This window comes from Phyllobates terribilis, unplaced genomic scaffold (genome assembly GCF_046119375.1).
Source record: "Phyllobates terribilis strain yellow unplaced genomic scaffold, ASM4611937v1 Scaffold_7__3_contigs__length_470593459, whole genome shotgun sequence".
Taxonomy (NCBI): domain Eukaryota; kingdom Metazoa; phylum Chordata; class Amphibia; order Anura; family Dendrobatidae; genus Phyllobates; species Phyllobates terribilis.
The window spans coordinates 255,295,530-255,347,067 of NW_027362767.1; the positions used below are offsets into that span (position 1 = coordinate 255,295,530).

At 47.8% G+C, this 51,538-nt stretch overlaps 2 protein-coding genes across 3 annotated transcripts; both read left to right on the forward strand.

Moving 5' to 3' along the window:
- The first annotated feature begins 11,987 nt into the window (after nt 1-11,987).
- PIM2 (Pim-2 proto-oncogene, serine/threonine kinase) lies at nt 11,988-15,377 on the forward strand. The gene is made up of 6 exons (XM_073640346.1): nt 11,988-12,122; nt 12,746-12,852; nt 12,937-12,987; nt 13,123-13,486; nt 13,781-13,957; nt 14,255-15,377. The coding sequence occupies exons 1-6, from the start codon at nt 12,083-12,085 to the stop codon at nt 14,356-14,358; spliced, it is 843 nt and encodes a 280-aa protein (XP_073496447.1). The 5' UTR covers nt 11,988-12,082; the 3' UTR covers nt 14,359-15,377.
- A 4,454-nt stretch (nt 15,378-19,831) lies between these two features.
- Nucleotides 19,832-39,645, forward strand: SLC35A2 (solute carrier family 35 member A2). 2 transcript variants are annotated; one of them, XM_073640344.1, is made up of 6 exons: nt 19,832-20,079; nt 22,106-22,291; nt 23,951-24,102; nt 29,581-30,248; nt 38,420-38,569; nt 39,129-39,645. In XM_073640344.1, exons 1-5 carry the CDS (start codon nt 19,977-19,979, stop codon nt 38,559-38,561), a joined length of 1,251 nt encoding a protein of 416 aa, XP_073496445.1. In that variant the 5' UTR covers nt 19,832-19,976; the 3' UTR covers nt 38,562-38,569; nt 39,129-39,645. The 2 variants fall into 2 exon arrangements, with proteins under 2 accessions (XP_073496445.1, XP_073496446.1); XM_073640345.1 differs by lacking the exon at nt 38,420-38,569 and having other exon boundaries at nt 19,833-20,079; nt 39,129-39,644.
- Nucleotides 39,646-51,538: the final 11,893 nt, after the last annotated feature.

Genomic DNA, 51,538 nt, shown 5'->3' on the forward strand with positions numbered 1-51,538 from the left:
TCTCATGTATGGGGGGGAGGCACCGGCGTCTCCTGCTGTATTGGGTGGGGCACCGGCGTCTCCTGTATGGGGGGGAGAGGCACGGCATCTCCTGCTGTATGAGGGGGGAGGCACAGGCGTCTCCTGCTGTATGGGGGGGGGCACCGACGTCTCCTGTATGAGGGGGGAGGCACCGGCGTCTCCTGCTGTATGGGGGGGAGGCACAGGCGTCTCCTGCTGTATGGGGGGGGGGGAGGCACCGGCGTCTCCTGCTGTATAGGGGGGGAGGCACCGGCATCTCCTGCTGTATGGGGGGGGGGGGGGGGAGGCGGCACCGGCGTCTCCTGCTGTATGGGGGGGGGGAGGCACCGGCGTCTCCTGCTGTATGGGGGGGGGGGAGGCACCGGCGTCTCCTGCTGTATGGGGGGGGGGAGGCACCGGCGTCTCCTGTATGGGTGGAGGCACCGGCGTCTCCTGCTGTATGGGGGGGGAGGCACCGGCATCTCCTGCTGTATGGGGGGGGGGGGGGGAGGCGGCACCGGCGTCTCCTGCTGTATGGGGGGGGGGGGGAGGCACCGGCGTCTCCTGCTGTATGGGGGGGGGAGGCACCGGCGTCTCCTGCTGTATGGGTGGAGGCACCGGCGTCTCCTGCTGTATGGGGGGGAGGCACCGGCATCTCCTGCTGTATGAGGGGGGGGGCCCTTACGTCCCCCTTCTGTATAGGAGTAGGCACAGGCATCTCCTGCTGTATGGGGAGGAGACAGCGGCATCTCCTGTATGGGGGGGGGCCTCTACCATCTTCTGTATGGGGGGAGGCACCGGCGTCTCCTGTATGGGGGGCCCTTGCGTCTCCTGCTGTATAGGGGGAGGCATCGGCATCTCCTGCTGTATGGGGGGGAGACAGCGGCATCTCCTGTATGGGGGGGCCTCTACCATCTCCTGCTGTATGGGGGGGGGGGGGGGACAGCGGCATCTCCTGTATGGGGGTGGCCTCTACCATCTTCTGCTGTATGGGGGGGGGGGCATACCGTCTCCTGCTGTATGGGGGGGGCCCTACCCTCTCCTGCTGTATGGGGGGAGGAGGCACCGGCGTCTCCTGCTGTATAGGGGGGGGGGGGGGCATCGGCATCTCCTGCTGTATAGGGGGCGAGGCACCGGCGTCTCCTGCTGTATGGGGGGGGGAGGCACAGGCGTCTCCTGCTGTATGGGGGGGGGGCACAGGCATCTCCTGCTGTATAGGGGGAGGCACCGGCATCTCCTGCTGTATGGGGGGGGGGGGGGGCACCGGCGTCTCCTGCTGTATGGGGGGGGCCACCGACGTCTCCTGCTGTATGGGGGGGGGGGAGGCACCGGCGTCTCCTGCTGTATGGGGGGGGGGGGGAGGCACCGGCGTCTCCTGCTGTATGGGGGGGAGGCACCGGTGTCTCCTGTATGAGGGGGGAGGCACAGGCGTCTCCTGCTGTATGGGGGGGGGGCGAGGCACCGGCATCTCCTGCTGTATGGGGGGGGAGGCACCGGCATCTCCTGCTGTATGGGGGGGGGGCGAGGCACCGGCATCTCCTGCTGTATGGGGGGGGAGGCACCGGCATCTCCTGCTGTATGGGGGGGGGGGAGGCACCGGCATCTCCTGCTGTATGGGGGGGGGGGAGGCACCGGCATCTCCTGCTGTATGGGGGGGGGGGGGGGAAGGCACCGGCGTCTCCTGCTGTATGGGGGGGAGAGGCACCGGCGTCTCCTGCTGTATGGGGGGGAGAGGCACCGGCGTCTCCTGCTGTATGGGTGGAGGCACCAGCGTCTCCTGCTGTATGGGGGGAGGCACCGGCATCTCCTGTATGGGGGGGGGGCCTACGTCTCCTTCTGTATAGGAGTAGGCACAGGCATCTCCTGCTGTATGGGAAGGAGACAGCGGCATCTCCTGTATGGGGGGGGGCCTCTACCATCTTCTGCTGTATGGGGGGAGGCACCGGCATCTCCTGTATGGGGGGGGGGCCCTTACGTCTCCTTCTGTATAGGAGTAGGCACAGGCATCTCCTGCTGTATGGGGAGGAGACAGCGGCATCTCCTGTATGGGGGGGGGGCCTCTACCATCTTCTGCTGTATGGGGGGAGGCACCGGCGTCTCCTGTATGGGGGGAGGCCTTACTTCTCCTGCTGTATAGGGGGAGGCATCGGCATCTCCTGCTGTATGGGGGGTAGACAGCGGCATCTCCTGTATGGGGGGGCCTCTACCATCTCCTGCTGTATGGGGGGGAGACAGCGGCATCTCCTGTATGGGGGTGGCCTCTACCATCTTCTGCTGTATGGGGGGGCGCCCTTATGTCTCCTGCTGTATAGGGGGAGGCACCGGCATCTCCTGCTGTATGGGGGGGGGGAGACAGTGGCATCTCATGTATGGGGGGGGCCCCTCTACCATCTCCTGCTGTATGGGGACCGTCCAAAGGAAAGGAGCAGCAATGGTGTTACAATTCGGCGGGGGTTGTGATGTCATTGGCACTACTGAATATGGTGCTGGATAATCCCTTTAAGAAACTGTTTAATTTCTACTCTGACCCTTTCTCATGGGAAATTTAAAGGGGTTTTCCACTCTGCAAAAGTTAAGAGTTAAGCGCTGCCAAGTGGAAGTGATGATATTCATGCCAGTGATGGGCTGCAGGGTTAAGTGACCGTGGGTCGGGGCAGCGGATCCGGATTCTGGTATGAAGCACGGATTCTGTTTTTCCTTTTAAGCATGGCTTCCCTCTCTTGGCTTCTAAAGAAAAGCAGAAAACCCCTTTAAATAAATACTCCATACGAATCTGATTAATACTGATATGCCCTGTGCTGGGATGGAGAGGAAAGGGCATGATAAAGAGACTTCCAGAGACCTTCTTTTCTTAGAACTTTGCGTTGCACAGTTTCTCTGTTGCTCCTCTTGGAAATGATGTCTATTGACAGCTAGATGTTGGTATTCCTCTTAGTAAGGGGTTTCTCATCAGACCCTAGCAGCACTGATTACATTGGGGTCCCATTGCCAAGGATAATGGCTAAAAAGCAGTCTAAACATTCCCAGGAAGAATAACGGAGGAGCAACACAATGCTGAGCATATGCTCCTGAAGTGTTCTTGTCTTAGGAACACAAGTATTAATGATAAGTATTAGAATAGGACAGGTGCACAGCAGTCGTCCCTTATCTGCAGACGTGACAGTATCTGCGCCCGATATGAGTGACCGGAGCCGGGTGACGTTCTCCGCTGGGCTCTGCAGCTCCTGCTGTTAATCTGTTGGGAGTCCGACTTCTCAGACGCTCATTCACACCGCTTATCACTTTGAATTATTTTTAATATGTGCTGAAACTAGTTCCCCTTTAATTTCTGCACAGTGACCTCCCGTATGTTCTGCGCCCACTAGGGGCCCGTGTCTGGCAGTTATAGCCCATGATCATATATTACATGAAGTCTTTCATTGATCAGTGTGGATAAAACAGCCTGATATACAATTGGTAGCCAGTGAAGAAGAGGCGCTCTGCAGTTCCAAGAGCGCCATCGTCTGCAAGCAGTGGAGGATCACGTTCCCAGGTAAGGGATGCTATACCTCACTATGTATGATACAGCGTCTTCACATTACAGGGAGCTGGGAGTAAGGGTCTCACTATGGTGATCAGTGAGGCGGACACCCACCAATTCATCACTTGTTCAGTGGATAGGTGTAAACAATACCCCCTTAAGGTGAGATCGAGTTAGCCTGACCATTATGTGCATAGTGCTCATCACTTTTGTCCCCTTTATTATTTTCATTAATATATAAAGGGGTCGGAGGTCTAAATCTTCTGCATCAAATAATCAAATTGTAGCTGCCTTCAGCTGCCACCAGGGGGAGCGATCTGTGTACAGTCCTGTCATTGAGCTGAATGTATGATCTGTCTGCAGTAAGCGATTAGTTCCTTGTTATGACTGTCGTAAATTTAAAGGGGTATTAAGCGATGGAATATTGCTTCTTTATTCTCAGGATCAAAGTTATGGAGGTTAGACCCCACTGATCATAAAGGGCCCTCAGTGCTGACTTGGTTGCCCAAATCCCCCGCTGTGCAGGGCAGCTACAGCGCAATGCAAGTGAAGGAGGTGAGCTGCTGTTCCCCTGCACAGCCACACTATAGTCAAAGGAATATGTCTTTAACTTTTAACCCTACCTGTGCTGGGGATTTGGAACCTTCAGCAATAAAATGCCCTGTATGAAAATAAAAGGCCCCTTTTAACATCCAAAGCCTCTAGTATCGCAGAGACTGCCCCGTGGCCTCCTGCTTGTGACTACAACTCCTAGCATGCTCAGATCACTGCAGGCATCCTGGGCGATGTAGTTCCACAACGGTAACTAAACCCACTGCAATGTTGTGAGCGTCGTCACTTAGTGCTCAGTGTCAGGAGGCTGCAAAAAGCTCTAGATAAGACGTAAGTGGGGTCCTGATTCCTGTCATCTTCCATTGCAGATATTTGTAGCCGATTTGTGCCATTTCCTGTAGTCACCTCCCCGGTGGGAAGGATGGTGAGTGCAGCGTGGAAAGGAAGAGGTTAATGCAATACGACCACACACAAGGTTTTTCTTTTCGTGACTTTTTTTTTTGGAAGCCCAGTCCCCATGAGTGTGACCACACTCCTCACAGCATGTCGTGTGCAGAAGTCACTTGTGGCCTCGTCTTCAGAGGTGTCATACCGGGCGGTTATGGGACTCCAACCATGTGACTTTTCGGAAGACCTTCTGTCATGATGGTGGGTGGGGGGTTTACTAGAAATGTTCAGTAATGGGGTCCACAGGTGATGTACTGATTACTGGACGGACGTCTGATACTTAAAGGGAATGTGTCGTCAGAAAATGACCTACGTCAGGTTTTAGTGTTACATGTACTTTAAAAGAATAGTTTCCATATCACAGTATTAATTTAAAACCAAAAGTGGTCATCTAGCAATTATCACACTGGCCAAAGGGGCTTTATTAGACTTACTGCTCTTTCAGGAAGAGTTTTCAGCAGACTCATTATCATTTGAGCATAACAACCTAAAAAATCCTCATATGATATGTAGTTATTCCCTTTCCATCCTAGAGAATAATATTATAAACCAACAAAATTGGTCAATCTTATAATAAAGGCGCCATGCGGAATCATATCCACAGCAATAATATCCCTGAAGAGAGATCCAAACACAAGGGAAATATCTTGAAGTATCAAAAAATTATTATCTTTATTAAATATCTGTTATAATATTTAATAAAGTTAATCATTTTTTGATACTTCAAGATATTTCTCTTTTCCTTGTGTTCGGATCTCTCTTCAGGGATATTATTGCTGTGGATATGATTCTGCATGGTATCTTTATCATTTGAGGCAGGATTACTTTATACACGGCTATTAACACAAGATCCACCATTCATGATAGGTGATGTCACAGCTCACCTCCTCCTCCTCCTGTACAATGACTGATAATACCTCCATATACAGTAGATTACACAAGAGCCACCATTCACAATAGGTGATGTCACAGCTCACCTCCTCGTCCTCCTGTACAATGACTGATAACTCCTCCATATACAGTAGATAACACAGGATCCACCATTCACAATAGGTGATGTCACAGCTCACCTCCTCCTCCTGTACAATGACACCTCTATATACAGTAGATAACACAGGAGCCCCCATTCACAATAGGTGATGTCACAGCTCACCTCCTCCTCCTCCTGTACAATGACTGATAATACCTCCATATACAGTAGATTACACAAGAGCCACCATTCACAATAGGTGATGTCACAGCTCACCTCCTCGTCCTCCTGTACAATGACTGATAACTCCTCCATATACAGTAGATAACACAGGATCTACCATTCACAATAGGTGATGTCACAGCTCACCTCCTCCTCCTGTACAATGACACCTCTATATACAGTAGATAACACAGGATCCCCCATTCACAATAGGTGATGTCACAGCTCACCTCCTCCTCCTCCTGTACAATGACGGATAACTCCTCCATATACAGTAGATTACACAAGAGCCACCATTCACAATAGGTGATGTCACAGCTCACCTCCTCCTCCTGTACAATGACTGATAACACCTCTATATAAAGCAGATAATCACATCACCGCTGACTTGCTATTTTCAGCCCTGACATCCATCCCTCCCATACACATGGTGCAGAGTTCAGCTGAGCGTGCACTTGTTCTGCTGGTTGTTTATCTCCAGCATCTTGAATTCCCTTGACCTCTCCATCGGGGGTCACCCCCATACACATTGTGGTCACCCCCATACACATTGTGGTCACCCCCATACACATTGTGGTCACCCCCATACACATTGTGGTCGTCCTGTGCTGCCGTAATCTTAGATGAATATCGACTATAATCTGCCATCCCGGGGGTAGGGAAGGTGGCAGGATGATTTGCCCACCCAGGAGATAGAGACTGGAGTAAGACTGGTCCATTCTCCCATGGCCCCCGTGATGTGAGCAGCCGCACTCGCTGGTGATCCATGTGTGCATGACGTAGGCAAGCGGCGGCTCCTAAAGACACATATTCACCCGACCGTCACTTCTTAAGTTTTCTGTGTTTATTCAGCTCTATGTACACTGGGTAGGACTGACGCGTGAACTTACCCTGAAGTTCATGGCAGCTTAGTCGCGTGTGAACTGCACCTGAGACTTCCGTCAGGTTTGGATATTTAAAAAAATCATTTTTGCAATTAAGTTTCATAAAAAATGTCACAGATTTTTGGTTTTTCGGTCTTTGATTCCCTGAACAGTTACCTTTTGATGTGATCGGTGGTCATAGATCAGATTAAAGAGCTAAATAAAAAAGAGAGATAAGAGTTACAAACTCCTCCGAATGAGCCCCATGACAGTTTCTCAGTTAACTCATTTTGCAGCCAGCAATACACAGTGCAACACACAGAGGCTATTAAAGGCAAACTGTGCAATATTTGTAATGAAATTTAGCCAAAAATACGTAAATTTAATTAAAATAAAGGCCCCAAAGTTAGAGAACTCCCTTTGTAGCAGAGGCAAATATGGCGTATACTCACATGTAATGCTTTGCAATGTGGAAGTGGTTCTGCTTCCTTCCACTTAGTTTCCAGTACGGACAGATATAGAACATGCTGAACCCTCCACATGCGGAACTTGTATAAATAAGGAGGTCACTGGGGGGCACCAAGGGTCCCGCATCAGGGAACTTCGAATCGGACTATGTAAGAGTGGTGTTTTTTTTCCCTTTTCTGTTAAAGGGATCTATATGATAATTTTGGATAATATAAGCAAATACGACCTATCCAGCTCATCGGTTCTGACCTTGCCCCTTAAGTTTAGTTCACTTTAAGTAAATCTTTTTTCCTTGGCTCCAGAATGATTATTTTTCAGATACAGGTTTTATTTTTTCTTCTAGAAGCAAAATCTCCATTTTTCTGATAGACACAGCTCCAACTGCTCCTATATAAATGATACAATCTAGCCCCCTGCAGCCACCACTAGGGGGAGCTGACTACGTAGTGAGAATACTCATTGACCTCAATAATACAAAGTATGCACTAAGCTCCCCCTAGTGGCAGCCAGAATTTTTATGATTTATATTATTTAAAGGGAACCTGTCACATTGAGCATTCAGTGGGCAACATGGTTTAGCGCACGATTTGCTGAAAAGAGTTATATGTAGGTTTATGGGGAAAGATTCAGGATCAGTTGCATTTGTTGAGATCTATGCTCATTCTAAGCTTTGGTGTCCAGTGGGTGGTCCCACTCAGTGATAGAAGGAAGGCTGCCCACTGTACTCAGAAGTAGAAAAACAACAGGGATCTAAATGAATTGATTACTCGTTATGTTGACTATTTTTCACTGCTGTTCTCCTGAATCCGGAGATGTTTTTTTTTTGTTCATGCGTCTGTCTGTTCCTGAGATATAGCACTCTCTTTTCTGTATATAAATCTTGTATTTTTAGCCAAGTGGGTGTGGTCCTAAGCTCTTTTGTGGGCATTTCTTATGGGCCATGCCCACCTAGATTAATTCTCTGGGGAGAGGAGGCCATATCTCTGGAAGGGAGAGGCGCAGGAACCAAAGTAAAAAAGCGCCGGATCCAGGAGAACAGCGGCGTTTACACCGGGTGAAAAAAATACATATTTTATGACAAGTGATGGGTCCTCATAAACGGATATTCCCATCTCAGACATTTATGGCAAGTCAACAGTAGGTGTCAAATATTTTATTCATTGGGGTTCTACCTCTGGGACTTCTGCAGTGCTGTAGGGGTCGGGTGGTCACGCTTGCATGCTGCTTTCTCCATTGTTTATGGCGCTCTGAAGTGCTGACTTTACTTCCCCCGCATGTTACAAAAGTTAGCTTGTGCTGCAAAACGATAGTTTTAACCCCTTTAAATTGCCCCCACTGAGGGAGGAAGGGTGGAAAAAGTCTGAGGGGGGCCAGATATTTGTCTAAATGGCGCCCCTTGCTGCCAGCCATTGTTGTCCCTGCGGGAACCACGATGAGGACGGTTGTCAGATCTGATGTGACACCTGCCACATTTCACTGACTCAAATGCAGAGTTTCACATGGCATCAGTCCGTGAGCGGCTGGCGGTGACACCGAACCCTCCAGAAACTCTCCTCTGATTGATTTCTACTCGCTCTGCTCCCAGAATTTACAACAACAAAAAGTTACAGATTTGCTCTCAGCGCTTCAATCTGTACTGAAAATGGCAGATTCTTATCACCGGGGAATATTTTTAGTCTTCATAAAAATACAGGAAATGTTTTAGCAGCAAACTGGCAACGTAGCATATGCTTTTAAAAACAGAATAAAAGTTATATTTTATCCCTATGAGAAGCTTTCTGGTGCCTTGGATTACCTTGTGTTTTATAACATATTATGTTATTCCAGTATGCCCCATTTGTGATTGTGCTAATTTTATTCTAAGATCTATTAATTATAATGTACTTTGTTTGTGAGATAAGCCATATGAAAAGCTTCATCATTATATTTGATGATAAGGAAAAACTTCAATTGTATAAATTTTATTAATAACTATCAAGGTTGGCCCGCGACTTTGTCTAAGTTTTACATTTTGGCCCTCTGTGTTTTTGTGTTTGATATCCCTGCTATATACCATCTGTAAGGCTTACAGACCATGATGCAGAAATGAAGCAGAAATTTTCCTGAGCATTTCTGCATCTCCTTGGCAGAATAGCGCATGCGGTTTTTCCATGCGTTTTTGACACGTTTTTTGCATGCGTATTTGCCATGCGTTTTTCCAATGCATTGTATAGACAAATACGCATGCAGAAACGCACAAGAATTGGTTATGTCCGTATTTTTTCTGCAAGTAAAACCCGCGCAGAAAAACTCCTGACCATGTTCACAGAACTTGCAGAATGTCATAGGAAGTCATGGGATAAGGTATGCAATGCGTTTCTGGAGCGTTTACGCGCTGCAAATACGCACCAAAAAATGAACCAAAAACGCCTCGTGGGCACACAGCCTAAAGCTGCACTGTACGTGACAGTGGGATATGCAGGACGTGCAACACCTAAATGTGCTATCTACACTGATAACCATAACATTGAAACCGGTATACAGCGTGTCTTGTGGAGTGTTCCCGGTATACGGGGGGTCTTGTGGGGTGTCTCCGGTATATAGCGGGTCTTGTGGAGTGTTCCCGGTATACGGCGGGTCTTGTGGGGTGTTCCCGGTATACTGTGGGTCTTGTGGGGTGTTCCCGGTATACGGCGGGTCTTGTGGGGTGTTCCCGGTATACGGGGCGTCTTGTGGGGTGTTTCCGGTATACTGCGGGTCTTGTGGGGTGTTCCCGGTATACTGCGGGTCTTGTGGGGTGTTTCCGGTATACGGCGGGTCTTGTGGGGTGTTCCCGGTATACGGCGCGTCTTGTGGGGTGTTTCCGGTATACTGCGGGTCTTGTGGGGTGTTCCCGGTATACGGCGCGTCTTGTGGGGTGTTTCCGGTATACTGCGGGTCTTGTGGGGTGTTCCCGGTATACTGCGGGTCTTGTGGGGTGTTCCCGGTATACGGCGCGTCTTGTGGGGTGTTTCCGGTATACGGCAGGTCTTGTGGGGTGTTTCCGGTATACGGCGGGTCTTGTGGGGTGTTCCCGGTATACGGCGGGTCTTGTGGGGTGTTCCCATTATACGGCGGGTCTTGTGGGGTGTTTCCGGTATACGGCGCGTCTTGTGGGGTGTTTCTGGTATACGGCGCGTCTTGTGGGGTGTTTCCGGTATACTGCGGGTCTTGTGGGGTGTTCCTGGTATACGGCGCGTCTTGTGGGGTGTTTCCGGTATACTGCGGGTCTTGTGGGGTGTTTCCGGTATACGGCGCGTCTTGTGGGGTGTTTCCGGTATACGGCGCGTCTTGTGGGGTGTTTCCGGTATACGGCGCGTCTTGTGGGGTGTTTCCGGTATATGGCGGGTCTTGTGGGGTGTTTCCGGTATACGGCGCGTCTTGTGGGGTGTTTCCGGTATACGGCGCGTCTTGTGGGGTGTTTCCGGTATACTGCGGGTCTTGTGGGGTGTTTCCGGTATACGGCGGGTCTTGTGGGGTGTTTCCGGTATACGGCTGGTCTTGTGGGGTGTTCCCGGTATACGGCGCGTCTTGTGGGGTGTTTCCGGTATACGGCGGGTCTTGTGGGGTGTTTCCGGTATACGGCGGGTCTTGTGGGGTGTTTCCGGTATACGGCGGGTCTTGTGGGGTGTTCCCGGTATACGGCGGGTCTTGTGGGGTGTTCCCATTATACGGCGGGTCTTGTGGGGTGCTCCCGGTATACGGCTGGTCTTGTGGGGTGCTCCCGGTATACGGCGGGTCTTGTGGGGTGCTCCCGGTATACTGCGGGTCTTGTGGGGTGCTCCCGGTATACGGCGGGTCTTGTGGGGTGTTCCCGGTATACGGCGGGTCTTGTGGGGTGTTCCCGGTATACGGCGGGTCTTCTGGGGTGCTCCCGGTATACGGCGGGTCTTGTGGGGTGTTCCCGGTATACGGCGGGTCTTGTGGGGTGTTTCCGGTATACGGCGGGTCTTGTGGGGTGTTCCCGGTATACTGTGGGTCTTGTGGGGTGTTTCCGGTATACGGCGGGTCTTGTGGGGTGTTTCCGGTATATGGCGGGTCTTGTGGGGTGTTCCCGGTATACGGCGGGTCTTGTGGGGTGTTTCCGGTATACTGCGGGTCTTGTGGGGTGTTTCCGGTATATGGCTAGTCTTGTGGGGTGTTCCCGATATATGGTGGGTCTTGTGGGGTGTTCCCGGTATATGGTGGGTCTTGTGGAGTGTTCCCAGTATATGGTGGGCCTTGTGGGGTATTCTTGGTATAGGACGGATCTTGTGTGTTCCCAGTATACGACAGGTCTTGTGGGGTGTTTCCGGTATACGGCGGGTCTTGTCGGGTGTTTCCGGTATACGGCGCGTCTTGTGGGGTGTTTCTGGTATACGGCGGGTCTTGTGGGGTGTTCCCGGTATACGGCGGGTCTTGTGGGGTGTTTCCGGTATACGGCGGGTCTTGTGGGGTGTTTCTGGTATACGGCGGGTCTTGTGGGGTGCTCCCGGGATATGGCGGGTCTTGTGATGGTTCTGTTATCTAAGGGGGTTTGTGCGTTAGATCGCACAGCTTATTGCAGCTATGATGGAAAAGTGTCAGGAAAGAATATTAGGCAGGTGCTTTTAACCTTATGGCAGCTCAGTGTACATTCCTGGCATCGTCTTATGTGACAGCGGGTCTATTGGCGCCATAATGTCGCTGTGCGTTATTGTGTGGATACGTTTGCATGGCATGTATACAGGTGACGTGCCTCTGTGTATCTGATCACATGGCCGCTCGCTCACATCCGCGGTTCATAATTCCTAGTAAACAGACTTTATTTTGATGCTCTGACTCTCCCGCTCGCTCAGCTCACGCCCTATTGGTTCCTTTACTCATTGTATTTGAATAATATCCTAACACTGATCTCTGATTGGTGGCTCCTTCTGCTAACCACGCCCCTCCCTTGTAAGTATTTGGAACCTCAACTGACACTGTCTTCATTCACTTGTTACAGTGTGTAAGGGGCAGGTGACAGCGCAGCTTCATCCACTGCCTCCTCCATCACTTTTCAAGATGATAACCCCCATCATTGACTCCATGACCTCCAAGTCAGGTAAGAAAACCATTCCATTACTGAACTACATCTCCCCTTCGCCTCCTGTATTTCACTGCAGAAAGGAACTATAAGTCCCAGCATATTCTACAAGACAAATCTTCATAGAGTGAGCAGGGATTTGTAGTTCTACTGCAGTTGGAGGCACATACATGACTATATTGTTTATTTATATAGCGCCATTGATTCCATGGCGCTGTACATAAGGAGGGGTTAGTGCCATATTTGCTGCACTGCAGCCCCTCAGTGTATTCAGGTTGCTGCTCTGTGCCGTCGCGGTGCAGTTTCAGTTGTTGTGCGTGGGAGTGTGCGTGTTGTAGGGATGTAGTCACACACGTGTGCCGACTTGTCAGTCCAGGGCCGTGTCCTGTGTATATGGGGCAAGAAACAGAAAAAAAAATCTTTTACAAGTTGTGTGTCGACATGTATATCTTCCTCATGTCAGGAGTTCTCTGCTGAGAAACTACAACTCCCAACATGTTGAGAGTTGTAATTTCCCAAGAGATGGAAACAGAGTGCAACCATAATATATAGATCACTTTGGATGTTTCTCATGTTTAAAGGGGAACTTGGCCGCCAGTTGTGGAGTGCCCCTTTGATATATTTTTATGTTGGCTTTACAGGAAAGGACAGGGCATGTTTCGAGAAGTTGTACGAGCTGGGTGCTGAGCTGGGACATGGTGGATTTGGGACGGTATACAGGGCATGGAAGCTGGCAGACCACACGCAGGTGAGTGTGGTAGGACGCCCCCCTTGTATGATCTGCACTGCTCGCTTACAGTATGGAGACTGACTTGATCTCTTGCTCCCCCAGGTGGCTGTGAAGCATATCAAGAAGAGTCGTGTCATGGAGTGGGCTCAGCTGGTAAGCTATACACCAATATATTTACTCCGGACTCAATGGCGCCCCCCTGCTGAGTTAAGCTACATGACTGCATGGGATAAATATCATTTCTGCAACATACTCCATACTTTCCTAATTTGTTTTTCTCGCTTTTAGGGTAATCTCTCGCGGGTGCCCATGGAAGTATATTTGATGCTGAAGGTGAAGGGTCACCATGGCATTGTGGAGCTCCTGGACTGGTTTGAGACCTCCGACAGCTTCCTGCTGGTGATGGAGATGCCGGAGCACTGCCGGGACCTGTTTGACATTATCACCGAACAGGGTCCCCTGGAAGAAGATGTCGCTCGCAGTCTGTTCCGTCAGGTGGTGGATGCCGTCGTGCACTGTCACACCCAGGGGGTCACCCACAGAGACCTCAAAGACGAAAACCTCCTACTCAACACCCAGACGGGGACGGTCAAACTCATTGATTTTGGCTCCGGTGCATTACTCCATCATTCCACCTACAGCAACTTTGATGGTGAGTGACGCATCTCGTGCGCTGATACATTGTAACAAACTACCAGGACAGCAGATTTGTTGCTACTGTTGTATTTCAAGGATTGTCTACACTTATAGCAAACCCCTCAGCAAAATGCCTCCCTCCCTCCTCCCCGCGTGGTTCGGAGCGCCTCCCCCCCGCGTGGCTCTGAGCGCCTCCCCCCACCCCCCCTCCACCCCACGTGGCTCGTTTCTTCTATTCTAGGCAGCCACCAAAGCCTGTATATAGGTACCGAAATATATACAAACTTAACGCTGTGTTTCTGCCCTGCAGGCACTAGAGTGTACAGCCCACCAGAATGGGTGGCATTTCGGAGGTACAAAGCGGTGCCCGCCACGGTGTGGTCTCTGGGTATCCTACTGTACGACATGGTGTGTGGGGATATTCCATTCGAAAGAGATCAAGAAATCCTACAAGCTCAAGTCGTCTTTAGAAACCGCATTTCTCCAGGTAAGAGGCCAGACTGGTAAATATCCCGCCATGTTGGCACCTGTGTGGGTCCTCTCTGTTGAGAATATATGTACAGTCAGCTGGAGTGAGCATGCATATGTAAGGGATGGGAGAAATGGCTGTACCAGGGATATGGCTATCTCGTAAGGAGAATGGGATATGGATGGGTGGGGAGGGGGTTCTCCTTTGCTTCCTTGCACTGTCTACATTTCTGCTTGCATCCCATTAATCCCCCACATCAGCCTTAGCAGCCTTGTACCCAAAATACCCATTATATCTTCATATCTGCCTTTCCAGAATGTGAAAATTTAATCCACCGGTGTCTATCCACTCGCCCCTTGGAGCGTCCTTCTCTAGAACAGATCCTTCAGCATCCCTGGATGAAAGAGGAGCGCACGTAACACATTAATGGAGGCCGAAACCCTCCATGGCCACCAGGGGGCACAGTAAACTGGCGAAGCACAAAATGGCTACCTCCGAAATTCTGAACAACGGGTGCTGCATATACGGGCCTAGGAGAGGAACGGCCGCTGCGAAGGACAATTAAGTTAATTAGACAAACTATTGTGACATTTACAATATCTGCTATTCCGGTGCTGCCGTGACTCATAGATTGTGCAAACAGGAGAAATCATTCATTACATTGGCTGGTTTTCGCAGCAGATCGTCAGTAATAACCTGAAGGAGCAGCTCGGGCCTCTTAAATAGGGATTTGCACCATTTTAATGAAGACAAGACGCCATTATTTTTAAATCACAATGTCGCTTGCAAACCACAGTTTATGCTTGTCATGAAGTATATATTTATTAATATTGTTCTTTGTTTTGTTTTTTTTACTTGCACCTGTTCTCACCCTATTTTATGCATTCATCAAAATGTGTCTTAAAGGAATATAGCACAAACTGAAAATTGGCGTAATATTTTTTAATTTCTGTTCATAGGAATGACAATACTGGCACATTCGATTTTACAGAGTATTCCCAACGTTGTCTATGTAAAATAAAAGACGCATTCCTGGCTCTTCACTACAGCAGGCACAAAATGGAGGCATTGCCCATAGCAACCAATCTGATCAACTTTCATTTTCCCAAACTGGGTCAGAGAAATGTGAGCTGGAATCTGATTGGTTGCTATGGCTCTCCTGCTTTAAGCTTAGTACAGATAAGGTTGCTGCCCATGGCAACCAACCAATTAGATCTCTTCTTTCATTTTCCAGAAAGAACTGGGAGCGGATGGTTGCTAAGGGCAACACCTCAGAGGGCCTCCTCCATTTTGTGAATCTGTGAGGGGTTTATGGCGTCTTTTGTTGAAAGAGTAAATACTTGTGTATTAAATGCAGCATCCATAATTTCCATGCAAAGATTTGGATGTATTACTTTTATATAATGTGTTGATGTTATTTAATAAATGGCTGACATACGTTTTCTACACGACGTGTTGTACATTTTCTATGTGAGAATCTCATTAGTCCAAATCAATAATTAAGAAATGACCTGGAGAAAAGTCCTGATGGGCGTCTGCTCGGGATCCATCGCCCCTATGACACAATCTTGAGGTGCAGATGGGTTGCTGTGGGCCTGCTGAAGGCCCCCCTCACCGCCATCTTGCTGATCCTCTTAAGCCCAGCCTCATGCTATGCTGCATAGGAGACTGTGATTTTCACTGTATCCTGGCATAGCGAAGTATCGCAGTATATAGTGCGAGAGATCACAGATTCAAGTCCCTAAAGCAGCTAAAAAGTAGAGAAAATAGTTTTTAAAAATAAAAAATATGAAAGTTTGAATTGCCCCCTTTTCCCAATTCCAAAAGAAAAAAAAAAAAAGGAACATTCTAAAAGACTGTGACTGTAAAAGCCCAATCTACCACAATATAAACGTATTTAACCCATGAGATAAACACCAGGAAAAAAAATCAAAACATCCAAATAGCACTTTACTCAAAAATGCAATCAAAACTTTGTACGTACCGCAAAATGGTACCAGTAAGAACTACAACTTAGTGCGCAAAACACAAGCCTTCACCCCTATGGAAGAATAACAAAGTAGTCTCCAAAAATGGTGACACAAACCCCTCTTTTTTAATTTTATTTATTTTCATTTATTTTTTTAATTTCATTTTTTTAATGTTATATTTTTTTATTTAATGTTTTTTTATTTATTTATTTATTTGTTTTTACAAAGATGGGAATTTTTTCACTACTAAAATTGAAAGAAAATTGTACTGTCCTGGAGAATAATGTTACCAGGTCGTTATTACCGCACAAGAACGCCGTAAAAACTAAAGCAATGGTGGAATTGTGATTGTTTTTTTCACTATTTCTCCCCCCACTTGGAATTTTCTGGTAAATTGTAGGGTGAAGTGAACGGTGGTTTAATGTTCCCAACAAAAAACAAGCCCCCGTATGGCTGTCGGCAGTAAAATAATGTTATGTCTTTCGAAGATTGGGGGGGGATAAAGCGTTTGTGGGGTAAATGATGTAGCACTCCGCCATTTCTTCACCGACCACTAGGGTCGCCATTATAGTAGTGATTGCGCGAGGCTGCACCACATCCAGGTGCTGGTCCCTGAGGTGAGATGTGTGGGTCTTAACATGGCGCTCAGCGACCCCCACATAATAAATCCCTTCCGTTGTTCAGAGAATCGGAAATAGTTAACTTCTACGTTGGGGAGGGGCACAGCGTCCGCTTATCAAGAGCAGCCGGGTAAACAATGGCGGACGTCACAGACACAGGTGACAGGTGAAGCGAGGAAATCATTGTTTGATTGCCCCAGATCTGCTTCCGTGTATTTTCCAGGATGGGACACGAGCATCACAAGCTGTCAGAATGTAGATAAATAAGGGCAGGACCCGTCTGTCAGAGCCGGGGTGGAGGCCATCAAAACTGGCCCTGGAGTTTCCAGTCTAGAGATTAATCCCATCATGATCCCTCTCGTACTCAGGTGTGCACTGTGCTGCTTTGCATGCAATCCCTCACATGACCTCCGGGGGTGCTGTTGCACATGTTACATGAACCAATGGGATCGATCAGATTGATGCTTGTAAACATGTCTGACAAGTATATGACGAGCACATTTCTTATGTGGACATTAAAATCAATATTATGATAGCAGCACATGAATCTGTGTGAGTAGCGATTAGCTGGTACTGATGATCGATAAAGCTAAACAAACGCCGATCAACTTATATCGATGACTGGTGGTCGATTTTCTTGCCCACTAGCATCTGTAAACCACAAGTTCATGTGATTGCCAGGTAAGCGATTGTCTCCACAAAGGACAGGAGCAGAGTTGGAGCTTTCCATAAACCGCTACCGCCATCTAGTGGAATATGATGGAATTACACTGTCATCTGTGCAAACCACGCAGGCCAGAGATGTTAGACCAGGTCTGCCAACTCTGTAAATCCAGACCGCACATGAAAAACGAGGCCGTCCTAAGCAAATTGTCATATACAGTAATAGTTCCTAGCTTGTTATTATGTGAGATATAAACGTATATTCAGGGCTAGCCTCCGCACCTCGAAAACCGGGCCTGGACCCACAAGACCCCAAATCCACTGGCAACATCCACAGCACAGCACATACTTCATGTATGGAGGGGGCTGAGCCCATGCCACACAATTGTGACTGCAGCATTTAAAAGGTTGGGAATAGGGGAAGGTGCCACTGTGGAGAGGGGTGGGGGGAAAGGGGCACAGTGGTGGCATCATACTGTGTGTGTAGGGGGGGGGGTCACTGGTGGCATACTGTGTGGGGGGGGCACAGTGGTGGCATCATACTGTGTGTGTAGGGTGGGCACTGGTGGCACTGTATATGGGGGGCACTATGGTGGCAACATACTGTGTGTGTGTAGGGGGGGCACTGGTGGCATACTGTGTGTGTGTGGGGGGGGCACAGTGGTGGCATCATCATATTTGTGTGTGTGTAGGGGGGCACTGGTGGCATACTGTGTGGGGAGACACTATGGTGGCATCATATAAGGTATAAGAGATGACAGAATAGTTCAAATAAATGAAATAACCAACTCACCCGGGAAGCGCACTGCCCACCGCATGGCATTTTGGGTACTTATGGCCAAGAAAGCTACAGGCCCCCGCCGCTCACAGCATATATACAAGCAGCTATGTTATTTAATCCATAAAAAAGTGGAAAAATATACCGACTGCAAAAGGGTGAAGTGAATCCCCCCATAATCCCAACACATTTCCCGGACTAAGAACGCTGGGATTATGGGGGGATTCACTTCACCCTTTTGCAGTCGGTATATTTTTCCACTTTTTTATGGATTAAATAACATAGCTGCTTGTATATATGCTGTGAGCGGCGGGGGCCTGTAGCTTTCTTGGGCTGCTTGTATATAAGCTGTGGGCGGGGGCCTGTAGCTTTCTTGGGCTGCTTGTATATAAGCTGTGAGCGGCGGGGGCCTGTAGCTTTCTTGGGCTGCTTGTATGTAGGCTGTGAGCGGCGGGGGCCTGTAGCTTTCTTGGGCTGCTGGTATGTAGGCTGTGAGCGGCGGGGGCCTGTAGCTTTCTTGGGCTGCTTGTATATAAGCTGTGAGCGGCGGGGGCCTGTTGCTTTCTTGGGCTGCTTGTATATAGGCTGTGAGCGGCGGGGGCCTGTAGCTTTCTTGGGCTGCTTGTATATAAGTTGTGGGCGGGGGTCTGTAGCTTTCTTGGGCTGCTTGTATGTAGGCTGTGAGCAGCGGGGGCCTGTAGCTTTCTTGGGCTGCTTGTATATAAGCTGTGGGCGGCGGGGGCCTGTAGCTTTCTTGGGCTGCTTGTATATAAGCTGTGAGCGGCGGGGGCCTGTTGCTTTCTTGGGCTGCTTGTATATAGGCTGTGAGCGGCGGGGGCCTGTAGCTTTCTTGGGCTGCTTGTATATAAGTTGTGGGCGGGGGTCTGTAGCTTTCTTGGGCTGCTTGTATGTAGGCTGTGAGCAGCGGGGGCCTGTAGCTTTCTTGGGCTGCTTGTATATAAGCTGTGGGCGGCGGGGGCCTGTAGCTTTCTTGGGCTGCTTGTATATAAGCTGTGTGCGGGGGCCTGTAGCTTTCTTGGGCTGCTTGTATATAAGCTGTGAGCGGCGGGGGCCTGTAGCTTTCTTGGGCTGCTTGTATATAAGCTGTGAGCGGCGGGGGCCTGTAGCTTTCTTGGGCTGCTTGTATATAAGCTGTGGGCGGGGGCCTGTAGCTTTCTTGGGCTGCTTGTATATAAGCTGTGGGCGGCGGGGGCCTGTAGCTTTCTTGGGCTGCTTGTATGTAGGCTGTGAGCGGCGGGGGCCTGTAGCTTTCTTGGGCTGCTTGTATATAAGCTGTGAGCGGCGGGGGCCTGTAGCTTTCTTGGGCTGCTTGTATATAAGCTGTGGGCGGCGGGGGCCTGTAGCTTTCTTGGGCTGCTTGTATATAAGCTGTGGGCGGCGGGGGCCTGTAGCTTTCTTGGGCTGCTTGTATGTAGGCTGTGAGCGGCGGGGGCCTGTAGCTTTCTTGGGCTGCTTGTATATAGGCTGTGAGCGGCAGGGGCCTGTAGCTTTCTTGGGCTGCTTGTATATAGGCTGTGAGCGGCGGGGGCCTGTAGCTTTCTTGACCATAACAGAATAGTGACAGGGGAGGGAGACTCCATCATTTCCAGCCTGTATCTTCTAGTGATGGAAGGTTTAGGCCCGTGGTCAGTACGTCTGTGATTCACTGCACCAGTCTGTTCATTGTAATCTATATTTGTATGTGACCCCCTCGTGTACAGCACCATGGAATCAATAGGGTCCAATATTATAATAATAATAATAATACATAGGACTACAAACCCACAAAATGGCGTCTTACTCCTGCGAGCGACATGTTTTCACTGCCCGCCTCTCCCTGAACTTACTGACGCAGGTCTGGTGACGTAACCGGGAAACAGCGGTGTTGATAGAACGTTCCTAGTCACCAGGGTTCCCCCCTCTTTTCTGGTGACGTTGGCTCGGAAGTGAGCTGGCTGCTGCCTCCGTGGTGTGGCGGACCCGGAAGTGCGGCTGAGCCGGGAGATATGGCAGCGGCTGCCGGTTCTGGGGACGAGGAGAGGGACATGAAGCAGCTGCAGGCGGAGATGAGGGATCCGGGGAGCCCGCCGGGGAGGAGCGCAGGAGACAGTGAGTGCACAGGAGGAGGGCATGCTGAGACCTGTGGTGCACTCAGACACCTGAGGCTGCTCACTACTGTGTTCTGCACAGAGCATTTGTGGGGGTGGGGTTCTCCTACGTCTGGACTACAGATCCCAGCATGCTCTACAAGGCGCAGTAATGAGAGGGGTTGCTGGGACTTGTAGTGCTGGGGTCTCAGGCTGTGTATGGGGTTAGGTGATGGCAGAACATAGGGGTTGTCTGCAGATTGGGGGATGTTGGGGCAGTAGTTCAGCTGTCAGTGTATGGTCTGTAGCGTGATCCTTGTGTAGAAGAGATTTAAAGGGGCAGTCCGGACACTAGCCCTCTCCTGACTGGTGGCAGACACAGGTCTGAGGGTCGCTGTTGTGGGGGCCACAGTCATCTGACAGGAATATTATTATTATATATAGCGCCATTGATTCCATGGTGCTGTACATAAGGAGGGGTTACATACCAAATACAGATATCACTCAACAAACTAACAATGATAGACTGGTACAGAGGGAAGAGGACCCTGCCCTTGCGGGGATTACATTCTACAGGAAGGTGGGGGGGTTGCAGCAGGTCTGGTGGTGGTAAGGCAGTAGCTCTGCTGGTGGTGGTAAGGCAGTAGCTCCGCTGCTGGTGAGGCGCAGGTCTGGTGGTGGTAAGGCAGTAGCTCCGCTGCTGGTGAGGCGCAGGTCTGGTGGTGGTAAGGCAGTAGCTCCGCTGCTGGTAAGGCAGTAGCTCCACTGCTGGTGAGGCGCAGGTCTGGTGGTGGTAAGGCAGTAGCTCCGCTGCTGGTGAGGCGCAGGTCTGGTGGTGGTAAGGCAGTAGCTCCGCTGCTGGTGAAGCGCAGGTCTGGTGGTGGTGAGGTGGCAGCAAGGTCATGGCAGGCTGTAAGCTTTCGTGAAGAGGTGAGTTTTCAGGTTCCGCCTGAAGGATCTGAATGTGGTGGCTAATCGGACGTGTTGAGGCTGAATGTTGGGCGAGCCAGGCTGACCCTGCGGTGTATTGGGGTGCCCAAGCGGGCATGTTGGCATTGGAGAATAGCCTGGGGGAGTGGTGGCTTTCTGTCCCCTGGGGGAGAGCAGAGACCCTCCATACACATCAGATCATTGGTCACCCCAGAAAGGAGCGGATATGGGGGCTTTTATGAGTGCAGCAGCTGATACCAGGGAGTAATAGCTCGCATTCTAGTGCCTGTAGTGAAATAAGATCTGTACATCCTGGTGAGAGTAATGCATGTGGCATGGTTCCGTAGCATCTTGCCACCTTCCTCTGCCCCATTGCTGGTGACGTGGAGGACTGTGCGGCCGTGGAGCAGTGCGCAGGCTCCTCCGCTGTATGAATGCTGCTTGTGTTCTGCACTGAGCCCTACAGGGGCCAGAGCGCCCCCCCAGGACAGTGCACACATTGTGTCTGTACCCCAGTGTGACCAGCAGTACTTGTACCGGGTGTGAGGAGGGGCGCGGAGTCACTGCTCTTCGGGATGTCAGCACCCCAGAACAATGGGATCTTTAGATTTTGGCTCCAGACAGACTGGTGTCCTGATAACTGGTTGTGTATTAACCCCGTGTGTGTCATACCCTGAGACCACCACCTCCATTCATTATCTATCCCCCCTCCCCAGTACTGAACACTCCTATCAGAGTCCTTATATTGGTGCACGCTGAGAGTTGTAGATTCATAGTAGCTGGAGGGCCCCATGCAGACTATGGAGTGCGTAATCTGTGAGTATGACTGTTAGTGCATGCTGGGAGTTGTAGTTGGGGCGGCTAGTGGGCTTCTAACAGGCCGGTGGCTTCAGTCTCAGTGCTTTTCCATGGGGTTTGTCAGGGAGGACGTTCACCGCACCCGTCTGCCCTATGTCTCAGGCTTTCTCTTCTAGGGTTGAGGTGTGATTTCTTCCTCCCAGTTTCGTCTTGTCACCTTTCATATACTTGGGTGTATGTACTGGTGGCATCCTCCATCCAGACCAGTATAACCAGTGCAGCCACTGTCAGGTTGTATAATAGAGGGTAATTTCTTGCAGGGGTGAATCGTCGTCTGAAGTACCTCAGTTTGGCTGTGCTGGTTGTCCAGAACGCCTCCCTCATCCTCAGCATTCGCTATGCCCGCACCTTGCCCGGGGACCGCTTCTTCTCCACCACCGCTGTGGTCATGGCAGAGATTCTCAAGGGTATCACCTGCCTGCTGCTCATGCTGGCCCAGAAGAGAGGTAAGTGCTCATTCCTGAATAGTCATTGCAGTCTGCAGTCCCCCTGACAACTCTTCTTGTAACCAATTACTACACAGCTTTCATTGTTTTCTGTAGTATAGAAACAAAACTCATGGACGAGCTGTGAGCGGGATGAGACAAGAAGTGTTGTCTTGGGGACACGACACCGAAGTCTCTTAAACATGTGTGTGAATAGCGCCTTATCAGCTTCATTGCGTGTAATCAGACGTTACTACAACCCTCCTCGGATCTGCAGATCATATCTTGTGTCCAGCGTAAGAGCTGCTGCTCCAGCCTCTGTCTGTGGAGTGTTGCTGTTACTAGTGACGGCCCCTCATGTGATGGGCGCAGTGGTTGGCACAATGTGATGGGCGCAGTGGTTGGCACAATGTGATGGGTATCCAGCAGAGATGAGTGGACGCCATCAGTTGCTCTTGTCCAGTGTCCATCTCTCCGTCTGTCCGTGGGTGGATCATTGATGGGTGGGCGCACGTGGACAGTGGCGGCACACGGACGACTCTGCGCTGGGGACTTTATATGATTACAAGAGGCAGAGGACTTGGAGGAGACCCCATGTAGATGTGGACACATGCTGGCCTCTGTCCTTATCACAGCGGGGGTCTCTGCTTATCTGGGGGATCTCTGTATATTCATGTATAGTGGGGTCGTTCCCATAGACCCTCTGTCCTTTATCTCGTGTGTTTGCCATTGTGTGCAGGACGGCCTCTGGCTGAGATTTTCCCCACAACACATAGCTGCAGGCCAGACACATACTAATCCACTCAGACAAGTCTGTATGGGGGTGCAGGTAATTCTCTGGTGGGGGCTTATCTCCAGGGAGAACAAACAGATGGGGTGTAAACATGCCGACAACCCCCCCCCCCCAGATCATTGGTCAGAGGACTCTAATGTGTATGGGGTTGTTTGGAGGGGTTATCTATTCCTTGTATGAAGAGCTTTGTTCTTCCATTGTTCTTATAACTTTTTAATAAGTTATTCACAGCTTAGAAGCTCGCTGAGGGGAAACAACATCGGGATCTCCTCCTCCTGTGACGGGAGCAGAGTATTAAAGTGAGAGATGAGCAATTCGATTAGTGCTGCCTGGTTCTGTGCTCGCGTCTTCCCCCGACCTCCTGGACCCCCTATTCATTACATGTAAGAGGCGAATAAGACGCAGGACGTCTGGTGAATAAGTGAAGATCGGACCAGAGCAGTACAAATAGAATTTCTCATCTACAATTACAGGTTATCAGAGCACGTGAACTGGGGGTGGGCTCCGGCTCTCTGCATAGAATCGTTCCCCTTTACTGACAGCAAGCAGAGGTGTAAAGCAAAACCAAAGGACTGGCACAAAAGAACGTCATCATACAATGATTGGGCTTTCTTTATCAAAGACCGGCAAGATGGCTGCAGGTGATATGACGTGGCTGTAGAGGAGACTTACCGGGTGGGCCGCGGCTATGTATGTATGTACTTGGGCGTCACACAATATCCCGCCTGATATAATGGCTGCAGTGTCAGTGCTATGGGGATACATTAAACTAAAGTGCTTGTTGCCCCCCCGCAGGAGAGGCGGGTATAGACCTCTGTACCTGCCCGGTTTCCCGTTATGGGGCTGTGCGATCCGGTTACCATCTATAACATATGCTATGCTTGCAGGTAACGTGAAGGAGCTGGCGGCATATCTGTACGACGCCATCATCATTCAGTACATGGACACCCTGAAGCTGGCGGTGCCCTCCCTGATCTACACCTTACAGAATAACCTGCAGTATGTGGCCATATCTAATCTCCCAGCGGCCACTTTCCAGGTAAGATTACATCTCAGGGCCCAAACTCATCACTTCCCCTTTCACACAAACGCATGTTAATTTAAAGGGGACCTGTCATGTTGATAACCGTATCTGATCTGCCGGCCGGATGTTATAAGGTCTGAGGAGCTGAGACGATTAGTAAACATTTCTGTGGAGAAAGTTTCTGTAAAACTTGACTTTTATTCATTGAAATCCCTGGTATTTGTAGCACGAGTCCAGGGGGCGGCCCTGTCAGTGATTGATCCCTGTATGATTGCATGCAGAGATAGCTGTCAATCACTGATAGGACTGCCCACTGGACCCACACATACAAACACTAAGGATTTCAATGAATAAAACACATGTTACACTGGATCTTTTTCAACAACCCCATGTCGTTCTGCTCAGCTTCTCCTCCGTACCCTGCTGTCCACAGATCAGACACGTGTCCAACGTGACAGGTCCCTTTAATGGGCCACCGGATTTCAGCAGGTGCAGTCGGGTGTGCCCCTAAGCCCAGCACAATCAGGTGAGGCGTTCCTTATGTCTCTGGAGATGGAAAGGGTAACAATAGTCCACATTGTTTTGCACATTTAATCTCCTGGTGACGTGAATCACCTGTCAAAGCCACAAACTTCCTCCAGTCCCAGCTCCGCTAACCCCGAAACTCTGGCCATTTGCCACATCTGAATGCAGAGCTGATAACATTTCTGCTCCTCGTCCTCCTGCGGTCACATTTCTGCTCCTCCTGTCGGCTCCTCGTCCTCCTGCGGTCACATTTCTGCTCCTCCTGTCGGCTCCTCGTCCTCCTGCGGTCACATTTCTGCTCCTCCTGTCGGCTCCTTGTCCTCCTGCGGTCACATTTCTGCTCCTCCTGTCGGCTCCTCGTCCTCCTGCGGTCACATTTCTGCTCCTCCTGTCGGCTCCTCGTCCTCCTGCGGCCACATTTCTGCTCCTCCTGTCGGCTCCTCGTCCTCCTGCGGCCACATTTCTGCTCCTCCTGTCGGCTCCTCATCCTCCTGCGGCCACATTTCTGCTCCTCCTGTCGGCTCCTTGTCCTCCTGCACTCACATTTCTGCTCCTCCTGTCGGCTCCTCGTCCTCCTGCAGCCACATTTCTGCTCCTCCTGTCTGCTCCTCGTCCTCCTGCAGCCACATTTCTGCTCCTTCTGTCGGCTCCTCGTCCTCCTGCACTCACATTTCTGCTCCTCCTGTCTGCTCCTCGTCCTCCTGCGGTCACATTTCTGCTCCTCGTCCTCCTGCGGTCACATTTCTGCTCCTCGTCCTCCTGCACTCACATTTCTGCTCCTCCTGTCGGCTCCTCGTCCTCCTGCGGCCACATTTCTGCTCCTCCTGTCGGCTTCTCGTCCTCCTGCGGCCACATTTCTGCTCCTCCTGTCGGCTCCTTGTCCTCCTGCACTCACATTTCTGCTCCTTCTGTCGGCTCCTCGTCCTCCTGCAGCCACATTTCTGCTCCTCCTGTCGGCTCCTCGTCCTCCTGCACTCACATTTCTGCTCCTCCTGTCGGCTCCTCGTCCTCCTGCAGTCACATTTCTGCTCCTCGTCCTCCTGCACTCACATTTCTGCTCCTCCTGTCGGCTCCTCGTCCTCCTGCGGCCACATTTCTGCTCCTCCTGTCGGCTCCTCGTCCTCCTGCGGCCACATTTCTGCTCCTCCTGTCGGCTCCTCGTCCTCCTGCGGCCACATTTCTGCTCCTCCTGTCGGCTCCTTGTCCTCCTGCACTCACATTTCTGCTCCTCCTGTCGGCTCCTCGTCCTCCTGCAGCCACATTTCTGCTCCTTCTGTCGGCTCCTCGTCCTCCTGCACTCACATTTCTGCTCCTCCTGTCGGCTCCTCGTCCTCCTGCACTCACATTTCTGCTCCTCCTGTCGGCTCCTCGTCCTCCTGCGGTCACATTTCTGCTCCTCCTGTCGGCTCCTCGTCCTCCTGCGGTCACATTTCTGCTCCTCCTGTCGGCTCCTCGTCCTCCTGCGGTCACATTTCTGCTCCTTCTGTCGGCTCCTCGTCCTCCTGCACTCACATTTCTGCTCCTCCTGTCGGCTCCTCGTCCTCCTGCACTCACATTTCTGCTCCTCCTGTCGGCTCCTCGTCCTCCTGCGGTCACATTTCTGCTCCTCCTGTCGGCTCCTCGTCCTCCTGCGGTCACATTTCTGCTCCTTCTGTCGGCTCCTCGTCCTCCTGCACTCACATTTCTGTTCCTCCTGTCGGCTCCTCGTCCTCCTTCACTCACATTTCGGCTCCTCGTCCTCCTTCACTCACATTTCTGCTCCTTGTCCTCCTGCGGTCACATTTCTGCTCCTCGTCCTCCTGCGGTCACATTTCTGCTCCTCGTCCTCCTGCGGTCACATTTCTGCTCCTCGTCATCCTGCGGTCACATTTCTGCTCCTCCTGTCGGCTCCTCGTCCTCCTGCACTCACATTTCTGCTCCTCCTGTCGGCTCCTCGTTCTCCTGCAGCCACATTTCTGCTCCTTCTGTTGGCTCCTCGTTCTCCTGCAGCCACATTTCTGCTCCTCGTCCTCCTGCGGTCACATTTCTGCTCCTCCTGTCGGCTCCTCGTCCTCCTGCGGTCACATTTCTGCTCCTCCTGTCGGCTCCTCGTCCTCCTGCACTCACATTTCTGCTCCTCCTGTCGGCTCCTCGTCCTCCTGCACTCACATTTCTGCTCCTCCTGTCGGCTCCTCGTTCTCCTGCAGCCACATTTCTGCTCCTCCTGTCGGCTCCTCGTCCTCCTGCGGTCACATTTCTGCTCCTCCTGTCGGCTCCTCGTCCTCCTGCGGTCACATTTCTGCTCCTCCTGTCGGTTCCTCGTCCTCCTGCACTCACATTTTTGCTCCTTCTGTCGGCTCCTCGTCCTCCTGCACTCACATTTCTGCTCCTCCTGTCGGCTCTTCGTCCTCCTGCACTCACATTTCTGCTCCTCCTGTCGGCTCCTCGTTCTCCTGCAGCCACATTTCTGCTCCTCCTGTCGGCTCCTCGTCCTCCTGCGGTCACATTTCTGCTCCTCCTGTCGGCTCCACGTTCTCCTGCGGTCACATTTCTGCTCCTCCTGTCGGCTCCTCGTCCTCCTGCACTCACATTTCTGCTCCTCTTGCACTCACATTTCTGCTCCTCCTGCACTCACATTTCTGCTCCTCCTGCACTCACATTTCTGCTCCTCCTGCACTCACATTTCTGCTCCTCCTGCACTCACATTTCTGCTCCTCCTGCACTCACATTTCTGCTCCTCGTCCTCCTGCAGCCACATTTCTGCTCCTTCTGTCGGCTCCTCGTCCTCCTGCACTCACATTTCTGCTCCTCCTGTCGGCTCCTCGTCCTCCTGCAGTCACATTTCTGCTCCTTCTGTCGGCTCCTCGTCCTCCTTCACTCACATTTCTGCTCCTCGTCCTCCTGCGGTCACATTTCTGCTCCTCCTGTCTGCTCCTCGTCCTCCTGCGGTCACATTTCTGCTCCTCCTGTCGGCTCCTCGTCCTCCTGCGGTCACGTTTCTGCTCCTCGTCCTCCTGCGGTCACATTTCTGCTCCTCCTGCGGTCACATTTCTGCTCCTCGTCCTCCTGCGGTCACATTTCTGCTCCTCGTCCTCCTGCGGTCACATTTCTGCTCCTCGTCCTCCTGCGGTCACATTTCTGCTCCTCCTGTCGGCTCCTCGTCCTCCTGCACTCACATTTCTGCTCCTCCTGTCGGCTCCTCGTCCTCCTGCAGCCACATTTCTGCTCCTCCTGCGCTCACATTTCTGCTCCTTCTGTCTGCTCCTCGTCCTCCTGCGGTCACATTTCTGCTCCTCCTGTCTGCTCCTCGTCCTCCTGCGGTCACATTTCTGCTCCTCCTGTCTGCTCCTCGTCCTCCTGCGGTCACATTTCTGCTCCTCCTGTCGGCTCCTCGTCCTCCTGCGGTCACGTTTCTGCTCCTCGTCCTCCTGCGGTCACATTTCTGCTCCTCCTGCGGTCACATTTCTGCTCCTCGTCCTCCTGCGGTCACATTTCTGCTCCTCGTCCTCCTGCGGTCACATTTCTGCTCCTCCTGTCGGCTCCTCGTCCTCCTGCACTCACATTTCTGCTCCTCCTGTCGGCTCCTCGTCCTCCTGCAGCCACATTTCTGCTCCTCCTGCGCTCACATTTCTGCTCCTTCTGTCTGCTCCTCGTCCTCCTGCGGTCACATTTCTGCTCCTCCTGTCTGCTCCTCGTCCTCCTGCGGTCACATTTCTGCTCCTCCTGTCGGCTCCTCGTCCTCCTGCGGTCACATTTCTGCTCCTCCTGTCGGCTCCTCGTCCTCCTGCAGCCACATTTCTGCTCCTCCTGTCGGCTCCTCGTCCTCCTGCAGCCACATTTCTGCTCCTCGTCCTCCTGCGGTCACATTTCTGCTCCTCCTGTCGGCTCCTCGTCCTCCTGCGGTCACATTTCTGCTCCTCCTGTCGGCTCCTCGTCCTCCTGCGGTCACATTTCTGCTCCTCCTGTCTGCTCCTCGTCCTCCTGCACTCACATTTCTGCTCCTCCTGTCTGCTCCTCGTCCTCCTGCGCTCACATTTCTGCTCCTTCTGTCTGCTCCTCGTCCTCCTGCGGTCACATTTCTGCTCCTCCTGTCTGCTCCTCGTCCTCCTGCGGTCACATTTCTGCTCCTCCTGTCTGCTCCTCGTCCTCCTGCACTCACATTTCTGCTCCTCCTGTCGGCTCCTCGTCCTCCTGCACTCACATTTCTGCTCCTCCTGTCGGCTCCTCGTCCTCCTGCAGCCACATTTCTGCTCCTCCTGTCGGCTCCTCGTCCTCCTGCAGCCACATTTCTGCTCCTCGTCCTCCTGCGGTCACATTTCTGCTCCTCCTGTCGGCTCCTCGTCCTCCTGCGGTCACATTTCTGCTCCTCCTGTCGGCTCCTCGTCCTCCTGCGGTCACATTTCTGCTCCTCCTGTCGGCTCCTCGTCCTCCTGCGGTCACATTTCTGCTCCTCCTGTCGGCTCCTCGTCCTCCTGCGGTCACATTTCTGCTCCTCCTGCGCTCACATTTCTGCTCCTTCTGTCTGCTCCTCGTCCTCCTGCGGTCACATTTCTGCTCCTCCTGTCTGCTCCTCGTCCTCCTGCGGTCACATTTCTGCTCCTTCTGTCTGCTCCTCGTCCTCCTGCGGTCACATTTCTGCTCCTCCTGTCTGCTCCTCGTCCTCCTGCGGTCACATTTCTGCTCCTCCTGTCTGCTCCTCATCCTCCTGCACTCACATTTCTGCTCCTCCTGTCTGCTCCTCATCCTCCTGCACTCACATTTCTGCTCCTCCTGTCTGCTCCTCGTCCTCCTGCACTCACATTTCTGCTCCTCCTGTCTGCTCCTCGTCCTCCTGCACTCACATTTCTGCTCCTCCTGTCTGCTCCTCGTCCTCCTGCACTCACATTTCTGCTCCTCCTGTCTGCTCCTCGTCCTCCTGCACTCACATTTCTGCTCCTTCTGTCGGTCCCGTTTTCCTGCAGTCACATTTCTTCTTCTCTCGTGCTTCAGGTCACGTATCAGCTGAAGATCCTGACCACCGCCCTGTTCTCCGTGCTGCTTCTGAGGAAGAGCCTGTCTAGGCTGCAGTGGGGCTCCCTCATCATCCTCTTCATCGGAGTTGCCATCGTACAGTCTGAGCAGTCTGGTGGGAAGGAAAGCGTGGCAGTGAGCGGTCAGAACTACATCGTGGGCCTGATCGCGGTGGCGGTGTCCTGTCTGTCCTCAGGTTTCGCAGGCGTGTACTTTGAGCGCATCCTTAAGGGCAGCTCTGCTTCTGTGTGGTTGCGCAACGTTCAGCTTGGCATTTTCGGTACAGCATTGGGACTCCTGGCCATGTGGCAGCAAGATGGAGTGGCAATGGCCGAACGTGGCTTCTTTTACGGCTACACTCCCCTGGTGTGGTGCGTCATCTTCAATCAGGCCTTCGGTGGCCTTCTCGTGGCCGTGGTGGTGAAATACGCAGACAACATCTTGAAAGGCTTTGCCACGTCGCTGTCCATCGTGGTGTCCACAGCCGTTTCGGTCCACCTCTTTGGATTCCACGTGGACCTGCCCTTTGCTCTGGGTGCTGGACTGGTCATAGGTGCTGTGTACTTGTACAGCCTCCCGCGGACACCTGAGCCCGTCCTGTCCATCAGCAGCCAGACGCCATTACACAAGGAGCCCTTCTTGCCAAAGTCAGTGCTCACCAACTGAAGGGATTGTTCACCACTTCTCGCCCTGACGTTGGGGGTAGATGGGGAGCGGTCTTGGGGCTGTCACCTCGGAGCGGTCACCTTGGGGAGGTCCTGTCCGGCCTCCCTGAGTAGTGAGATCACAGTATTTCACTTCCATCTTTATTTTATTTTTCTAATGATAAGCCCTTCTGCCCCCTGCTGGTATTAACCCGGGCTCAGGACAGTGACCCTGATGTGCCCGCACTACAGCCGTCTTTGGCAGCCCTAACTTATATACAGTGTGAACACTACCGTATACCTCCGTACAGAGGGCGCGTGTGTATGAAGTGTGAATGTAGATAATCCGTGTCTGGTCCACGTTGCTACACGTTCCTTATGGTCTCCTCTCCATCATCTGTGTTCTGTCCACTAAGCCGTGCACGTCCCCTGACATGTAGGAAACCTTCCCTGGTGGATTTCTGTGCAGAAAATCACTGCATTGTGGATCACCCACTCGCTGCGTAAAAAGTCTGCAATGCAACCAAAACAGTCATCCACTACAGAAAAACCACAGCAAATCATTTCCATGAAGAGGATTATACAGACATAGCTGCCTTCTTCCAGAAACAGGGCGACCATTGTCCATGTGTTTCTAGAATTGCAGCTCGGCTCCATTGGAGTGAATGAGGTTGAGCTGTAATACCTGACATGACCTGTGGACCAGGGTGGCGCTGGTTTTGGGAAGACTGCAACAATATGTTTTCACTTTTGGAAATACCTTTCTCCCTTTCCAGTAACTCTCACCAGGTGGATGGTCTGAGGTCTCAGAGGTGGTCCTAACCACTGGCAGCTATCACAGCTCCAGATAGGGGGATGCCACCTTGCTTTCTGTATATATGAAGGTGCTGAGATGGGGTGATGCAGTGGGTGGTCTCTCTCCTCCAAGTCTCGCCCACTTCTGATGGTATATGGGGACCCCGCAGAAACAGGTATTGTGGTGGGTGGGGACATCTACGATCTGACTAATCCTGGCCTGACCGGGGTGACGTCTTATTGTATCACTTGTAAATAGATATTTTTTATGCTGAAGGAAAATGAATTAAATGAAAGTGCACAAATCATGAGACAAGGAAAGGCATCTCTAAAATACCCAGGAAAAGTGGAAACACAGCGCCCCTCTCATCCATAGGCTGTGTCTGGTATTGCAGCTCAGTCTTATTCTCTGGAGCTGCTCTATTCCTGTGACTGAGGATAAGTGGCTGTCAGTATTGCACTGCTCCTGGGTCTGCCACCTGTAGTAGGTGGTCTCTGTGCCCACTGGGTTAACCCTTTACAAGGCAGCTCGTAGTCTGTCTAGTGGTCTCTGCACATCATGTCTTTTTATCTGATGTGGGAGTATTTAGTAGAACTTTTGATATTGGGGCGCTGTTACAGGGATTGTTATAATGGTGGGTGGGGGGCTCTGACTGGTGCCACTTGTGGGAATGACTGGGGTTTTTCTCTAGTTTGTGTTTTGCCCTTTGCTACCTTCATTAACCCCGCACATAACGTGACGAGCATCCCCCCCTATGTAACCCTCCTGCTGTCCCCGGTGTTACGGCTTCTTCTGCATGTCCCGTCATTATTGTTTCTTCCTTGCACTAAACATTAATTGTTCTACTGTAAAATAAAATCCTTTCTTTTTATTCTTTATTGTCTGCGCTCATTAATACTGACCCCGCTGACTAACGAGACTAGTAACCTCTGATGTACACTGTCGCCCTATGGGGGGTGAATGGTGGCCGCCGGTACCTCTGTGCGGAGCTCCGGTCCTCTCCATCAGGATCCATCCCTGAATAGAACACCAGATGCACAGATCATTCAGACAACACCCAAAACTACTCTCCATAGGGGCAGTAATGGAAGAGTTAATGCGCTCAGAAAGGAAATCCTACAGGGATGTCCTCCTCTGCTGGGGATCTGGGCAGCTTTCACGCTAGGGGGTATCCACTTCTGATGGGGGCAAAAGGGCACTTTTAGCTTTTGATGAGGCACATTGAAAAAGGTCATCACTTGTCTGGTGTCTTCTTATAAGATGTTTATGGGGTGAGCGCCAGGAAAATGCCAACTAGGTGTCATTCAGAAGGAACAGGGTCAAAATAAAATGGGGGTCAATGATTTCAGCAGGTATAAAATAATACCTCGGCCATGGCAGGACACGGCGTCACAGCGCATCGATGTCAGCTCTGTACTGAAGCACAAAGTACTTGTCATGCTGCTTAAAGGGGGTTGTTCCACAGGTCGGGATAATGCGAGGACCCCCACAATTCTGAGAGCGAAGCTCTGGAGATCAGCAGCTGACCCCACCAGCAGTCCCAGTGACAGTGAGTGATGGCACGTACGTGGGACCATTGCTCCACAGGGTGCTCCAGAGCATCGCTCTCTGGATCAGTGCTGCTCTCTGGCGTTCAGCAAGTGATCACCTCATCTACACTTGTCAGGTGATGACTGGCATTTAAGGTTCAGCCCCTTTAACAGGTTATGTGACTTTTTTTTTATTGCCTCAAAGCAGGGGGTGCACAACTTGTCTCCCCCTCTCCCTGGTTATTGTCCTGGGGAAGGAGACGCAGCACCGCCGATATTTTCTGAAGCTGTGTTGTGTATGTCTCCCCCATGTTATTATGGGGGCCTCCTTTAGAGGAGCATTCCTAATTCAGATCCACAGGATCTGCTTGGCTTTATACATCGGGGTGCCACCTATGGGACCCTCACACTCAGGGATTACATAGTTTATAAGGCCGAAAAAAGACAAGCATCCATCCAGTTCAGCCTATTTCTTATGCACTGCAGCTATTCCGCAGCGTTGATCCAGGGGAAGGCAAAAAAAAAACATGCTGTATAGGCCAATTTACATCATTGAGGAAAAATTCACTTCCCGACACCAATCTGGCAGTCAGATTAAATCCCTGGGATGATTTTAGTCAAAGTGAAGCCCTGGGCTAACAGACCCCCGTCACATTACATTTATTGTATACGTATATACAGCACACACAAATATGAATACATGTGTGTGATATTTATGTTTGTATATACATGTGTGTGTGCAGTATGTATATACACATATGAATGTACAAATACAACATACACATCTATATACACATAGCACACGGATATATATATTTTTTATACAAATGTTTCCCGATCTATAAACTACAATAGGGGAAGCCCAGATGTGCTGAGCCGAGACCCCCCCCCCCATCCTCCTGCTACGTAGGGTCCGTCCCGAGAGCAGAACCCCCTCCTACACCATATATATAGGAACAGCTCAGCTATACTGCATCTAAATAAACAAACGACATTTTTCTGTATACAGCTCCTATGTAGTTATGCGTTTCTATGGATACAGACTACAAACAACCCCAGTGTAGTCAGATCCTGTTACTTCCCTATAGATGCAGAGGAGTAAGGACGCTTTCACATTGCTCGGTGGCCCTGTCGGGGGTTACGTCCGAACCCCCTGCAATACCAAGTCTACTACGTCTGAATGTCCTCCTCCAGTAGGTGTACATGCAAAAAAATGATGCACGGCAGAGGTCATGCTCGCTCTGTCAGCACCATTATAGTCTATGGCCCTGTGCAGCATACGTCAAAATCCCGTTTTGCGGGAGAGGGGGGCGTTTAGGTGCAAGCCCCGACGGGACCAATGAATGTGAGGGTAAGTGCAATGTGAAAGCGCCCTAAGATGTGATGCCAGGATCTGATTACAGAGGGTTTGTCTCTAGTCTGTAGCCATAGCAACGCATAGTTCAGCACAGTAGCTGCATACAAAGCTTTTTTTTTTTTTTTTTAAGATGTATTGGAGCCACAAACAACAGGTTACAAAAGCAGATGCATGTTTTAAGGCCACGGACACGATCGCAGGCACACACCACGTACTCACTGTGTCCACATCACTGGCAGGAGAAGCCAGGAGCCCGTCTCCTCAGGGAGGACATGGACCAAATCCACCAGCTTCCGTCCCGGCAGCAGTATACGGGCACTGGCACATGGCGGTATAGTCACAGGTTTCTCATGGAAATTATGCACGCCGTCATCACCACCATTTTCTCTGCTCTCTACATCTGCTAGTCCGTCATTACAAACTGACTGTGTGCTATACCTGCAGTGAAAAGAATGGTGGCACAAACATAGCAGCATATGGCGGCACAGGACATTTTTTTCATACACAATGCCCCTAGTATTGACTCCTATAAATGTACACACTTCTTTCTACTTTGTCCAGGATTAAGGAAGAACATGGCTGCTTTTTTCACATCTGTCCACAGGTTGGATGTGGTGTTACCGCTCAGCACCTACTCACTTCAATAGAACTGACTGGCAATGAATTACACAACCCCTGGACAGATTTCTGGCAGACATGATTTTTATTTTAATTCCTGTACTGTCCCTTTAAAAGAGTTGTAAACAGAAAAAGTGCTGAGGGGCCCATACAGATGGTGCAGGCGGAGTACAGTGTCTGTGGTGCCTTGATCAATCTTTTCTTATGTGTTTAAAGGGGTTCTCCAGCCTTAAGATAGTGACCACCTATCCTTAGATCAGATTGGTGGGGGTCCAACACCCGACAACCCCACTGATTAGATGTTATCAGCTCCATGGTCAGCCAGATGTACACTGAGCACAGAGCAGCTCCATGCACCACACAGTGGCTGTTTCCGGTACTGCAGCTCCACTCCTATTAAAGTGAATGTGATCTGAGCTGCAGTACCGAGAACAGCCACTACGCTGTGTATGGCGCTGCACTGTTTGGATCCATGCACTATTTGGACCGGCAAACAGCGGATCTGCGAGAGTGCCGGGTCTGCGATCCCCACTGCTCTGATCTAAGGACAGGTCATCACTAGCTTATGTCTGGAAAACCCCTTAAATCATAACACACATATTCATGGGAACTAACTGAATATTTGCACTGCCATAATGAGTGCTCTGCAGCTGACGCAAAACTACAACTCCTAGCATCCCTCCCAGGCATCCTGCAATAGGCCATGTCTGCTGGAAGATATAGTTTTGCAGCAGGTTGGAGGCCCGTGCACTACAATGTCAGTGCCGTAACTATAAGCTTCGGGGCCCCGGGGCAAAACTTCATAGTGGGGCCCCTCAACATTTCAATCACTAGAGGTTGTGCGGAACGTGGTGAAGCTGCTGCGCATTGCTGTATACAGCACACCGGCTTCACCACGCTCCGCAAGACCTTGAGGCTATGTGGCCACGATGCAGAAATGAAGCAGAAAATGTCTGCAGCATTTCTGCATCTCCCTGGCAGAAAAAACGCATGCAGATTGTACATGCGTTTTTCCTGCCAAATACATGCGGATTTGAAGCGTTATTCACATGCGTTTCCGCGTGCGGATTGACAAGCGCTTTCCAGGCGATTTTAGCATCACTTGGAAAGTGCTTGACAACTAGGTCACACTATATAAATCCATGCAACCGGCATGGATTTATATAGTGTGACCGTAAAAGAATGGTAAAAAATAAAGCTATACTTACCCCTGATCCCCCGCCGCGTGAGCTGTCGCGCTCCATCCTGGTTCCTTCCTGGCTTGCCGGCATCTCGCGAGACAGCCTGCGGTCACATGACCGCGACGTCATCTCAGGTCCTGGAAGGTAAGCACTGCAGGGGCCGCCGGACAGGTGAATATAAACTTTATTTGTTATTTTATTCTTTTTTTCACAGGTACAATGGTGCCCAGGTCTGGATGAGAGTCTTCTCTTCTCCAGACCTGGGTACCATCCGCACATTGAGACGCATAAAATCCGCTTGTACAAATGTACAGACACGGATTCTATGCGTCTCAATGCAAGTCAATGGCGGCGCTTCCGCAAAATTAATGAACATGCTGCGGATTTATGAGCGCTGCAGAAACGCTGCGGAAAAATCCGCAGCATGTGCATTGACATTGCAGAATGCCATTGGGGACTATGGGGGGCGGATTACCATGCGTTTTTGATGCGTTTCCGCTGCGGAAATTCCGCAGCATAAATGCATGAAAAACGCATCGTGTGCACACAGCCTAATAGATTTTGCGGTTTATGATGCAAGTTTTAGAAGTTAAATATTCAGTGAATATGTTTGGAAAATGAATAAGGTGAATAATTCCAAATATTGCACAATTTTCAAATAACTGTATATGTTTATTAAGTAGCAGCCGGGCTTCTCACAGTTTGTGTCTGCTGAGCCTGTCTCCTCTCAATGATGCTGAGAGTCTGTTACAGTCAGTGTGCACTGTGCCTTACCAACTCTCTGTGATCTCCAGACTAACATAATGTTACACATCTTGTGCTATGAGACTCTCCAGGCCAGTGCAGGTTTCCATTCATTGACAGCTGGCAGAGCTCCTGGAAATTATTGAAATGATAGTCTCTCCTGTCCTCCGGGTGACATTGTCTGACAGGAATATAGGAGCTGGGTATTTTATGAGAAATTAAAGTATTAAAATACTATTTTTTTCCATCAGTTTGGGGCCCCTTGGGTGGTTGGGGCCCCAGGGCAGTGCCCCGGCTGCCCCGGTTGTAGTTACGGCCCTGTACAATGTCTGTGACATAGCGCCCCCATCTGGATCAGTAATGGCCTCTGCCCAGCAGCAGGGGGGTATGGGAGGAAGGAGCAGCTGATAACAGCACAGAGGCTCAATGCCACACCGCCCCCTGCTGCCCTCACCCTGTAATCGCCTCATAATGACGGAACGAACAGTACGTGGCGGCACGTCCTGCAGTGTATAGGGCGGGACAGTCATATACTGTACAGTGTAATGTGTATATAGACATGTAAAGATATGTATATATACACGATATACTGTATATACACACACATTATACGAGGGTCAGTCAATAAGTAATGCCTCCTATTTTTTTCTCCTTAAATAAGGTAGTTATGTTAAATATTCGAATTTGGCACAATTTCTCAAACCTTCTTCTCCAATCCACAGTAATTGCAACTTCCTGCACCAACAGGTGGCAGGACTGTATCCGTTTGCAAAATGGCTGACATCGATGTTCGTCTTAGACAACGTTCTGTGATTGAATTCTTGCAGAAGGTGAAACACCCATTCAAATTCATGAGAGACTGAAAAATGTGTACAGTGACGCAACAGTGGATGTTAGACGATGGGTTCGTCGCTGTAACACAGCTGAAGGGCCATCACCGTTGGCTGACAAAATGCGGAGTGGCAGGCCAGTAACCGCAGTGACTCCAAGCAACATTCAGCGAGTCGATGACATCATTGGTGGTGACCGCCGGGTGACTGCAGATGAAGTGTGTGCCATTATCTGCCTCAGTAAAGCAGTGTGATGACAATTATTGGACAACTGGGATACAGAAAAGTTTGTGCACGGTGGGTCCCAAGAATGCTTTCTACCATGCTGGAATACATGCCCTTGTTAAACGGTGGACCAAGACTGTGGAAATGGATGGAGATTATATTCAAAAGTGACAAATTACTCGTTAATGTTGTGGTTTTCAACCTATGTAATTGTATTTGAATTTCTTGCCAATTAAAAGGAGAAAAAAAATAGGAGGCATTACTTATTGACTGACCCTCGTATAAAAACACAGGTAAATATATGTATATATATATATACACACACACACATTATATATACACATACACTACACGCTATACACTATATATACACACATTGTATAAACACAGAGGTAAATATATGTATATACAGACTATACAATGCATCACTACTGGGACATTCATATATTGTAATGTGTATGTAGACACACATGTAAAGATATGTATATACACACATATAAGCATACACAATTACACGTGTATATACACACACACACACACACACACACAAAGCTTTGAAAAAGTATTCATATCCCGTAAACTTTTCCACATTTTTTCACATTACACTTCAAAAATACTTGCTAAATTTGTGGTTGTAAAGGAAATGATAGATGGTTTTCTAATTATTTTAAAAATACAAATCTGAAAATTGTGACGTGCCTTTGTATTCTGCCCCCTGAGTCAATACTTTGTAGAACCATCTTTTGCTGCAATTTAGGTCTGGACTGTGTTCACACACATGAATATGCTCTGATCTAAACCATCCATTGTAGCTCTGGCAGGATGTTTAGGGTCGTTGTCCTGCCGGAAGGTGAACCTACTTCCCAGTCTCAAGTTTTTTACTGTCTCTAACAGATTTTCCTCCAGGATTGCCCTGTATTTCGCGCCATCCATCTTCCCATCAACTCTGACCAGCTTTCCTGTCCCTGCTGAAGAAAAGCCTCCCTACAGCAGGATGCCATCATGTGTGACAGTGGGGATGTTGTTTTCATGGTGATGTACAATGTTAGTTTTCCACCACACATAGCGTTTTCTATTTATTCCAAAATATTCTCCTTTGGTCTCATCTGACCAGAGCACCTTCTTTCACCTGCTTGCTCTGGCCCTTACATGCTGTTGGGCAGAGACCATTACTGATCCAGATGGGATGTCTTATGTCACACAGACATTAAGTATGACATATATTATATATATATATATATATATACACACACACACACACGTACACACACATACATTATATATATATATATATTATACACACACGTACACATATATATATATATATACACATACACACACACACATACATATATATATATATACACATGCACACAATTCTCTGAGGCCGCAGCCACCACTAGAGGGAGCTCTGGAGCTTGCTCTATACTGAGCTAATATTGAGTTTGATGTCCACCAGTATACAGTTAGCTCCCTCTAGTGGTGGCTGCATTGTATATGTGCTGCCATGGACTTGCATACACCAACTTGTTTGCTGTATTGGAGGAATTGGTACCCGGTGCATGTCATTGACTAATCTAAAATAAAACATTTTTTGTTTCAGGATTGTTTGCAAGCAAAAAGGCTCATGACCAGGAGAGGGCGCTGTGGATTCTGCTGTATAAAGATAACTGGACTTACCTCGCTATGATGGTACTTACACATGGACTGTTACCAAGCTGTATACACTCCGGAGAATGGAGGACATCAGGGAGGAGACAACCAAAGCCTGCAGATGAGATGCTGCACTGCCCCCATGTTCCATAGCTTGGACTGCACCTACTATACGATCAGAGGTTCAGACCCTAAGTGTGAACCTGGCCTTAGAGCAGCCTCAGGTTGCCTGCCAACTGCTAGTCATCTTGTCTGAGGGGCCCGGGTCACTGGATCACAAGGTGCTCTCGGCTGTACAGCACAGTGCCTCTCCATGCTGCACAGACTTGATCCAGTAAGCTGAAGAGATCACATGGTCTTGGGCTATAAAACAAGAGATGAGATTGTAATGTGTGATGTGTGTAGGGGGCGCTCTAACGCTATGTAACGGCTTTGCAATAATAAGGCCCCAAGATGCGGAGGATTATCGTGGGGTAAATGTAACGCTTCTAATAAATAACTCGTCTTTATCCCACAGATTCTCATCCATTTCTGGTCGGCAGAGGGTTATTCCACCAGGCACCAGTGGGTGCAGGATGTGTAATGTGTCATTCCCAAGCTCACCACCAGAGGGCGGTGTGAAACAAGGCTGAGCACAGAGATAGTGATGATGGGTCTCCCAGACCTCTGTACACTGGGGGGATTACTCCAGTCTACTTCTGGGGGGGGGGTCATCCATCAAGACTCGGCACAGTAATGAAATTACAGAGACTCCGGACCACCATCATACTTCAAAAATGTGTCACACGATGATGGAGGAGAGATAACTCCCACCATCCGCTATGTCATCTATATACTCACTGAGGCTTTTCGGGGTTCTTGCCTTCCATCCATAGGACACCGGTTGGCAGAATGAGAGGCCTTTGACGCAGCTCTGGGAGGCAGGTACTGGGTCTCATCAAGGAGATGCAGCTGGTGTGTGCAAGCAATGCACCATGGGAAATGAAGAATGCAAATTAGCTCTCCCTATGGGAAGAAAACACCAGTGCCACCTATAGGTAGGAACCCTGTAAGTCACTATCCATACTCATAGGTGGCACAAGAGGAGTTACGCTGTATACTTTTTCCCACGGTGCACTGCCAACACCTGTTAATCTCAAACAAGCAATGCATCATGGGAAGAAAGTCTGCACAATAGCGCTCCTGCAGGAGGCAGACAACGCTTCAGCCCCTATACATAGAGACAGTGGTACTTATGTGGATGCTGCCGGGCACTATGTGGGCACGTTCGGTTCTGTATGGCACTAGATGGGCAATGTCTCGTGCTATTTGGACATCACAGGCTGTGTCTGGGGAAAGGTGTAGTATTATATACAGTACAGACCAAAAGTTTGGACACACCTTCTCATTTAAAGATTTTTCTGTATTTTCATGACTATGAAAATTGTACATTCACACTGAAGGCATCAAAACTATGAATTATCACATGTGGAATTATATACTTAACAAAAAAGTGTGAAACAACTGAAAATATGTCTTATATTCTAGGTTCTTCAAAGTAGCCACCTTTTGCTTTGATGACTGCTTTGCACACTCTTGGCATTCTCTTGATGAGCTTCAAGAGGTAGTCACTGGAAATGGTCTTCCAACAATCTTGAAGGAGTTCCCAGAGATGCTTAGCACTTGTTGGCCCTTTGGCCTTCACTCTGCGGTCCAGCTCACCCCAAACCATCTCGATTGGGTTCAGGTCTGGTGACTGTGGAGGCCAGGTCATCTGGCGTAGCACCCCATCACTCTCCCTCTTGGTCAAATAGCCCTTACACAGCCTGGAGGTGTGTTTGGGGTCATTGTCCTGTTGAAAAATAAATGATGGTCCAACTAAACGCAAACCGGATGGAATAGCATGCTGCTGCAAGATGCTGTGGTAGCCATGCTGGTTCAGTATGCCTTCAATTTTGAATAAATCCCCAACAGTGTCACCAGCAAAGCACCCCCACACCATCACACCTCCTCCTCCATGCTTCACGGTGGGAACCAGGCATGTAGAGTCCATCCGTTCACCTTTTCTGCGTCGCACAAAGACACGGTGGTTGGAACCAAAGATCTCAAATTTGGACTCATCAGACAAAGGACAGATTTCCACTGGTCTAATGTCCATTCCTTGTGTTCTTTAGCCCAAACAAGTCTCTTCTGCTTGTTGCCTGTCCTTAGCAATGGTTTCATAGCAGCTATTTTACCATGAAGGCCTGCTGCACAAAGTCTCCTCTTAACAGTTGTTGAAGAGATGTGTCTGCTGCTAGAACTCTGTGTGGCATTGACCTGGTCTCTAATCTGAGCTGCTGTTAACCTGCGATTTCTGAGGCTGGTGACTCGGATAAACTTATCCTCAGAAGCAGAGGTGACTCTTGGTCTTCCTTTCCTGGGGCGGTCCTCATGTGAGCCAGTTTCTTTGTAGCGCTTGATGGTTTTTGCAACTGCACTTGGGGACACTTTCAAAGTTTGCTCAATTTTTTGGACTGACTGACCTTCATTTCTTAAAGTAATGATGGCCACTCATTTTTTTTACTTATCTGCTTTTTTCTTGCCATAATACAAATTCTAACAGTCTATTCAGTAGGACTATCAGCTGTGTATCCATCTGACTTCTGCACAACACAACTGATGGTCCCAACCCCATTTATAAGGCAAGAAATCCCACTTATTAAACCTGACAGGGCACACCTGTGAAGTGAAAACCATTTCCGGTGACTACCTCTTGAAGATCATCAAGAGAATGCCAAGAGTGTGCAAAGCAGTCATCAAAGCAAAAGGTGGCTACTTTGAAGAACCTAGAATATAAGACATATTTTCAGCACCAGACACATAAGAGACCCTTTAATAGGCCAGTAAGGTATGGGGAGGCTGCGATTGCCAGAAAGCAAGATCCAGGTGACATCTGTTGGTCATCAGTCAGATTTCGCAGCCCCTATGTAGTCCCGGGACGGCTCCGTTTAGCAGAGTTTTCCTACTTTAGTGCCGACAGCGGAATAAATCATGGCATGCAGCTGGGAATACTGGTGATGGATACTGGAAGAGGAGCCGTTCCTGGAATATGCTTAGTGTCTGTGCTGTGATAACATAATCCAGCCTCGCTGTGCATCCTGGTCACCAGCCGGACCCCCACGACGGAGTAGACGACTTATTGATATTGTGCGTAATGTCTTCGCCATGGTGCACTCTGGACGGCGCTGCGCTGAGGACGCTGCATGATGGAACAGCCCCAAGTGACCCTCGGTGACGAGCCGACGGCATTCATCAGTGCTCGTCTAATCACTGCCACTAACGTCTTACACTAAACCGAGAATACAGTGCACCCGACCCGACACATCACACCAGAAGAGAAGCATGGTCGTGCCACGTCATCGCCCGCAACAAGGGAAAACTGCTGTTGGTGCACAAACAGGTCTAATATGGTAAGGCATTGTCATGATTTTCATGCTCAGTAACATGGCATCCACTTTATCAGCATTCGGCCAGCATGATAGGTGCAAGAGCTTTATTTCCCTCAATTCCCAGAATTTATTGGTTCCTCCATTGTGCAAGGACTTATCTACTCTGAGCTGAGCTTATCTCTTATGCTTGTAAGCAGTTTGATAAGACAGTGAAGCAGGAGCAGCCTCAAAGACCCACCCCACTTCCTGTAAAGACAAAGCTCCGCCCACAAAGACCCACCCCACTTCCTGTAAAGACAAAGCTCTGCCCACAAAGACCCACTCCACTTCCTGTAAAGACAAAGCTCCGCCCAAAAAGACCCACCCCCACTTCTTGTAGACACAAAGCTCCATCTACTTCCTATAGAGAGAGCTGGCCCACTTCCTGTAAAAGGACAAGGCTTTGTCCAACTTCCTGTTGAGAAAATGACCTTCCAGTACAGAGGCAAAGACTCGGCCCAACTTCCTCTAGGGAGGCAAAGACCTTGTGCAATTTCTGTTGGGGGGCAAAACCATAGCACAGAAAAAAGGGCAGCAGTGTTTACCTGCCCAGATCTTCAGAACTAAATGCACTATCAGGGTGCAGCAAACCCACATAAAGATGGCGGCTATACAGGTGCAAAATACTGATGAGACTCACAACTATGGAGGGGGTGACTGCTTAGTATTTGAATTGCACACAAAAAGGTTTGCATAGGGCGCTGTTCACACTTGGGTAGTGCACAGTATTTGGCTCACAGCCTATTAGTTATGCCCATACTATTAGATTAGGTGGGCTGCCTGGTAGTATCCAAGTGCTGTGTTTTTTTCTTGAATTTTTTTTCTTAAATTTTTGGGTGAATTTTAATTTTTCTTAGTGTGGCTTTGCTTTTTGTGTTTAGGGCAAAACCATAGCCAGACTTTCTAGAGTGAGACAAAGACCCTCCCCCACTTCCTGTACAAAGACAAGGCTTTACCCAACTTCCTGTAAAGAAACAAACACCTGCCCTCGCTTCCTATAGAGAGGAAAAGACCCACTCCAACTTCCTGTAAGGAGACAAAGACCAAGCCCCCACTTCCCGTATGGAGACAAAGACAGAGCCTCCACTTCCCCTAAGGAGACAAAGACCGAGCCCCCACTTCCCGTAAGGAGACAAAGACAGAGCGCCCACTTCCCGTATGGAGACAAAGACAGAGCCCCCACTTGCCCTAAGGAGACAAAGACCGAGCGCCCACTTCCTGTAAGGAGACAAAGACCGAGCGCCCACTTCCCGTAAGGAGACAAAGACCGAGCGCCCACTTCCCGTAGAGACAAAGACTGAGCGCCCACTTCCCGTAGAGAGACAAAGACCGACCCCACTTCCCGTAGAGAGACAAAGACCGACCCCACTTCCTGTAGAGACAAAGACCGACCCCACTTCCTGTAGAGAGACAAAGATCGAGCGCCCACTTCCTGCAGAGAGACAAAGACCGACCCCCACTTCCTGTAGAGAGGCAAATACCGACCCCACTTCCTGTAGAGAGACAAAGACCGACCCCACTTCCAGTAGAGAGGCAAAGACCGACCCCACTTCCAGTAGAGAGGCAAAGACCGACCCCACTTCCAGTAGAGAGGCAAAGACCGACCCCACTTCCTGTAGAGAGACAAAGACCGACCCCCACTTCCTGTAGAGAGGCAAAGACCGACCCCACTTCCTGTAGAGAGGCAAAGACCGACCCCCACTTCCTGTAATCCATGCCTATGAATCGGATGTTAACAGATTCCATTTGAAAACAGGGAGTGAACAGCGGGTGATAGAGAATGAAAACGCCTAGTGGTCAGCATTTTAGAGTAATTTTTCGAGGGTAAGGAAACATGATTTATATATGCAGCGATTTACTGATCATCTATTTATCACTTTTTCTATGAAATACAAAACATACCTGGCACTTCCATAATGTGAAGGCGTACCCTCATCCTTGTCACTAGCTCCTAGCAAAGAAATAAACTGTATTCTAATGAATGTCGGCGCCACCTACGGGGTAAATGAGAGTGAAATGTTACAAGGTCAACTCTAAAAACAGGTCTCTAATGTGGGGAATTGTGGGTACACATGGCATTCTCCTACCCATTGTTATACATTTCCATCTTCTATAGAGGAGCTTGGATTGTTGAGGAGCCAACAAGGGGATCATTCATTCCATGATTTTTTGGGAGCTTGGCTGGAACTTTAGACTTTTCTTCACAATTATAGAGACCAGACACTTTTTCCATGTCCAAGATGCTATCCCAATATGTAATTGTAGGTTACAACCACTCATAGTAACAGTTAGTTGTTTGTGGTTGTAACCATGGAGACCTAAGCTACTGCAATGCCTGCACATGAGGTAAGTGACAAAGCGAATCAGAAGAACTATACTACATTTCTAATTGGAGGTATTTGCTAATATTATCACTACACCTACTACATATTGGGAAAGGATCTTGGAGATGGGAATACTCTAAGTTATACCTCAAAATTGACATTCTAAATTATAACACAGTAAAGTAGCCACAGTCATACTCAGAACAGATTTTGGATATAACCACTTTAGTTTAAGGGGTAACGTCTCTCCTTGTCGAGAGTGACATGTTACTCTCCACAAAGAGACGCTACACCCCTTACATCCCAGTCAGAGGCCTTTCATACAGCCAAATGAGATCTCTTGCTTTGCGCTGAGGAGGGGTAACACCCCAAAACACGTGTCTGCAAATAGAGTATCTGGTTTGGCTTTTATCCTAATGCATGTGGCAAAACTCGTTAAAGGGTCGATATTGACTTTTAGGATTGGAACTTCCAATAAATGGTGCTAGAGTTCCTGTCCTCTTCCTCTCTGAAGAGGCAATTTATATATATAACCACTATAATACAAGTATCATACATAGAATGCAAGAATATAACTACTATAATACTGAGGAAAAAGAGAAGGATAATGTCAGCTCACCCATCTGGAGGTCCGATGCACGGATGCTTGTGGTGCAAACAGGATTAGTATGAAAACAGATGAATTCCAGCATCAGGATCTTCTGTAAATGCCATAATTTATTGGTAGAAAAAATATAAGTCCAAGAAAATCAAACGCTCTTCTACCACAACAACTCAGAAAGAATCAAAATTAAAAGCAAACGCGTTTCAGACAGAGGTCCTTAATCATTGTAATCATCTTGGAAGAGCGTATGATAGTCTTGGATTAATATATTTTTTTGTACCAATAAATTATGGCTTTTTACAGACTATCCTGATGGAATTCATCAGTTTTCATACTATAAAACTGCCCCCTATGTACAAGGATATAACTATAATACTGCCCCTATGTACAAGAATATAGCTACTATAATACTGCCCCTATGTACAAGAATATAACTACTATAATACTGCTCCTATGTACAAGAATATAACTACTATAATACTGCTCCTATGTACAAGAATATAACTACAATACTGCTCCCTATATACAAGAATATAACTACTATAATACTGCCCCCTATGTACAAGAATATAACTACTATAATTTTGCCCCTTATACAAGAATATAACTACTATAATACTGCCCCTTATACAAGAATATAACTACTATAACACTGCTTCTGTGTACAAGAATATAACTACTATAATACTGCCCCTATGTACAAGAATATAACTACTATAATTCTGCCCCTTATACAAGAATATAACTACTATAACACTGCTTCTGTGTACAAGAATATAACTACTATAATACTGTCCCTATGTACAATAATATAACTACTATAATACTGCCCCTATGTACAAGAATATAACTACTATAATACTGTCCCTATGTACAATAATATAACTACTATAATACTGCCCCTATGTACAAGAATATAACTACTATAATACTGCCCCCTATGTACAGTAATATAATTACTATAATACTGCCCCCTATGTACAGTAATATAACTACTATAATACTGCCTCCTATGTACAAGAATATAACTACTATAATACTGCCCCTATGTACAGTAATATAACTACTATAATGCTGCCCCCTATGTACAAGAATATAACTACTATAATGCTGCCCCCTATCTACAAGAATATAACTACTATAATACTGCCCCCTATGTACAAGAATATTACTATAATTCTGCCCTCTATGTACAAGAATATAACTACTATAATACTGCCCCTATGTACAGTAATATAACTACTATAATACTGCCCCCTATGTACAAGAATATAACTACTATAATACTGCCCCCTATGTACAAGAATATAACTACTATAATACTGCCCCCTATGTACAAGAATATAACTACTATAATACTGCCCCCTATGTACACGAATATAACTACTATAATACTGCTCCTATGTACAAGAATATAACTACTATAATACTGCCCCCTATGTACAGTAATATAACTACTATAATACTGCCCCCTATGTACAAGAATATAACTACTATAATACTGCCCCCTATGTACAAGAATATAACTACTATAATACTGCCCCCTATGTACAAGAATATAACTACTATAATACTGCCCCCTATGTACACGAATATAACTACTATAATACTGCTCCTATGTACAAGAATATAACTACTATAATACTGCCCCCTATGTACAGTAATATAACTACTATAATACTGCCCCCTATGTACAAGAATATAACTACTATAATACTGCTCCTATGTACAGTAATATAACTACTATAATACTGCTCCTATGTACAGTAAAATAACTACTATAATACTGCCCCCTATGTACAAGAATATAACTACTATAATACTGCTCCTATGTACAGTAATATAACTACAATTAATCAATTAATACAAAAGAGGACAGTGCAGACCTACAGAGGGATTTGGATAAGCTGGGTAGGTGGAGCATTAAATGGCAAATGAGGTTTAACGAGGAGAAATGTAAGGTCATACATATGGGAAGGAAAAATGGAAGTCACCAGTACTCACTGAATGGGAAATCATTGGGGAATTCAGAGATGGAGAAGGACTTGGGCATCTTGATTGATAGCAAACTAAATTGGAGTGCCCAAAGTCAGGCCGCTGCTGTAAGGGCAAACAGGGTAATGGGATGTATCAGAAGAGGTATAGCTGCAAAGGATGAGAACATTGTTCTTCCACTGTACAAAGCACTGGTCAGACCACACTTGGAATACTGTGCTCAGTTATGGGCCCCACTATATAGAAAGGATATAAATGAGCTTGAAAAGGTACAAAGGAGGGCAACAAAATTAATAAAGGGAATGGAGGGACTGCAATACCCAGAGAGGTTGGCAAAACTAGGACTATTCAGCCTGGAAAAGAGAAGGTTGAGGGGGGACATAATAAATGTGTACAAATATGTTAGGGGACAGTATAGAGACCTTGGCCGGGATTTGTTCAAAAGGAGGGATATTACGGTAACAAGAGGGCACTCACTAAGACTGGAAGAGAAAAGGTTTCAGCACCAGCATAGGAAGGGGTTCTTTACGGTAAGAGCAGTGAGAATATGGAATTCACTGAGTGAGGAGACGGTAATGTCGGATTCACTAAACCAGTTCAAGCGGGGACTGGATGCATTTCTAGATACCAGGCAGATTTCAGCGTATACTTAAAAATAAAATAAAATAGGTTGATACAGGGATTTATTCTGACTGCTGGTTTCAGAGTCGGGAGGGAATTTTTCCTCAGGTAAAGATTGGCTAAATCATTTGGGGTTTTTGCCCTCCTCTGGATCAACTTTAGCAATTACAGAACTAACAGGTCGAACTTGATGGACGCAAGTCTTTATTCGGCTTTACTAACTATGCTCCTATGTACAAGAATATAACTACTATAATACTGCCCCCTATGTACAAGAATATAACTACTATAATACTGCCCCCTATGTACAAGAATATAACTACTATAATACTGCTCCTATGTACAAGAATATAACTACTATAATCCTGCCCCATGTACAAGAATATAACTACTATAATATTGCCCCTATGTACAAGAATATAACTACTATAATACTGCCCCCTATGTACAAGAATATAACTACTATAATACTGCCCCCTATGTACAAGAATATAACTACTATAATACTGCTCCTATGTACAGTAATATAACTACTATAATACTGCTCCTATGTACAAGAATATAACTACTATAATACTGCCCCCTATGTACAAGAATATAACTACTATAATACTGCTCCTATGTACAAGAATATAACTACTATAATACTGCCCCTATGTACAAGAATATAACTACTATAATACTGCTCCTATGTACAAGAATATAACTACTATAATACTGCTCCTATGTACAAGAATATAACTACTATAATACTGCCCCTATGTACAAGAATATAACTACTATAATACTGCTCCTATGTACAAGAATATAACAACTATAATACTGCTCCAATGTACAAGAATATAACTACTATAATACTGCCCCCTATGTACAAGAATATAACTACTATAATACTGCCCCCTGTGTACAAGAATATAACTATAATATTGCTCCTATGTACAAGAATATAACTACTATAATACTGCTCCTATGTACAAGAATATAACTACTATAATACTGCACCTATGTACAAGAATATAACTACTATAATACTGCCCCATATGTACAAGAATATAACTACTATAATACTGCCCCCTATGTACAAGAATATAACTACTATAATACTGTTCCTATGTACAAGAATATAACTACTATAATACTGCTCCTATGTACAAGAATATAACTACTATAATACTGCCCCATATGTACAAGAATATAACTATAATACTGCTCCCTATGTACAAGAATATAACTACTATAATACTGCTCCTATGTACAAGAATATAACCACTATAATACTGCTCCTATGTACAAGAATATAACTACTATAATACTGCCCCCTATGTACAAGAATATAACTACTATAATACTGCTCCTATGTACAAGAATATAACTACTATAATACTGCTCCTATGTACAAGAATATAACTACTATAATACTGCCCCTATGTACAGGAATATAACTACTATAATACTGCCCCTATGCACAAGAATATAACTACTATAATACTGCCCCCTATGTACAAGAATATAACTACTATAATACTGCTCCTATGTACAAGAATATAACTACTATAATACTGCCCCTATGTACAAGAATATAACTACTATAATACTGCTCCTATGTACAAGAATATAACTACTATAATACTGCTCCTATGTACAAGAATATAACTACTATAATACTGCTCCTATGTACAAGAATAAAACTACTATAATACTACTCCCTATGTACAAGAATATAACTACTATAACACTGCCTCCTATGTACAAGAATATAACTACTATAATACTGCCCCTATGTACAAGAATATAACAACTATAATACAGCCCCTATGTATAAGAATATAACTACATAATACTGCGCCTATGTACAAGAATATAACAACTATAATACTGCCTCCTATGTACAAGAATATAACTACTATAATACTGTCCCTATGTACAAGAATATAACTACTATAATACTGCCCCCTATGTACAAGAATATAACTACTATAATACTGTCCCTATGTACAAGAATATAACCACTATAATACTGCCCCTATGTACAAGAATATAACTACTATAATACTGCCCCTATGTAGAAGAATATAACTACTATAATACTGCTCCTGTGTACAAGAATATAACTACTATAATACTGCCCCCTATGTACAAGAATATAACTACTATAATACTGCCCCTATGTAGAAGAATATAACTACTATAATACTGCTCCTATGTACAAGAATATAACAACTATAATATTGCTCCTATGTACAAGAATATAACTACTATAATACTGCTCCTATGTACAAGAATATAACTACTATAATACTGCTCCTATGTACAAGAATATAACTACTATAATACTGCCCCATATGTACAAGAATATAACTACTATAATACTGCCCCTATGTACAAGAATATAACTACTATAATACTGTTCCTATGTACAAGAATATAACTACTATAATACTGCTCCTATGTACAAGAATATAACCACTATAATACTGCTCCTATGTACAAGAATATAACTACTATAATACTGCTCCTATGTACAAGAATATAACCACTATAATAATGCTCCTATGTACAAGAATATAACTACTATAATACTGCTCCTATGTACAAGAATATAACTACTATAATACTGCTCCTATGTACAAGAATATAACCACTATAATACTGCCCCTATGCACAAGAATATAACTACTATAATACTGCCCCCTATGTACAAGAATATAACTACATAATACTGCGCCTATGTACAAGAATATAACAACTATAATACTGCCTCCTATGTACAAGAATATAACTACTATAATACTGTCCCTATGTACAAGAATATAACTACTATAATACTGCCCCCTATGTACAAGAATATAACTACTATAATACTGTCCCTATGTACAAGAATATAACCACTATAATACTGCCCCTATGTACAAGAATATAACTACTATAATACTGCCCCTATGTAGAAGAATATAACTACTATAATACTGCTCCTGTGTACAAGAATATAACTACTATAATACTGCCCCCTATGTACAAGAATATAACTACTATAATACTGCCCCTATGTAGAAGAATATAACTACTATAATACTGCTCCTATGTACAAGAATATAACAACTATAATATTGCTCCTATGTACAAGAATATAACTACTATAATACTGCTCCTATGTACAAGAATATAACTACTATAATACTGCTCCTATGTACAAGAATATAACTACTATAATACTGCCCCATATGTACAAGAATATAACTACTATAATACTGCCCCTATGTACAAGAATATAACTACTATAATACTGTTCCTATGTACAAGAATATAACTACTATAATACTGCTCCTATGTACAAGAATATAACCACTATAATACTGCTCCTATGTAC

Coding starts and splice junctions, on each gene's coding strand:
- PIM2 (XM_073640346.1), top strand. CDS start 12,083: ATGATAACCCCCATCATTGACTCCATGACCTCCAAGTCAG. Junction 12,123..12,745: donor CTCCATGACCTCCAAGTCAG/GTAAGAAAACCA, acceptor TTGGCTTTACAG/GAAAGGACAGGGCATGTTTC. Junction 12,988..13,122: donor TCATGGAGTGGGCTCAGCTG/GTAAGCTATACA, acceptor TCTCGCTTTTAG/GGTAATCTCTCGCGGGTGCC.
- SLC35A2 (XM_073640344.1), top strand. CDS start 19,977: ATGGCAGCGGCTGCCGGTTCTGGGGACGAGGAGAGGGACATGAAGCAG. Junction 20,080..22,105: donor GGGGAGGAGCGCAGGAGACA/GTGAGTGCACAG, acceptor AATTTCTTGCAG/GGGTGAATCGTCGTCTGAAG. Junction 30,249..38,419: donor AAGGAGCCCTTCTTGCCAAA/GTCAGTGCTCAC, acceptor TGTCTCTAACAG/ATTTTCCTCCAGGATTGCCC.